General features: G+C 46.1%; 1 protein-coding gene and 1 long non-coding RNA gene across 10 annotated transcripts; one reads left to right on the top strand and one right to left on the bottom strand.

Annotated features, from left to right (window-relative positions):
- The first annotated feature begins 708 nt into the window (after positions 1 to 708).
- On the top strand, positions 709 to 16,524 carry LOC118239669. 2 transcript variants are annotated; one of them, XR_004772432.1, is made up of 3 exons: positions 709 to 1,582; positions 13,429 to 13,573; positions 14,459 to 16,524. It is a non-coding gene; the product is annotated as an uncharacterized LOC118239669 (long non-coding RNA). The 2 variants fall into 2 exon arrangements; XR_004772431.1 differs by having other exon boundaries at positions 715 to 1,582; positions 13,429 to 13,538.
- Positions 10,331 to 44,125, bottom strand: LOC118238834. 8 transcript variants are annotated; one of them, XM_035452882.1, is made up of 8 exons: positions 43,506 to 44,125; positions 40,169 to 40,380; positions 39,831 to 40,076; positions 36,899 to 37,005; positions 12,477 to 12,546; positions 12,130 to 12,243; positions 11,201 to 11,296; positions 10,331 to 10,689 (listed from the first exon to the last, which is right to left on the bottom strand). In XM_035452882.1, the coding sequence occupies exons 2-7, from the start codon at positions 40,323 to 40,325 to the stop codon at positions 11,226 to 11,228; spliced, it is 765 nt and encodes a 254-aa protein (XP_035308773.1). In that variant the 5' UTR covers positions 40,326 to 40,380; positions 43,506 to 44,125; the 3' UTR covers positions 10,331 to 10,689; positions 11,201 to 11,225. The 8 variants fall into 8 exon arrangements, 2 of the variants coding, with proteins under 2 accessions (XP_035308773.1, XP_035308774.1); XM_035452883.1 differs by lacking the exons at positions 39,831 to 40,076; positions 40,169 to 40,380; positions 43,506 to 44,125 and adding an exon at positions 42,260 to 42,747; XR_004772425.1 differs by lacking the exons at positions 10,331 to 10,689; positions 11,201 to 11,296; positions 12,130 to 12,243; positions 12,477 to 12,546; positions 43,506 to 44,125 and adding exons at positions 26,825 to 27,977; positions 42,260 to 42,747 and having other exon boundaries at positions 37,085 to 40,076.
- Positions 44,126 to 60,948: the final 16,823 nt, after the last annotated feature.

Below are 60,948 nucleotides of genomic sequence, written 5' to 3'. Positions count from 1 at the left end.
ATCAAAGTCTGGGTTCAACCCCAGCAGGGAGCCAGGGAAGACAGCTGTGAAGAAGTATGTCTGGAAGGCAGAAGGGCCTGGCCCTGTATGATGATGGGCAGGGAACTGCAAGGGCTCCTTGCTTGCATTCTCATGTCTCCAGTCTTCCCAGAAGAGGACAGTCCTGTTTTCTGTGTGTAGAGAAGACAGCTCTGAAGGGAAGTTCTTCAGAGGGCAACCAGGGGATTCTGTGACCTGCATTAAGGGAGAAGAGGAAACCGCAGAGAGAAAGGGCCTCCTGCTTACACTGTTTTCTTAGATGCTATAAGGGGCCATGTTTGGGATAGCATGTCTTAACCTTCTCAATGACATCTCAGTGAAGAACAAACAGAAACTCCTAATGCTTTCTGTGGAAGAAGAACACAGTGGCAAAGGCCTGGACCCGACAGAAGTTACACTGTGGCACAACTCCATAACCAGTGCAAATGTGGTTACAGTGTCCTGTTTAAGAGATTGTCATGATGATGCTGTGTCCTGAAACTCAGTTATGACATCCTGGATCCATGTTTCTGTTTTGAATTATTCTAAGTTTTATTTATTTTATTTTGTGTGTGAGTATTTTGCCTGTATGCATATGTATGCAACACATATGTCCCTGGTGTCCACAGAGGGCATTGGATGCCCCTGGGACTGGAGTTACAGAGAGTTGAGAGCCACCACATGGGTACTGGGAACCAAACCCAGGCCCTCTGCAGAAGCAGAAAGTGCTCTTAATCACTGAGCCATCTCCCCAACTCCTGTGTTTGCCTTTTCAAAGTAATCTTGGACCCCCAGAAGTCATAATTGCTAGAGAGAAGGGTCTGAATCATTTACATTGAGAGTCCATCCCCTGCTTCCTCCTCAGGCTGCCATCTGCCCTTCCTCCCTTGATGAAGCCTCTGATTACTCAGAGGAGCCCAGCAGTTTCTAGGGAAACCATCTTCTTCTCCAGGGACAGGGATGGAGCACAGAACCAAGTAGGCTCTGCAGGCCTGGCTATCAGAGGGACTCTGATGGCTCATCTCCAGCAAACCTCAGCATTGTGCTTGAGACAGTATCTTATGAGTAGTCCAGGCTGGACTGAAAGTTTCAATCCTCCTGCCTCATGATCCTTGGTGCTGGGATCACAGACCAGCATCACCAGGAATTCTGGGATATAGACTGTCTCTCTGGGAGATGGCTTGCTGAGTCCAACTCCTAGGGAATTTGCCATTTTGGCCAAGTAAAAGGAAATCTCAGGCAGAAACATCCTTTTCTATATGGCAACATCTGAGGAACACAGCCTGTGCCTTCCACCTTGACACAAAGCATAACTCTCTTGGTCTGCTGCTCTTTTGCCTCTTGACCATGCTTTCAGGCCATATCTGGGCAACCCTGGACAGCAATCAGCATTCACAGCTTGCCCAGAATGATCTAAATTGGTTCACTGTACCCCTAAATGGTCCCACTTCCAAAGGATGAACTTATTTTATAGTCTCCCTTCTTTTCTCTAGAACACCTTTGCAGACTATCTGTATGGAAAACAGAGGAAATTTGGAGATAACTTGGAACACTCAATTGAAAGGTTAGTATGAGCAAGAGACACGAAGACGGGACTTGGAGGGAATGTAGTGTAGTGTGGGTCCTGGAAGGAATGTAATAACTGTCTTAGTTAGCATTCTGTCGCTGTGGAGAGACACCACGACCAAGGCAACTTGTGAAAGAAAGCATTTAAATGGTGGCTTGCTTAGTGTTTCAGAGGATTGGTTCATGATCTTTGGGGTGGGAAGCATGGTGGCAGGCATGGTGCTGGAGCAGTAGCTAAGAGCTTACATCTTAATCACAAGATGAAGGCAGAGAGAAAGTGAGACTGGCCCTGGTGTGGACTTTTGAAATCTCAAACTTTATGCCCAGTGTCACACATCCTCCAACAAGTCCACACCTTGTAACAATAAGTCTTTCCACCAAGTCACCCGAGCCCTGCTGCCATGTGGGTGCTTTCTGCCAGGCCACCCAATCTCCTCCCCCCACCCCCCCCACCCGCTGCCACGTTAAGGTCCCAAGTAACACACAGAGACTTATATTAGGTACAAATGCTGCTTGGCCAATGACTAGGATTTCTCATCTGCTAGCTCAGTCTTAATTATCATAAATCTATATATTTTATAAGACTTATCTTATTGGCCGCCAGCGGCAAGCATCCTGTCTTTCCGGACTCACATGGTGACTCTGCACATTTTTCTACCTTTCCCAGAATCCTCCTTGACTCCTAGTCCCACCTATCTTATTTTCTTATTGGCCAACAGTACTTTATTTATCAACCAATAAGACAATCATATACACAGAAGGACCTCCCCCATCAACACCTCCTAATCCTTCCTAAGTAGTTCCATCAACTGGAAACCAAACATTCACATTATATGAGTCTCTCTGGGGGCCATTCCCATTCAAAGCACCACAGGACCTTTGTACCCCAAATTCCATTCTCCCTTCTATAGTGACAGCCTCTATGTTTAGTTCAATGTCACACCCTTACATTTTCTGTCTGTCTCCTGGGATGTGTGTGGGATCAAACTCTTACACTTTCTGTCTGTCCTCTGTGATGTGAGTGGGGTCACACCCTTACACTTTCTGTCTCCTGGGATGTGTGTGGGGTCACACCCTAACACTTTCTGTCTCCTGGGATGTGTGTGGGATCAGACTCTTACACTTTCGGTCTGTCCTCTGCGATGTGAGTGGGGTCACACCCTTACACTTTCTGTCTCCTGGGATGTGAGTGGGTTTTTATTTGTTGTTTTTTTGCTTTCCAGAAATTATCTATGTGGCCCAGGCTGGCCTTGAATTTGAGATCCTCCACAGAGCAAGGATTACTAACATGTACCAACCATATCTATCCTTTGTTTCTCATTTATATAGGAATGTGAGTGATCTCAGATAGTTACAGGCAGGGTCAGCTACTAGAAATAGTGGAACAAAGAAACCTACAAGGCTGCGGTCCCTGATACCATCATGCTACCTGCCAGCCACAGGCTGCCTATGCCTTCCTGTTTATGGAAGAAACAAACTTTTATTAGATCTTAAGGAGGATCCTATTATTCAGGATCTTTAAGAAGTCAAACCCACTTCCTTACATTTTCAGCTTTAGTGAAGTCTGAACATGCATCCAGCTCTCTAGAAAGAAGCTGATAAAAAGAGACATTGAAAATACAGATGGCTTATAGCCAAGAGTACATTCTGCTCTTGTAATTCAGTTTCCAGCACCCATATTAGGCAGCTTGTGACTACTTGTAACTCCAGCTTTGGGGGATTGGAGATCCTCTTCTTGCCTCCGAGGGTGCATGCGTGCACACACACCCACCACATAATCAAAAATAAAATAAATTGGACTAGGCATTGTGGTATACACTTTTTTTTATTTGAATTAGAAACAAGATTGTTTTACATGACAATCCCAGTTCCCTTCTCCCTCCCCTCCTCCCCTACCAACCCCCCCTAACTAAAACTCTACCTATCACATATCCTTTCTGCTCCCTCTGGATGGTGAGGCCTTCTGTAGGGTGTCATCAGAGTCTATCATATCCTTTGGGATAGGGCCTGGGCCTACCCCCGTGTGTCTTGGCTCAGGGAGTATTCCTCTATGTGTAATGGGCTCCCAAAGTCCACACCTGTGCTAGGGATAAGTACTGAACTACTACAGGAGATCCTGTAGATTTCCAAGGTCTCCTCTCTGAAACCCATGTTCCTCGGGTCTGGATCAGTCCCATGCTGGTATCCCAGCTATCAGTCTGGGGACCAAGAGCTCCTCGATGTTCAGGTCAGCTGTTTCTGTGGGTTTCACCAGCCTGGTCTGGACTCCTTTGCTCTTCACTCATCCTTCTCTGCAACTGGATTCCAGTTCAGTTCAGTGATTAGTTATGAGTGTCGGCTTCTACTTCCACCAGCTGCTGGATGAGGGCTATCGGGTGGCATATAAGTCAGTCATCAATCTCATTATCAGGGGAGGGCATTTAAGGTAGCCTCTCCTCTGATGCTAAGATTGTTAGCTGGTGTCATCTTTGTAGGTCTCCAGACATTTCCCTAGTGCTTGATTTCTCTGTAAACCTAAAATGTCTCCTTCTATTATGGTATCTCGATTCTTGTTATCTTCTATTCTTTGCCATTCTGACAGGAGTAAGATGGCATCTCAGAATTGTTTTGATTTGTATTTCCCTGATGGCTAAGGATGTTGAACACTTTCTTATGTGTCTTTCAGCCATTTTAAATTCCTCTATTGAGAATTGTCTATTTAGTTCTGTACCCCACTTTTTAATTGGATTGTTTGGTGTTTTGGAGACTAGCTTCTTGAGTTCTTTGTATATTTTGGAGATCAGCCCTCTGTCAGATGTGGGGTTGGTGAATATCTTTTCCCAGTCTGTGGGCTGCCATTTTGTCTTGCTGACTATGTCCTTTGCCTTACAGAAGCTTCTCAGTTCCAGGAGGTCCCATTTATCAATTGTTGACCTCAGTGTCTGTGCTACTGGTGTAATGTTCAGGAAGCAGTCTCCTGTACCAATTAATTCAAGGGTATTTCCCACTTTATCTTCTAATAGGTTCAGTGTGGCTGGATTTATGTTGAGGTCTTTGATCCATTTTGACTTAAGTTTTGTGCATGGTGATAGGCTTGCAGTCTTCTACATGTCCGAATCCAGTTATGCCAGCACCATTTGTTGAAGATGTTCTCTTTGTTCCACCGTATAAAGAAGTATACACTTTTAATGCCAGTATTCGGGAAACAGAAACAAGCAGATAACTGTGAATTTAAGATTAGCCTGGTTTATACAGTGAGTTCCAGGCTAGCCAAGACTTTAATCAATCAATCAATCAATCAATGTAAATAAGTAAAATAAATGATCAAGTAGGTTATTTTAAAAGAAAGAAAGGGACTTGAATCTAGGGATATAACTCAGTTGTTATAATGCTTACCTGGAATGCAGATTCCCCAAGTCCCATCTCCCTGAACTGCACACACCAGGTGTGATGACACAGACCTGTAATCCCAGTACTGGGGAGAGGGACACAAGGGGATTGAAAGCTGAAGTACATGGGGAATCTGAGGACTGCATAAGACACTGTCCCAAAACAAAACACATGGTATTGTGTGATGGCTCAGTTGATAAAGGCACTAGCTTCCCAACAATACAAGGACAATGACCTGAGTTTGATTCTTGAATCTATGTAAATATGGAAGAAGAAACTCCTCAAAGCTGTCATCCAACGTCCACACGTGTCCAGTGGCATACTTGTATCTAAAGTCACACACACACACACACACACACACACACACACACACACACACACTAAAATTTTAAATAGTGACTAGCTTTTCTGTTAACAAAGGTAGAGGAGAGAGGGCTGGAGAGCTGTCTCAGCAGTTAAGAAGAGCACTGGCTGCTCTTCCAGAGGATCCTGCTCAATTCCCAGCACCCACATGGCAGTTCACAACTGTCTGTAATTCCAGTTTCAGCGGATCTGACACCTTCACCCCAATGCACATAAAATAAAGTTTAAAAAATCAAAATAAAATAAAGGTAGATGGAAGTTGTTGGTGGTTAAAATGAGAAATGTACCTATGGTACCCAAGACACTCATACATTGCCTTGTATGCATGCGATGGCACTCGGGGCTGTCCTGGACTCAGAGAGGAGAGAAGGTAGCATATCTCCTTGGACTGCATCCATGGTGTCAGCTGACTTCCAGAACCTTCTTCATCTCTGGTCTTGGTCAGTGATGGCTGTGAAGAGACACCATGACCAAGGCAACTCTTAAAAAGAAAGCATTCAACTAGGGCTTCTTACAGTTGCAGAGGTTTAGTTCATTTCATCATGGCAGCCCACAGGCAGGCAGAAGTAGCTGGAAGTTCTACATCTGAATCCAGAGGCAGCAGGAAGAGAGAGATGCTGACTGGGCCTGGCTTAGGCTTTTGAAACCTCAAAACCCACCCCCAATGACACACTTCCTTTAATAAGGTCACACCTTCCAGGTGTTGAAATTACAGTTGACATGGCTTGACAATAGTTCCTTTCAAGCCTCAGGGTGGTTTGGCAATAAGTCTACAGATTCAGCCCTGTGGATGGTTTCAGTGAAGCCAGCGGTAACAAATTAAGAGGAGGTCCTTCTCTAACCTCAATCACTTGTCAATTGCACGGTTCTCCTTTCCCTAGGTTCTTGTCATCCACAGATGTATTTAGGGCATTTCACATGAAAAGTCAGATTTCTGCTTAATTTTTAGTAGCCCAGGCTGGCCTCAACTCAAGTTCTTCCTGCCTCATCCTCCTGTGAGCTGGGATGACAGTGCCTGGTAACTGTGGTTTGGATTCTCAAAGGCAACAGAGAGGAGATGCTCCCAGTGAGGGGCATGTTGGTTGGGGGTTCTGACAGCAGTGCCATCATACCTTTGACTTGTCCAAGCTAGTGATGAACATGAGTTCTTACTACATTCGGAAGTGAAAGTACCTGCTGTGTGCCAGTCCCAAGAGGGCCACACGGGTGCCATGGACCATTTTGAGACATTTATAACAGAGTGTGAGAGAAAATCACTTTGGAGGAAGGTCTGCATGCATGTGTGCATACATAGGACAGCCCGAGCCTGCATGTGGTGCACTCTTACAGTGCTGGCACTCAGGAGGCTGAGGCAGGAGGTTTGAAAATTCAAGGTCAGCTTAGGCTATATGGTCTTAGAAAGAGGAGCAAGAGGAACAGGAGACAGAAAGAAGGAGAGAGAGAGAGAGAGAGAGAGAGAGAGAGAGAGAGAGAGAGGAGTAAGAGGTGGTGAGGGTACTCTGCCTGCCCCAGTGAAAACCTCAGCAGGACTTGGAGTTAATTATGCTGTCACTCTTGGAAACTACCCTAGCATCTCAGTCCCTCTGAGGAGTGACCACTGTCCCTAAGTAGGCTGTTGGGACTACTTAGTAATCAGAACTCTAGGTTGATTTGGTGCTTTGTCTGCCTTTTCTCATGGTGTCTGAGGAAGGAGGCGTGCTCGCCTTAAACCACACCCCTCACCCCTGCTCTCAGCCTTTCCCAAGCAGCAGGTCCCGGCCTGGGGTGGGGGGTGGTGGTGAGCAAAGCCAGAAGGGGGCTCTTGCCTCCAGGCATCAGAACAGCCTGGATGGAAGGTTGGTCAGAGAGATCCTGTGCTGAGATCTCATGGGTGCCCTGGCTGTTCCCACCAGATTTCTCTCTGTGTGTCTCTGTCTCTGTCTCTGTCTCTGTCTCTATCTCTGTCTCTCTCTCCTCTCTCTCTCTCTCTCTCTCTCTCTCTCTCTCTCTCTCTCTCTCTGTGTGTGTGTGTGTGTGTGTGTGTGTGTGTGTGTGTATCTGTCTGTCTGTCTCAGTGCTTTCCAGTGTGCTGTCTGTCACACAGAGTGCAGTCCCAAGAACCCAAAGATCACACCATTTCCTTTATGCTGAGGTCACCAGAGTTTAAATGTCCCCACAATGAGAACTTTGGAAGCTTTCCATTGACACCCCCTTCCCTGCCCTTGGAGGAGGGTAGCCACTTCTCTTTCTGACTGGGTTCTTCCCTCCATCTCTAGCTGGTGACTCTGGACTTGGTCACGAGGCCCTCAACTGCAGAGAACAATGACGGGCCTCTGAAGGCCTTGCTCTCTAGGCCCCAGGGGGGACACTGGTGACACTTGAGTTTCACTTCTCTTCCTGATCAAATCCTCTCAACTACTTCACAGCTCTCAGGGTGGCTGGGGAAGGACCAAGGGTCCTCAGACCTAAACTAGACATTTGCTGAGTTCCCCCAAATACATTTTTGCATCCAGTATTTCCTCAAAATCAAAGTGAGTTTGTGGAGACAGAGAGCCTCGCTTTATCACCCTGTTGTAATACCCGGCCGGTGCCTGGAAGGATAGGAATATTCCAGGAAGGTTAAGGGATGTGCAGTTTTTTCCAGGAGAGGGAGAAAACCAAGGAAGACTTCTTGGAGAAAGTGGTCTTTGAGCAAGGCTTCACACCTGTGGAGGTCAAGGGCCAATATTCAGGAGTGTGGACAGCTAAAAGGCTCCCAGGAGGGAACTGGGCTGTATCTAGCACAGCTCTTATGGGTCTTAGGGAATTGTCTTAGTGGCATTTCCATTTCCGTGAAGACACAGATCAGATCACTCCAGAAAAGAGGGAGTGGTGCAGTGCTGAAGGGGTTTCCATGGATACTCCAGAGCTGTGGCTAAAGCGCCACCCAGGCCAGCGGAGCCCACTCTCTGCAAGGAACCTTGCAGCTGGACCTGCCCCAGAGCGTTTCTGGAAAGATGTGTGAAGGACTGGCCCCAGAGGCTGCTTGTGGGAAGGAGTGCTGCTGGCTGTGTGCAGAGTGGGGAGGGGGTGGGTTTGAGGCATGGATACAGCTCCTACCCTGATGCATTGGGCACTTTCTCCCCGCCTCTCCCATGCCCCAGGCTGCTCCAGCACCTCTTGGTTCTTCTTGGATGGTTCTTTCCTCCTCTCTGAGTGGGTCCAAATTCCCTAAGCCTGTTTAAAAAGAAGGCGGGGGGGGGGGGCATTCCAGAACTCTCCTGTTCTTGGGGAGCAAGAGATGGGCAAGAAGTTTACAGATTCATCCATTCTGATGTGTCCAGTGAAGCCCACATTTACTAAAGGGTTAAGGGGCCCTCTCTTACCCACAATTCACTTGTCAAATGCAGTTTTTATTACCTTGTGTTTTGTTTCTGTTCCACACTTACCTGGCTCACCCAGCTCTCAAAGGCCTCCACATTAAATAAACCTAACTCCCCAGCCTTGTAGCAACCCAAGAGAGTGGTGCCCAGAGGCTAGAGCAGGAAGAACCTCCTGGGTAGGGCAGGGGGGAGGGGGGATTTTGTGGGTACCTCGAGGCAGCCACATGAAAAGGTGCAAATTCCCCTGTTGCCACAACTCTCTGAAGGCTCAAACCCCTCTGAGCCAGTGAGTGGCCTCAGCTTTTGGCTTGGAACTGAGCTGCCTACACCTCAACCCAAGGAATGCAAAGCAGGAATGTGCTACTAAATGAGCTACTCCCCATTCCCCAAATACCAAGCCTGATGGGCAGTACTTGCCAAGGTCTGTGGTACAGACAATTCAGTCATGGCCAATTTCAGACTACCAGTGTGTAGTCCCCAAACCAAAAGAGGAATTGGGTCTGTGATGAGTACTGGCTTCAGAGGATGCTAGGGAACCTGTGTCCTCCCGAGGCCCACAATCAGGGGTAAGCAGGCTTGGCCTTAATTCTGTCAACTGAAGTCCTCTAAGAAGAAGCCAACTTCTGTGTCTCACCTTCGGACTTGTGCACAGCACACACGTTGTCTTTTCCCTGAGAGTCTTTGACATTTACTAAATTTTGTATATTTTTAGCCAGCTAATTTACTGTTGTTGCCTACACACACACACACACACACACACACACACACACACACACACACACAAAACAAGGGCTAAAAGAAACAAGAATTTTTATTATTTTACCTGCCCTAATAGCAGTAAGGCAGAGAAGGGTCGGAAGAAGGGCCCCTGTGGAAAACTGGGCAGCCTTCACAATATTTTGCAAAAAGGCATGTCATTATTTGCTTTGTTTGTTTTTGAACCTGGCTTTTACTGTGTAGCCCGGGCTGGTCCTCTGCATCTACCTCTCTGTGCTGTGGTTGCAGACACACCACTATACCCTGCTGATACTGTTACAGTAACATTCTGAAAAGCCAGTGTTCTAGCAAGATTGCTTTTCCGAATGCTCAGTCTTCCCACATGTGTTAGGGCCCACTATAGCAAGGGGTGTGTGTGTGTGTGTGTGTGTGTGTGTGTGTGTGTGTGTGTGTGTGTGTTGCCTTCCCTGATTTTAACATGCCTCATTATTAACCAGTGAAACAGGGGTGCTGGTGGTAGTCTGGGAGATCTCCGACAGACTCAGATATTGGGGAAAGACAGTAAGAGGAAAAGGTGAACGTAATAGCTTTATTGAAACAAACAGCACCCTTGAGGAGTGCTGGGTTCCCCCTTCCCCCTATTGGTCCTTTTTAGATACCCACCCCCATGCCTTCCCAACATCTCTCCTCAGGATGTTTTCTGGGAACCAGAAGCTGCAGTCTTAGAGGGGTCGGCCCTTGCTTTCTCTGTTGGCCTAGGTCCCTCTAAGTTCCCTCAATGCTCCCTAAAAAAGAAAATGATGCTTAGTGACACAAAGAAGTTTAGCACATACAGGTTTTATTTAGTATTTACTGAAGAGTTCTTTACAATTACCCACACAGAAATGTTCACCATACCTCATACACAAGAGGGGAAAGCCAAGTGACATGAGCCCCCTCCCAGGCCTGGCCCGCTCTGCAGCCGCCCCCCCCCCACACACACACAGTGCAGAAGCTGCTCTTGTAAGAGGCCCTGCTCTCTTATGAGCTTCCCCCATCTGCTGACACCCCAGTTTGTAACATCTGATGTGTACACCCAGGCAAGGGCAGCCACAGCAGCCTCGGGCTTACACAGGCATGAAACGACAGATCCCAGAGAGCATGGAATGTGCCGGGGTATTTAGTCCTTGAAGGCAATAGTGCTCACATACTCCCACTTTAGAGGTGGCTACGGAAGGTTTGAGAACATTCCCTAGCCCAGGAACCCAATCCTCCTGTCTCTTCCTCCTTTCCACTGTCTTGTTTTGGTCCCAGCACAGAGAAGCCCCATGGTTTACTATAAAGAGCAGAAGAGAAAGGGTGGTTATTCCACGTTTCCCCACAGGCTTAGCTATAGTCAGGCATCACTTCATGCCTGTGTAGTGAAGGAAACAAGAAAAAAAAAAAAAAAAAAAAAAAAAAAAGAGGACATGACTGCTCCTGGGTGTGGTACAGGAGAAGGGTTACTATAGATGAGAGGGAGACACAACCAGAGGCAGGGACATCTGGGAGAGTCCAGAGTGGACATGACTGTCTTAGGGTTTCTATTGCTGTGAAGAGACACCATGACTACAGCAACTCTTTTTATTTATTTATGTTAGAAACAAGCTTGTTTTACATGTCAATCCCTCACCCTCCCCTCCTCCCCTGCCCCCCATCCCACCCCCTTTCTGCTCCCCAGGGAGGGTGAGACTTTCCATGGGGGGGTCTTCAAAGTCTGTCATATCATTTGGAGCAGGGCCTAGGCCCTCCCCCGTGACCATAGCAACTCTTATAAAGAAAATGTTTAATTGGGATGGCTCACTTACAGTTCAGAGGCTTAGTCCGTTATCATCATGGCAGAACACGGTGGCATGCAGGCAGACATGGTGCTGCAGAAGGAGTTGAAAGTCCTACATCTTGATCTGTAGGCAACAGGAAGTGGACTGAATTAGACTTAAGTTGAACATAGGAGACCTCAAAGTCTGCCCCGGAAGTGACACACTTCCACCAACTAAGCCATGCCTATTTCAACAAGATCACACTTCCTAATAGCGCCACTCCCTATGAGCGTTTGGGAACCAACTGCATTCAAATTATTACAGTGACCCTGAACTGGGCCACATGAAGAGAGGGGAGAGCCAGGAGAGTAAAGGGTGGACCAGGTAACCAAAACGGCTGGATTATATAGGGAAGAGCCTCATGGGAAGGCAGCCCAGTCCCTTGGCTGGGGAGTTATGCCAGCCATACCCTCTAACAGGTAGAGACTAGGGGACACTAGTAGAACCTGGCAGCCAGGTACATTTTGATATGTTAAATCGACCCCTCCATTAGCCCTTTGTCCCAGGTTTGAGACCTAACATGTGGCAGTGCCATGACTCTGACACAGAAAATTCCAAGCAGGTTCAGGTATTGGGAGCCCAGTAGCCAGCTGATAATGGACTCTGGGGGCTCTGATCTAATCTAATCTCCTGTTGGATTCATGTTATGATGGCATATTATGGGGTATCTTGGAAAGGGCATGCTCTCAGTCACCTAGAAGACATAGGTGACTGCGAGCATGCCCTGGGAAGATTCATCTCACCACTATTAGATCACAGAGGCTTCCCCACTAGAGGGCATCAGGCACACCTTACATCCTATCTGTAGTCCCTTCCCCAAACGATAAACGCCTAGCATGTGGCAGCTCCCAGGTAGGATGGGACAAGAGAGCTCCCTAAATTCCTGTGTAGGTGTCCTACCCAGTACCTTTACTAACCTCCAAACTCAGAGACCTCTCCGCTCAGAGATCCTTTTCCCTCTTGAGTCCATAATGTAAGCAAATGCCTTCTTTCTTCAGTTGCTGTTGACTCTCCACCACGCCTGGGTTTCCCTACTTGGAGTGACCAGTGTTACTAATGGACCAGATACCTGAAATATAGCTCAGGACCGGTCTGTGGGAAACCAGCACTCTGCTAGGCTTGTTTTCCTCCTTATCTCACAGTCCCTTGCCCCTTCTCCACTGTCTGCTTCCTAGCCAAAATGTGTCGAGCAGCCTCTGTCGCATACACACCTGTGGCAATGATTTCCACCCCAGCAAGGTCAAAAGCAACAGATCCAGCTGACCTGGACTGAAACCTCCGAGATCATGAGCCCACATGTCTCCTTCTTCCGGGAAGTCTGACCACTTAGGCAGCTGTGGTGGAAAGAAGAAAGAATGATGGAGTATTTGGAGCCACATTTGTTCTTTGCTCTGGGAGAATGTGAAATGGTGCTGTCAGGACTTGGCAGCTCCTCCACTGTTAAACAGAATTATTACACGACCCAGCCACTTTCCTCCTAGATGCACAGCTGGGAGAGCTGAAAACCTTTATCCATCCAAACAGAATACCCACAAAAGCACCACTTATAATAGGTAGAAAGTGGAAGCAACTCAAGTCTTCAACAGGCAAGCATGTAAACAAAACACAGTATCTTTATGCAACAGACCATAGGCCATTTAGCCCTAGACCAATAGAACATTCAACTACAGAAAAGAGTGAATACTGGCACATGAGACACCATGGACAAACATTGAGGTGATCCTTAGTAAAAGATACAGCCTTGGAGGGGTCTACACTGAATGGCTTCATTTATATGTACTGTCCAAATATGCAAACCTAGAAGAAACAGATTAGTGGTTTTGAGGTGTTGGGTGGGTACAATAGGGATGAATTTCATCCTGTGGTCTAAATGGACTGTCCCCCGCCACACACACACATAACCCAAAAATTCTAATAAGCAATGTGATAGTGTCAAGAAGTTGGGTCTTTTTTAGAACGTATTTTTAATTGTGTGTATTCATATTAATCAGTGCATGAGTGTAAGTGATGAAGGAGGCCAGAAGAGGGTATTGGATCACCTGGAGCTAGAGTTACAGGCGAAGGAGAGCCACTCATTGTGGGAGCTGGGAACCTAACTCCCGTCCTCTGCAAGAGCAGTATGTGCTCTTAAGCACTGAGCCCAATAAGCCAGATCTTTGGGGAGTGATGAAGTAATGAGTTCTCCATCACTAATGGAATTAATGCTCTTACTGCAGATGCTGAAGTCACTGCCCAAGCTCTCCTTCTCTTTCTGGTTCTCTACCATGTGATCAAGAGGAACCAGGTTGGAAGCAAAGAGCAAGCCTTCACCAGACCAAATCTTCAGGTACCCCGATCTTAGACCTCCTAGCCTTCAGAAGTGTGAGTCAATTTTCTCTTCATTCATCACTGCAGCTATGCTGCTCTACAGTGATAGAAGCGACGGACTGCTGATTAACCCCTGGGGAGTGGTGGCTCATTCTTATAATCTATCACTGGAGGATCTGGGGGCAGGAACTGCTTCGTTCACCGCTAACCAGGGCAACAGCAACACTGTGAGAGCCTGCCTCAAAACAAACAAGTTCTGAACTTAGTGGACGGTTGCACAACATTGTAAACATACCCCAAACTACAGAAAGACATGTTTTCTTGGTTCTAGATGGTTCAGAACTGGCTGTAAAGATCAGGATGGCTTTAACTTGTGGCGATCCCTGCTTCTGCCTCCAAATGCTGGGATCATGGGCATGTACCGTTACACCCAGTTAGAATTCCATACTTCAAAAGAGTCATTTTATGTTATGAGAATTATAATTCAATTTTCAAGCATCACTTTCTTTTTTAAAGAAAAGGAATAAATTGGTTCTTTAAAAAAAAGGAAGTGATGTCTTCTGGGATAATGAAAATGTAGCTATTTGCCAACCGGTGAACACCCCTGTTGGCTGGCAGGGCAGCAGCAGGGGGCACAAAGACTGAGTTTTTCAAAATTACCGTCTGCATGATCTACATCAGCTCATGAAAGCAGGGCTTGTTTCCATGGTCTCACCTCCACTCACCGGTCATATTTTGATGTGCTAAATTACAGGCCCCAGGACTGGCCTTTAATTACAGAGTGCTTTAACAGGGTTTGCTGGCAAATACCAGAGGACCATGGAAGCCACTGGTGAAGAACGGCACCCTTTTATTTACTCTCCACCGTGGCTTCTAAAATGCAGTCAGTATCCTGAAGTGTTTGTTTATCTTTATCTCTCTTACTCATTCCATCTCCAGGTGATCATTGGCCGCCTTCCAGCTGCATTTTACTCCTTCACATGGAGAAAGCCCTTCTTTTCCACCTACTCTTTCTTCCATCCTGGACTCTGGGGAACCAGAAGTCAGCACCCTGGCAAACTGATGAAGGACAGCAAATATCTCAAAGGCAATCACCACTTCTGCTCCCTATGGCATGGGTGGATGGAAGGAGAAATTAGCACAAAAAAAAATGTGCACACCCCAAGCTAAAAGTGACCTGGTACCTAACTTACAGGAAAACAGCCAGAAACCTGGGTAAGGCAGGCAAGAGCCTGTACCCCTGAACTCATTGCTCCCATCCTATCTGCACTAACTCTGCTCCACCCTGGGCATTTCCACACCTCTCCACTTTCACTTCAAACACCCACCAAATGTTAGCCTCTCTGAAGCCCTTTCTGGCTCAATTCCCACATCAGCACAGATCCCATTCATCTGGGATCTCTTTGTTCATACTCAGCCCACCTTGGTCCACCACTTGACACCAGCTGTGTGTGTGTGTGTGTGTGTGTGTGTGTGTGTGTGTGTGTCCATGCCCTCCCATTAGTGCAACTCTTGTAAGTAGAATGACAATTTCACTTTTGTATGCCCCAGAACCTCACAGCAAACGCTCAACCAACATTTGAACCTATTTTGAGTTGCTCCTCTGCATCTGAGCCATTCAGAACCTGTTGTCTGGGACCTCTCCATTGATGTGAAGTTGCTCTGAATTTATCTGCTCCTGAACAGGATGCTTCAGAACAAATGGAGTTTGATCAGTTGTACAAGATGTCCATATTTACCAAGTACCATGCCAAGAGCATAAGATATTACAAAGAACAAAATGGCATGGGTGCTGCCCTCAAGAGACTACTAATCCAATATTGGAAAGACAAGACACAACACACCTAGTACAACCAGGAGGGAAAGCTGGCAGTCTGTGGTTCACCTGCCTCCTAAAGAGAAGAGGAGCAGGGCCCATTGGAGGCCTTTATTTTTCTGTGCATCCAGTTGGAGTCTGATACTTGATTTGAAGGAAGGAGTTGGGGAAGTCCACCATGAAAAGTGAAAGCTACTTGTCTGTCTCCTTCAAATGGTAGAAACTGGCTGGGGAGCATCACTTAATTGCCTGCTTTCTTTGGACCTTGTGGGTGTGTTGGGAGGAGCAGGCTGAGCAACAAGGGTTCATGTGGCTCTCAAGAGGAAAGAGGCCTCAGCTTGCCTTTAAGCCGACAGAGCAGCATGGTAGCTAGGAGGCTGCTGGGTGATGAGGAACACTCAGAGCTGTACTCCCAGCCCCCTGGCCTCTCCATTCTTGATCTTAATTCTGACCTGACCCTTGGTGGCACCTGAACTGTGGAACCATGCTCTTTGAGTTTACTGGGCATTAACACTGTGTGTTTGGAAGACAAAACACAGTAAAGACTTGTGTGTGCAGAGGAGAGCTGATCTGATACCAGGGGCAAGAGCAGGTCCCTTTCAAACATGTGCTTTACGGCTTCCTCTCTACACTCTCTCTCACCTACGTGCTCTCTCTGCCTCTCTATGGGGACTGGCCATGGCGGTTAGCCATTATCCCTGTTCCTCTCCTCTTCTCTCTTACTCTCCCTACTCTGCCGGGCCCTTATAATAAACTAGTTATTATGTCTCATGTCTCAGCATTTCTCTTTTCTTCTTTTTAAACAAAAGAATAACATTTGGCGCCTGGACATGGAAAGGCTCTGTCCTTGCACCTTCTCCCAAGGCCCGCTGGCGGGCACGTGGTAAGGCAAGGGTACCCTTACACTCGGATCAACAACCCACACACTACATCTCACCGGTAACTAAGGATCTCTGGAACTCACTCATCTGCTTGTTCGCTGCAATCCGGTGAGATACCCATAACTTTTCCCATGGGGCAGACCCAGCACTGCATTTTGGAGTTCACTCTGGGTACATTTTTCAGTTTCGGACTGCTGAGCCTCTTTCGGGCTTTCTGCCGGGTGCTCTCAGACAGAGCAATCTGTGCCATTTTTGGCCTTGCCCACGGGAAATACATTTTACGGGATCTTTCAGTTACTGCCAGCGAGTAGGTAAATGAGCAGAGTTCTGCCTCCCAGTGGGAACTTTCTTTCACCTGGGAATGTCCCTCATTGTTCTGTTTGTTCTATCTCTGACTGTGTTTCTTCTTGGTTGGCAATGTCTACTTGAGACGCTCTGAGAGTTTTTTGTGTTTGCTGGTTTTCATTTTTCCACATGAATGAGGTTTGAAACTTTTCTGGCAATTGAGAATGTGCTTACGGGGCCACCATCTCGGCCATGTGGGCTAACCTGGGGGCCGCCATCTTGGTCATATTGTTAGACCCCCGGAAAACTCAGATATCTAGGGTCCCAGGCCACGACCTCGGTCAGTCACCCCAATCACCAGGCAGATTCGAGAGCTTGCTGCAAACTGCATGAGGCTTTAATGTAATTTAACGAGCTAACCCCATGTTAGCTCGGGTCTTTTCATCCACCCGCCATGGCAAATGGCTGGAAAAGACAGCTCCTAGGGGCTCCCGAGAGATCTTGTAAGGCAGCGTAAGGGGAGTGTCTAAGGGTACGCACAGGCTCACGATTGGGCACAGGCTCACGATTGGTGTGCCTCCAGGCTTGGAGGGCTTGCCCTGTGTTGATTGGTCAATTGGTTGTTATGGCCCATAGGCCCTCCCAGGGTGGTTGCTATGCTCTGTGCGTCATTGCTGTGCACTTGTCCGTAAAGCACACCCAGAGCCATAAAGCATAGCACCACCAGCTAACTTCTGATTGGTTCCTTGCCACGAGGCAGGCGTCTGACCTCTAAGTGACCAAGGCAAGGTTATGGCAAGCACGTGTTACTGTCGTGGCTGCCGAAATGGGGAGCTGGTCCCTTTAGAACCTTTCTAGTTTCATCCAACAAGCAGGTAAACAGACAAAAGCGGCTTATGGTGGCCACCATCTTGGTCATGTGACCTACCTGTAGACACGCCTAGCTCCAGCGCCTATGCCAGCAAACTGTCTACCGGATTTTTGATTTCTGCCAGATTTTTTTGCTTTTTATTTTATTTTATTTTTTTGTCTGTGATTTCTTCTTTCACTGGCTCTGTTGTTCATGGCTTGTTTACTAAATAATGTGCCTTACCAGGGCCCTCTGTTTAAGTCTACTCTGTCCCTTTAAATCTCCTGTCTGTTTGCTACAATGTACAAATCAAAGATTACATTCTGGTTCCCCCTTTTACTGTTATCCAGTCCTGCTTGTCTCTGTACCTGTAATTTAACTTTATACTTATCTAGCTCTATATACAACTTAAATTAAACTATGCTAAGTCTCATATTTCTAAATTGCTATGTATCTTAAAATGATGGTAAACATTTAAAGTCATAAAGGTCTAATTTAACTATACTTAAAATATAAGCTAAGACTATACAACTTAAATTTAACTCATGTATCTTTAAATGCTGATGAAAGTTTAAAATCATAAAGGTCTATTTCAAACTAACAAAATATTTACACCACTCAGTCCACCCTGTAAGCCATTTACAAAGGTACAGATTTTATTACAAAAAGGGATTTTTCTCTAGCTAAAGGCAAACTTAACTGCTGAGATACTAAACAGGCAGACAGCCCTCAAATGCTCAGAGATCTAGAGAATATTTAAAATGTTTTTTTAAAAAGCTTTTTATAACAGAGAGATAGGCCAGCTTCTGGCTCCACCCCATATCCTCCAAGAAGACTGATGGGCACTGAAGAAACTTCATCTCGAGTCAGTGACAACCCTAGTCACTGAGCAACCCTGCCCTTCACCTCAACTGCTATAAAATAAACCAGACTGTGGACAAGAGGACAACGGAATCAACTTTCCCCGAGTTGCTTGGGCCAACGGTAGGCGAGTCTTCCTATGGTCTGAAATCCACAGGTCACATGCTATCAGCAAGAAGGCAAGAGTCCTGCAGCCCGCTACTATGGATGGAAGACCTTGGGGGTGGCTGTCCATGCAGCCTGCTGGCAAGTCTCTGTTATTCTTTAATCATTGATTCAGGTAAAATCTTAGCCTTCTCAAGAACTCTGATGCTTTTGGCAACTGGTAGTCTTGCCAGCTTAAAGCAAAACAGATTCCAGGAACAGGTATTTTAGGGTTTATCGTCGTGAAGATAGGAAAATGTAAAATGAATGAAGGTCTGAGAATGTAGTTACGAATGTCTGAGGATGGAAAGGTCTAACACGGTGGATAAATGCAAGTTATGAAGGTCTGAGAATGGAAGGTCTAATATGGTAATGTAAAGTGTATGAATTAAAGTTATAAAGGTCTGAGGATAAAAAGGCTTAAGTGATAATAAAGTGAGTTGAGACATTAAAAAGAATGAAATATGTTCCTGATTTCTCTATTTCTCATGCTACTGTTCATAGTCAGTTCTATAATAGTAGTTGTGTATGATCATAACTACTAGGTCAAGATTAAGATGCTTTTCATTGTCCTAAAAAAAAAAATCTGTCAATTTTAAAATGGTAGTTCTTTCAGCCAAGTTGCTTCTAACATGAATATGCTGCTAATGTGTCTACTACTTATGTTTCCACAAACTCTAAGGATTCTTGTAAGTTCCAGGGCACTGAATTGGATCCAAACAAACAGGTCAGATTCACTCCAGTTATTCAATCTTCACCTGGTTCCAGGACTCCCTTCCCTCATGTTAGAACTCCTCGGGAACCCTTCCCTCATCTTACAATCTTCCTCTCAAGTGACAAGGACCTAAGAAAAGAATTTTTTTCAAAACTCAACCTTGTCCTCTGCTCTGCCAACATCTTCCCAGGTCTAAGAGGCGACAGGGAGTTCTGTACAGCCTGGACTGCAATGAAACAACCAACTACCCCAGGACGTGGCAGCACCCCAACCTTCTCGGGTCCCCCAAAGATGGTCAACACCCCCCACGTCAGCAGGAAGCAGTCTTGAGAATTCGATGCCCTGATTCCTTAACCTGCCATGTATAACACCCCAACTTTTTTTAATCATAAGTAGAGGTGGGAATGAAAGATGATGGGCTCTACCTCTTTAAGAGACAGGCCCTGCCCCCTGACAATGGTCAGGGCATGCCTTAGAAAACGTGCTATGTCATTGCCATGTCACCCGTCACCCATGAGGACTCTGCTCTGGGCATGCGTGGAACCTCAATGCGCATGCGCAGTCTTCCCTTTAAAAGCTCCAACTCTCTCTGCTTCCTCTCACCTACACACTCTCTCTGCCTCTCTATGGCGACCGGCCATGGCTGTCAGTCATTACCCCTTTTCCTCTCCTCTTCTCTCTTACTCTCCCTACTCTGCCAGCCCTTATAATAAACTAGTTATTATGTTTCAAAAAAAAACAAAAACAAAAACAAAAAACATGTGCTTTACCAAGAGGTGGCATGCGCAAAGGTGTCTCCTTTTCTATTTTTATTTTTTATTTTTGTGGGTGACCCAGCACAATGTGGCCCTTCCTTGTGAGCCACTTCATTCATGGCTAACTTTTTTAAAACAAAATAGGTTTACTGAGTGTACTGCAAGGGCATTGGACTAGGCAGAAACCAAAGCACCGCCTACCCTTGGCTCTGTTTCTGTTGTTGAGGTCATCTCCTCTTACCCCCTGGCAGTTGGCAGGAACAGCACCACCAGCCTCAGGTCCCAGAGGAAGCACTAACCGCTTGTGGGGTCCTGCCAGGTGCTTCAGATCAGCTGTCTTGAGGACAGAGATAAAATAAAGGCCCATGCTAGAGTGGAGTTGTAAAATAGAGCCCACTTCCCAGGCTGCATAGGCCAACCTGACTCAGAAAACGGAGGCTGACGGGGGGAGGGATGTCCTTCTGTATATATGGTTCTCTTATTTGTTGATGAATAAAACACTGCTTGGTCAGTAGCCAGGCAGGAAGTATAGGCAAGGCTACCAGACAAGTAGAATGCTGGGGAAAGGATGAAGAGACAGGACACAGAGATACAACGCAGGAGATGCCATGCAGCTGAGGAAGGAGTAACAGGTCCGGATCCTTCTCTGTTAAGATAAGATCATGTGGAAACACTTAGCTTAATAGAAATGGGTTAACAATTAAGAGAGAGCTAGCCAATAAGAAGCCTGAATCATTGGCCAAACAGTTTATAATTAATATAAGTCTCTGTGCACTTATTTAGGGCTAATTGGCTATGGGACCAGGCTGGAAAGAAACTCCAGCTACAGGAGGCTGTACAAGGAATCAAAACCCAGCTTCCTCCAGTTTTCTGCACTGGGTCTGGGCCGCAGTTATTGTGTTGTGGACATCATCTCTCATTTGGTCATCATAGCCTTTTCTTTGAAATATCATGAGGACAAATTGCTTGGGTTCAAATTCCATTTCCGCATGGTCAGGTGGGAGCAGGGAAATCACTTCAGTTCTCAGTGCTTCGGTTTCCGCGTGTAGGTAATGATATAAGTTCATTGTGCCAATAGGGTATATATGTACAGCACTTGGCCACACTTGGCCAGGGCTTACCCAAGGCCAGTCCCTCCAGGACCCTGACACTTGAGGAGATCTCTCTTCTCAACCACCATCCTGTCATAGTGGACAGCAACCCTGTCCATCCCAGTGCACAATCCACAACCTGGCAGCCTCTGAGGTCTTGTAAACTATCTGACATTTCTCAAGTCTGTTCTGCTTTTCTTCTCAACTTACCTCGACTACCCTGGAAGTCTGTTATGATAACCCCCTCACCACTTCTCCCTCCCCCAGACCCACCCACTGCAGCAGATGCCAAAGTCTGCTTGAGACACAGAGATGATCCTGTTTCCTCCCCTGGACTTTCTGTCCTTACAGTGACTGTAGGATCCTAGCAAAACAGATTTAGAATAACAAGGCAGCTAGCTCATTGTCTCCTAATAGGTAGACTGGGGCATGTCTTCCCTTCTCCCATGCCCATTCTCTTGCTTTATCTATCCCTGTGTACTTCAGAGGAAAAAGCATCTTCTATCCATGAAATAATATTCCTCCCCTTCTGCCAGAGTGAGCCCACAGAGGCAATGTGCCCATTTCCAAACTTAAAACTCCATAAAGACACATATGTACTGAGTCCTTCCTCTCCCTGCTCCTGGTGGGAAATGGGCCCTTTTGCACAAAAATACATTGCAGTCGTGCTAGATTGCATTGGTATTTGTGGTGATTTGAAAGAAAATGGCCCCCAAAGGAAGTGGCACTATTAGGAGGTGTGGTCTTGTTGGAGGAATTGTCTCACTATGGGTTCGTGCTTTTGAGATCTTTTTCTCAAGCTTCGCTCAGTGTCACAGTCAATTGACTTCCTGTTTCCTACAAGATATGGCACTCTCAGCTCCAGCACCACGTCTGCCTGTACACTGCCATGATCCCACCATGATGATAATGAACTGAACCTCTCTGAAACTGTAAGCAAGCCACCCCAATCAAATGCCGTGGTCATGGTGTCTCTTCACAGCAATAAAAACCTATGACTATTAAAAACTTAAAAGTTTTCCTTAATAATGCTCAAATCTAAAGAATGTGAAAGTGCTAAAGTGTTACACTGTCTTCAGCAGTGGTCTGGGACCAGAGATCGTAAGGCCTTGGCCCTGTGGGGACAGGCCACAAGAGCTGAGGGCTGTTGCAACCCCATGAAAGGCTTGGGATGGTGGGGTCTGTAGGACAAGGAGCCCTGTCTGGGCTGTCATTCTACCCATGTTTTCTTCCTGAAAATATACCTGATCACTACAATAGCAACAGGTGTGTATGGTGGTGTCCACACAGCGATAGTCACAATAGCCAACAAGTGGACATAATGCTAATATCTGCCCATAGATAAGTATACAAAATGCCATGTGTTTTTTGTTTTTGTTTTTGTTTTTTTTCCTAGACAGGGTTTCTCTGTGTAGCTTTGGAGGCTATTCTTGGCACTCGCTCTGGAGACCAGGCTGCCATGTGTTTTATAAGACAGCCCTGGATGTATGCATCTAGATATCACAGGTTCAGGCAGGAGGCTTACAGCAGGCAGGTTAGGGACTTGCTAAAAAGTTATGATCTGGGGACTCAAAGGAAATAAACCGCTCACACATGTGTACCTCTCATGGCTATTTATTCTTCAAAAAAATGTTCTTCCCAAAAGTTCTCTCTCAAAAGCTCTCTTTAAGACTTCTCCTTAAGGGCTGGAGAGGTGGCTCAGAGGTTAAGAGCACCGGCTGCTATTCCAGAGGTCCTGAGTTCAATTCCCAGCAACCACATGGTGGCTCACAACCATCCGTTATGAGATCTGGTGCCCTCTTCTGGTGTGAAGATATACATGGAAGCAGAATATTGTATATACAATAAATAAATAAAATCTTTAAAAAAAAGATTTATCCTTAAAAGTTCTTTCTCTAAAAGCTCTTTCTTAATGTTCCCTATAGAAGTTCTTCTTAAAAATTCTCCTAGAGGTCTTCCTAAAAGTTCACTGAAAGTGCCTTCTAAAAAGTCTCCAAAAGTTCCTTCTTCTAAAAGTTCTCTTAGATCCCACAAGGCTCCTAGTTATTTATAGGCACATTTAACCACTCTGACAATAGGGCATGCATATCTCTCAGAGCCAGGAAGGCTGGTAAAGTCTTGAGAAAAGCAGGTACCTCACAGTCTTGCCCAGGATGTGATTTGCAAAAAGTCCTGGCAAACTTAAGTCTCAGCACTGTAAACCCATTAAAGGGACTTCTCAGCGTTATATCAAAGGGAAAAACTAAGGCTATGTAGTATGAGATCCAGAGGCTGCAGCTCTTACTGCTGACACCCTGGTGAGAAGGAAATTCCTTTCTCTGGGGCCTATTTGAGAATACAAAGTACCCAGTATATATTCTATATACAGCTAAATTTGCAGTAACATATTGTTAGGGTGGAAGTTCCACCCAAGCCCAGGACCTCCAGATGAAAAGTCTACATCCCGATAAGCCTCTTTGCCAATGCAGCAGTCCAAATCAGACCAAATCAAACCAAATTAGAAAAAGCCCACATTTAATGGACACAACACTCCTGGATGGCCTTCCAGCCCCCCAGAGGGGAGATGGGAAAGAGAGACTGGAAAACCACACAACTATTTTTTGGGGTCAGTTTAAAAACCCTGTGGGAGAGATCTTGAGTATATCTCGGGGAGGGATCATCATTTGGAGGGCTTTTTGAGAAGCAGCAGGGTTTGTAGGGAGATAGGGAAGGGGGGCGAGGGTGGAACTTTCACCCTAACACAAATATTCTGGAGTTGGTACCTAGAATGTTAATTGCTACTTCTGTAATAAAAGATGAAGGCTTGCAGCATCTAGAGTCCCAGATACTTGGGGGCTGAGATGTATCACGTGATCCTAGGAAACCTGGGTCAGCATGGGCAACATAGTGAGACCCCAATCTGCCAGATAAACAAGCAAACAACAGCCAAGTAAAGAAATTCTGACATATGCTGTAGCATAGCTAATCTCAAAGGTGTTGTAAGTGAAATAAGCCACACACTGAAAAGCAAATATTGTATGATTTCACTTAACTGAGCTGCCTAAGTTAGTCAAATGCACTGAGACAGAGAGGGGTTGTTGCTAGAGCTGCCTGGGAAGTGATGCACAGAGCTCCAGTGACTCAAAAGTTCTGGGGACACAACTCTGAACTTAACCCAATGAACTGTGGGGTTAGAAATAGTTAAGGTAAGTTATATGTCATATACAATTTATTAAGCCAGGTGTGGCCAGCACGCTTGCAATCCTAGCACTTGGGAGGCTGAGGCAGGAGTACAGTGAGACCAGCCTGGGCTATCTAACAAGCCCCTGTGGGAGTCTGAGTTTAGACAGACTCCCTGGTAGTCAGACAGCTAAGGAGAGGGGCCATAATGAGGTGTGATGGTTTGAATACGGATTGCCCCCATAGGTTCATATATTTGAATACTTGGTCATTAGGTAGTAGTGCTATTTGGCAGGGATTAGGAGGTGTGATCTTCTTGGAGTAGGTGTGGTCTTGTAGTAGGTGTGGCTTTGTTGGAGTTGTATCACTGGCTTTGGTGTTCCAGATGCTAAAGCCAGGCCCAGTGTCTCTCTATTCTTTGCTGCCTTTGGATCTGGATGTAGAACTCTTGGGTACCATGTCTACCAACCATGCTTCTGCCATGGTTCCCACCTTGATGATGATGTACTAAATCTCTGAACTGTAACCAGCCCCAATTATGTGTTGTTGTTGTTGTTTTATAAAAGTTGCTGTGGTCATGGTGTCTCTTCACAGCAATAGAACACTGACTAAGAGACTAGGTAATGAAGGTATCAAATTGTCAAGATGACCAGCTTCTTCTGTACCCTCCTGACCTGAGACAAAAGCCTGGCAGCTTAAAACAAAGGCCTTGTAGGCTTTTGTCTCCCACTAGCAGGCCCCTGCTGTGGGCTGGTTTAACAAATTCAAGGCCTCTTCAGGACATGTCACACAGACGGACCAACCAACCTGTCTTTAAACTGATCAGCCCTAAAGTAGGAGAGGGAACTCTTTTGAGGCGTTGAAACCCCCAGCCCTCAAAAAGAGACCAGATTTTTCAGCTTTGTGGAGGGTCCTCTTCTCTGTCTGATGCATGTGTGTGCTTCCTCACCTCCAGTAAACACCTCTCTTCAACCAATGATTCTGCCTGTGGTGGGTGCTTGAGGTTTCTCTGCTGTTGCCTGCTGTGCTCCAGAGTTCTGCCTTCTAATTCTTTGACTGTCAAAGAAAATGAACCCTATCCAGACCCCCTAAATTGTATCACCTATGTCTAGATAGATAGATAGATGATAGATAGATAGATAGATAGATAGATAGAAGATAGATAGATATAGATAGATAGAATGATAGCTAGTTGATTTACTTATATTAAAGACATATTTTTGTTGGTATACTCTTTTTGTTTGTTTGTTTTGAAACAAGGTCTCATGTAGCCTCTGCTGGCTTTGAACTCACTACAACCAAGAATGGCCTTGAATCCCTGATCTTCCTTCTGTTAAGTCCAAAGGAAGTTCCATTTCCCCCAATTCTGGCAGTGAGATAAAAGCCATTCCTCAGGAACTTGTGATGTCGGTTCCCCTCTATCAGAAGGAGCTATTTCCCTTATCATTGACAGAGGGACAAATGGCTATCTGTGACCTATCAGCACACCAAAGCCCAGGCTGGCCTCCGGGCTCCCTCAGTTATCACAAGCACCTGTTACACATTTCACAGTTCATGCTGGCATGCTGGTTCTTCTCACCTCTGCCCCACCCTAAACTCCCTTCAGCTCGTGGGCACCCTCCCCCAGCTACTCATTCTCCTTATAACCCTGCTATTCTGACTATGCTTCCTCTTTTTTGGTTCCTCACTTTCTTTGTCTTCCCCTGTCAGCTTCTCTCTGTCCCTCTGTTAGTCTTTCTCTATCTCCCCCCTTCTCTCTCTCATCCCTCCAATCTATATTTCTCTCTCTCTCTTTGCTCTGCCCGTTTCTCTCATGGCCAGGTCCAGTCTGCTGGCCATGTTCAGTGTACCACTTTCTCTGCTCTGGACTCCTCCAGATGCCTCTGGCTGTGCTCTCCCTCACATCTACAATAAAAACCTTCCCCAAACCATACAGTGGAGGGGTCGTGCCAGTTTATACACCTGCCTCTGCCTTCCAAGTACTTGGATTACAGGCATGTGCCACCACATCCAATTTGTGACAGATACTTTTAGTTTGGCCCAGTGGTAGTGGTGGTAGCAGTGGCGGTTTCTGTCATGCAGCCTCCAGGGAACAGAACTCTGAAGGCAGCCTAGGCATGAGGAAAAGTGACCACCTTTCTGTCTTACCCCAGAGTGATTCCCAATACCACCCAAAAGCATCTGAGGCAGGCAGGCTGTACCACAGTGGCCAGTTGCTTAAATCTTTTCACTGCAGGGAAGAGGCAGGCAGGGGACTTTCCTTTGGCCAGGCAACAAAATGGAGGAAACCAAGCTGTCTCTGATCTATGAACAGAAATTGTCCTTTCAGACCTCTTTTTATGAGTGTTGTCCCCTCCCCACCTCAGGCTGCCAGAAAGATGAAAGAACAGCTGTCACCGCTGGGTGTGGCCCACTGGTTTATCATCTCTCTCACCCCATCCCAACAACCTCCCTTCCAACTTACCCCCACCCCCGAAAATGCCTGAGCACAGTCTCCTATTTTAAGAGCTGAATTCCCGGTCGGCATAGCAACTTGGAGACTGTAACTTCTGTCAGTTACCATTGGGATGGAAGCAAAGCTACCTTTCCCCAGGGCTGCAGCTGGCCTGCAGCGGAGGGCGGGTCCAGCTACATATGCCCATGCAGATATCTCCCCCATCTTCTTCTTTGCCTATTTTTCTACCCTTTAAAAATGTGAAAACCACCCTTAGATTGCCAGTCATTTAAAATACAAAAAGAAGCCCTATCTATGGAAATGGAACTATATGAGTAATTTTATTTCCCCAGAGTCCACACATTTGTATTCATTACATTTTATCAATTGATGTTCTTCAAGTGCTTCAAAATTAAAGTCTTAGGTTACACAATGAGGGTTTTTTGTTTGTTTTTGTTTTGTTTGTTTCTCTTTTGTTTGTTTGTTTTTGTTTTGCCAAGCATGGTGGCACACACACCTCTAAGCCTAGAACATGGGAGCTGCAGACAGGATTGGGAGTCCAAGGATAGCCTCTGCTACACAGAAAGTTCTAGGCCAGCCTGAACTAAATGAAACCTTGTGTTAGGATTTTGCAGTGATAGCAGGACCAAGGAAAGTCTGAAAAGTTTAAACCATGCAATAGATCTCATGCAAGAGATTTATTAGGGGTGGAGAGCAAAAGGCCCATTCTGAGCAAGGATAGAAAAGGAGGGGCAGGGCTCACACCTTCGGGCTTTATAAAGGGTACCTGACTCTTGGGCACAGTGCAAATGTGTTGCTTTTGCAGCTGGTGATGACTTGACTGCTGACACTGAGTTGCTGAAAGCAGGCTGAGGGAGTACTTGGTTCTGGAATGTGAGTGGTTCTCAGTTTACCAACGTCCTTCCCTCATAACTTATTACAGAAGGTGAGGAAATAGTAAGGGGTGGCTGGTGAGGCAGGGTGGGGGAGTGTGATATTTTTAAAGCTTTATTTATTTATTACATACACAGTGTTCTGCCTACGTGCCAGAAGAGGGTACCAGATTGAATTGTAGATGGTTGTGAGCCACCATGTGGTTGCTGGGAATTGGAAGAGCAATTTGGGACCCCTGGAAGAGCAGTCAGTGCTCTTAACCTCTGAGCCATCTCTCCAGCCTGGGCATGTGATTTTTTAGACTACTTCCTGTTGTCTGGAGACATTGACATCTTTGGGGACCCAAGAAAGCGGGGATGCTGGCCAAGTCAGGAAGAGCAGACTGTTTCACTCTTTGTCCAGACTCTTCAGGACCATCTGGGGCTAGAGAAGTGCAGGTGGCATCTTTGAAACTGGACCACTGGGGCTAGCTGCTTTGAAGATGTCCAGGATCCAGATTTCGAGGGAACACCTGGAGCTGGCAAGCTGCTGGAGCAGTCTGCAGTTGATTTGAAACCTGTTGTGACAGATAGACTAGGGAGAGAGGGTAAAGTTAAGGAACTGAAGTGAATTTTTTAATGATTTATTATTTTTATTTTATGTACATTGGTATTCTGTCTTTATGTGTGTCTGTGGGAGGATGTCAGACCCCTCTGGAACTGGAGTGACAGACAATTGTGAGCCACCATCTGGTTGCTGAGAATTGAGCCTAGGTCCTCTGGAAGAACAGCCAGTGCTCTTAACTGCTGAGCCATCTCTCCAGCCCTGGGAAAATTTTATCTTGGAAGTACATTCTGAATTTCTAGGCCCATGACCTCGAAGTTGGGGGAGGGGAGTCCCCAAACCAGGGAAAGTAGGGGAGATCCCAGCCTCAGGAATAAGTTCAATAGGCAGGTGGAGAAACAGGTTTTTGATTGACAGTACTTATCTGGAGTCCCTTTGGGCCATGAGAGGTGGATTCAAGTAGATTCCCTGAAGCTTCCAAGAATTATTATTATTATTTTTTTTTAGGACAGGGTTTCTCTTTGTAGCTTTGTAAACCAGGCTGGTCTCGAACTCACAGAGATCCACCTGCCTCTGCCTCCCAGGTACTGGGACTAAAGGTGTGCGCTTGGTTTACAAGAATTTTTTAAGTTTACAAAAAGCTGTAAGTTTTAGGCATGTTAGTATTTCCACTGTTTGTAATCTGTTCTGAAATCCACATTATGGAAAAGGCTGTAGAGTGATGCCTTTGAGTCACTGTAGAAGCTGGGGATCCAAAATGATTCTGGATTAAAAGTGTGAACACTCTTTCCTCTGTCCAGAAGATTAGACATGTTTTTAGCACAATGAGTAGCAATTTAAAGACTACACTTAGGAGAGGAAATCTAAAATTTTGAGTTTGTGACTGTGATATAGTCAGTGTTTACTAGAGCTAGATTAATAGTTTATCAGATCTCCATTAATTAATGTTAAAACGCTGAACTTTTAAAATCTCAATATGAAAGAAATATGAAACATTTTTCATTGTTACATATATCTTAAATCACTTTCTTACACCTTTACAAATTGCACACAAATTTACACACCTTAAGACACTTTCTTAGGCTTTCATAACTTGCTTTTACATGTCTTAAGACATTTTTTTAGACCCTCACAACTTAACTTTAGCTTTCATTTCCTCAAACCTAAACGTTTCACTTTTTTCTATCTAGTCATTTACCATGAGACACAGGTGGTCCATTACTGAGAGCAGTCTTGTAAATCAAGTTCCTTTACAAAAGGAATAGTAAAAAGTTACTTTGAAATCTGTTTTGTGAGTTTTTCTCTTTTTAGAGTCTGGTTGCAAGGTAAACTGTCTTTCTCAGTTGGAGGCCTCTAGGAAAGTGAAGCCTGAGGCCTTATTTTTACACATGAAGGGAGCTGAGAAGGCAGCTGAAGCCTTGGTTGCAAACTCCAGGTGGAGTTCTTCTGTGCTCCATCATCAGTAGACTTTGGGGTCACTGCTAGGATCTGAGGACCTCTGTCTGTCATGGTAAGCTTTTTCCATTGAACATTTTGAATGTCATATTCAACAGATCTCTGAAAAGTTTTGAAGACCAGTATCAATTAGATATATCAAAAATAAATAAACTTTGCTTGTTTCTTGTTGCTTATTTTAGGCTTAACTTTGAAAATCTACACAGGAAGGTAGATAAAACTTATTCCTATAATTAATTACATTAGTAGCATGACTACAAATATAGTTCTAAACACATTGAAGAATTCGATCATTTATAAGGTGAGTTGTTATTCTTTTGCTTAAATTAGAAATTTGAGAGATGGACATGAACTACAGAGAGCACATTAAACAAAGTTTATTACAGGTGGGGGAGAGGAAGAGAGAGACATGGAAGAACAGCAGAGCAGAGAGTAAGAGAGAATTAGTGAACACACAAAGAGTAAAAGAACAAAAGAGAGGGGAGGAAGAGAAGAGAAGAGAAGCATAAGAGAAGAGAGGAGAAGGGTAAGGGAGAGTAAGTGGGCAGGGGTCTGTCTTTAAAGGGGTCCTTTACACCTGCATGCAGACTTAGTTCCCATGGAACCCTGGGCTGACCAGGGTACTGCCTGAGTGGATTCTCCAGGTAACAGGGCCAGGCTAGCATAGTGCCTGAACCTTTCATGAGTGACTATTACCTTGAATGTCTTAATTATTTTGAACAGTTTACAATAAGTTAGTAGTTTCTATAACAGTAGGATTTTATAGCTTTATTTCTGTTAAGTTTGAGCCCTAAAATTTGAATTGAAGATTTAATTGGAGATCATTTAGCATCAAAATAGACCATTAAATTCGGTGAACTTTTCTTTTATAGTACATCATTACAGATTACAGTTTCTTGTATGACTCAGATTATCCAAATAGTTAAAATTTAACAAAGTAAGCAAAGGCAAAGAAGCTAGACAAAAATTACTGTGAAGCTGAATAGACCTTTGGAATTTATAAATTTATAAATAAAATTTAACCTTAATTATCAAACATTTGCTGTTACTGATCTAAATTTTCTAGCAGCTAGGTGTTGAACAGTTAGCAAAGGCATAAGTAGTTAGACATCTTAAATCAGCTTTTGTTAATCTGAGTACACCTTTATAACCTAAACATTTTTATCATCCTATATAGTATATTCTAAATCAGAGTTGAATCACATATATAGTATGTTTTAGCAAATATAACTTTAAATTCTTCTTCTTTTTTTATTTTCAGGGTCTTTTTGAGACAGGATTTCTCTATGTTGCCCTAGATGTTGTGGAACTATCTTTGTTGACCAGGCTGGCCTTGAACTCAGAGATCTGCCTGTCTCTGCCTCCCAAGCGCTGTGATTAAAGGCATGTGCTGCCGCCACCACCGCCTGGCTTAAATTTTTATCATCATACAAAAATTTATATCAATCCAAAATATTTGGGAGACTTGTTATTGCTTCCTTAATCTAAAAGAGATACAATTATAGACCGAGAGTTCTGATGTGTTTATCTAATTATTCTTTATCAATAAAAACTCAGGAGCAGATATGGGAGTAAGAACCTGAATGATCAGAGAAGCAGTGTGACCAATGACCTCCTATCTCATTCCTTCCTCCATCCAAAAGGCCAATACCCCGCCCTACTACTTCCTGTGTCTATCTGTCCTCAGTCCTCTAAAACCTTTATGGTAAATTTTGATCAGTTAGTAGCAAGCTCTGCCCTCTGATTCAAAACAAACTTTATTGTCAGTCTTGGGATGGTCAGAATGCAATCAAAATGTCACACAACAGAGCTCATTAGGACTAAGAAGTTTTACTATTGTTGCTCTATGCCATGTGGCCATCTGAAGATGGTGGTTAAGTCATGAAGGGACCAGCTTCCCTTTCGGCAGCCATAACAGCCAAACACGTGCTTGCCATAAACCTGCCTTGGTCACTTAGAGGTCAGTTGCCTATCTCGTGACAAGGAACCTTAGTCACTAGAAAGTCAGATGCCTGTCTCGTGACAAGGAACCAATCGGAAGTTAGCTGGTGGCGCTATGCTTTACGACCCTGGGTGTGCTTTACGGACAAGCGCACAGCAATGACGTAGAGAGCATAGCAACCACCCTGGGAGGGCCTATGAGCCATAACAACCAGTTGACCAATCAACACAGGGCAAGCCCTCCAAGCCTGGAGGCACACCAATTGTGAGCCTGTGCGTACCCCTAGACACTCCCCTTACGCTGCCCTATAAAGATCTATGTGCAGCGACTTCAAACCGTCTTTTCTAGCTGTCCGCCATGGCGGGTGGGTAAAAGACCCGAGCTAACATGGGGTTAGCTCGTTAAACTACAATAAAGCCTCATGCAGTTTGCATCAAGCTTTCGCCTCCATTCTGTGTTTGGGGTGGCCGCCGTCCTGGGCTAAGATTCTGGAAGCCTCAGCTTTCTGAGGGTCTTACATCATCAGCCAAGATGGAGGGGAGAGACATGATTGCTCCTCAAAAACATGTTTTCCTAGTAGATCTAGTTTTTTAAATGAGAGTTGAACCCAAGTTACATATACACACACAGACTTTTTGTTGCTTTGTGTTTTGATTTTTTTTTTTTTTTTGAGAGCAGAGAACAGAGAAATCATAGAAATAAGACATTTTAAGAGTGGAAAGTAGAGTGTAGAGCAGAACAAGTTTAGATATAAGATATTTGAGGATCATGTGTTTGTGCGACGGCAGTTAATATGATTTTGAGATTTAGAAATCAAGTTCACCAATTTTTGGTCACTGATCTGTACGGAGGCCAAGCTGCAGTAATAAAATGAGTCTGTAGAGGAAGAGAGAGAGAATAGAGAAACCAAATCCCTCTGAAGGGCATTTCTATCGGCTCTATAAGCTCTACCAGGGGAGCTGAAGGAGCAGAAGCAGCAGGAGTTAACAGACAGCTCCTAGGGGGAGGCGATGAAACTCACAATGCAAGGTCAGGAAGGCACCAAGAAAGATAGAGCAGGAAGCAGGAGAAAAGGGAGATGTCCGCGTGGGTGTAGCAGGCCAGCGTAGCAGGCTCTGCCAGCCAGAGAGAGAAGTGAGGGCCCACTTGGAGGGGGTAGAAGGCCACAGACCAGAGAGACCAGAAACGATTGGTTAGAAAGCAGGTAACAGGATTACTCAGCTGAAGAAGTGGACTCTAGAATTTGGAATCAAATTTTGTCGGTGGTATAAGCCAGCAGAAACAAATGATACTTACATATTTTAGGAGAGTCAGATCAGCAGCTTAGTCTCATGCTGCCACTGCATGGGGAAGCAGAGAGACATGCCAGCCAGTGAGGGCTGTGTGCTGGGTGTGTACACCCTGTCACTGGCCTACTCCTTTGCTTTCTCCCCTCACGTTAGGTCCTGCTGGCACTTTGCGCACTTTGCAACAAACTTACAGATTCAACAACCCTATATTAAAGACAGGACATTTACACAAAAACAAATAGGCGTTGAGCAGAGAAAAGAGAAATAGGGAATGAGAGATCTCTTTCCATTCCCCTGGATCACTTGCAGTATTTGTAAAGGTCCTAAGTAATATTGGGATCTAGGGTGCCATTAGACGGTCAATTTTGGATTTGATTATCTAAGAGATATGAAGGCCAAATTTGATTTGCAAAAGTGAATAAATTTAGCATCTTTCAGGTCAGGTGCCAGATGGAGGGGCTGGAGGTTTTCTAAGAGGCATCCCAAGGCAGGGATGGGGGAAAGCCAGAAGGTATAGATGTCATTCCCTAGAAAAATATCACTGTAGCCTATAGTTCTGGGAATTCCCAAGACAAGGAGGACTGAGTGAGGACGAGGCCAGCAGTCAGTGGGTGGTCACCATACTCAATGAAGGTCAGGTGATTAGCCTGGCTAAGCCCGAGGAGGGACTCGGTGCTTGGTAGAGGCCAGCAGGTGAGGATGAAAAGCTGGGGAGTGGGGTCACAAAAGCCATGAGGGCCTAGAGGAGCTGTGGATTACAGACAGCTCCAAAGGGAGGGTAGGAAAAGAGAGCAGGAAGGGGCACAATAGCCCAGCTGGGCCTAAGGAAACTGCAGGATTACAGCTCTAAGGGTGGGTTGGGATCAGGTGAAGAGGGCCAGCCATAGAATTAAAGACTGTGTCTGGGGGTACCAAAACCTCCAAGAGCACCAGAGGATCAAGAAAGCATTTACGATGACTAGAGGATCACTCACCAATTCCTGGTGATAGACCGGAGCCCAAGGGATCAGTGGCTGGAAGGTGGATCTGGATCTGTTTCAGGTAGGCTGGAAGTAAGGGATAGGGTCCCAGTGTGGCTTAGACCCCAAAGGGGAGTGCAGACACCAGGATATCCCATGGAGTCATGGCAACAATGTTAGGGGGTTTTGGTGATCAAAGGAGCAAAGATCACACTTGCAACAGATCTCAGGCAAGATATTTATTGCGCGGGGGGGGGGGGGAGTATAAAAGGTCACCTCTGAATGATGATGGAAAAGGAGGAACAGGGTGTGAAGAGCCGAGGGAGAGGGACATAGAGGAAGGGAGAGAGTGTGGAAGAGCAGAAAGGGGTGAGGAAGGAGAGAGTGAAAAGGGAAGAAGGAGGCATAGAGAGGAAGACAAACAGAAAGAATATATATTGAAAATAGCAGGGTTATAAGGACAATGGATAGATGGGCAGGGGCATGAACTGGAGAAGTTTAGGGTAAGGGCAGAGTGAGAAGAGCCAGGATGCCAGCATGGACTGTGAAATGTGTAACGGATTGACCTCTAACCCAAGGAAGTTAGCTACATCCACAAGAACACAATAGATAATCCCACACCAACAAATCCAAAAGAAGGGAAACACACACACAATACCACCACCAACAACAAAAATAACAGGAATTAGCAACCACTGGTCATTAATATCCCTTAATATCAATAGACTCAATTAGCCTATAAAAAGACACAGGCTAACAGGTTGGATACGAAAACATAATCCATCCTTCTGATGCATACAAGAAACACATCTCAACTACAAAGACAGATTACCTCAGAATAAAGGGTTGGGAGAAGATTTTCCAATCAAATGGTCCTAAGAAACAAGCTGGTATAGCTACCCTAGTATCTAAAAAAACAGACTTCAAACTAAAGTTAGTCAAAAGACATGAAGAAGGACATTTCATATTCATCACAGGAAAAATTCATCAAGATGAAATCTCAATTCTGAATACCTATGCCCCTCATTTGTAAAAGAAACATTACTAAAGCTTAAATCACACCTCAAGCCCCATACACTAATAGTGGAAGACTTCAATACCCCCACTCTCATCACTGGACAGGTCTGTCAGACAGAAACTTAACAGAGAAATAAAGGAACTAACAGATGTTATGACTCAAATGGGCCTAACAGACATCTATAGAACATTTCACCCAAACACAAAAGACTATACCTTCTTCTCAGCACCTCATGGATCCTTCTCTAAAATCTAACACATACTTGGTAACCAAGCAAACCTCAACAGATACAAAAAATTGGGATAAACCCCTGTATCTTATCAGATCATCATGGCTTAAAGTTAGAATTCAACAACATTGACTGCAGAAAGCCCACAAACTCAATGAAATTGAACAGTGCTCACCTGAATCACCACTGGGTCAAGGAGGAAATAAAGAAAGAAATTAAAGACTTCCTAAAATTCAATGAAAACGACCGCACAACATACCCAAACTTATGGGACACAATGAAAGTGTTGATAAGAGGAAAGTTCATAGCACTAAATGCCCACACATGAAGAAACTGGAGAATAGCCACACTAGAGAATTAACAGCACAACTGAAAGCACTAGAACAAAAAAAAAAAAAAAAAAAAAAAAAAAAAAAAAAAAAAAAAAAAAAAAGCAAACCCACACAGGAGGAGTAGATGGCAAGAGATAGTCAAATTGAGAGCTGAAATTAACAAAATAGAAACAAAGAAAACAATATAAAGAATCAATAAAAAAAAGAGTTGATACTTCGAGAAAATCAACAAAATAGGCAAACCATTATTCAACTAACTAAAAGGAAGAGAGAGAATATCCAAATTAACAATGAAATGAAAAAGAGGACATAACAACAAGCACTGAGGAAATCCAGAGAGTCATCAGGTCATATTTCAAAAACCCGTACCCCACAAAATTGGAAAATTTAAAGGAAATGGACAATTTTCTGGAAAAATACCACATGCCAACATTAAATCAAGACCAGAAAAACAAATTAAATAGGCCTATAATCCCTATGGAAATTGAAACAGTCATCAAAAGTCTCCCAACCAAAAAAAAGCCCAGAGCCAGATGGTTGCAGCAAAGAACTCTACCAGAACCTCAAAGAAGAGCTAATACCAATACTGCTCAAATTGTTCCATAGAATAGAAACAGAAGGAACTCTTTTCATGAGGCAACAGTTATCTTGATACCCAAACCACACAAAGACACAACTAAGATAGAGAATTACAGATCAATTTCCCTCAAAAACATTGATGCAAAAATAATAATACTGGCAAACTGGATCCAAGAACACATCAGAAAAATCATCCACCATGTCCAAGTAGGATTCATCCCAGAGATATTGCAGGTCTAATCTGAGTTTGCTTCTAGGGCAAGGAAATTCCTTCTAGTGGGCACTGGATCAGAACTGCTGGAAAGCCCACAAGCTGGTCCCCATGATTCCACATTGCCTATTAGTTTAAGGATATTCTCTCTCTGAGTTTCTAAGGTTCCATTTATGGTTCATTTTGTTTTCGGTTGATCTGTGAAGTGTAATTCGGCAAGCTCACGCTGAGGAATTCTGAGATGGTGTATTCCTGTCGGAAGCCTCTTTACAATAGCAGAGGTTCCTGTGTCATTGGAATGTGAGCAGACAAGATTCAGAGGGTATGTATTCCATCCCCTCTCAAAACAACATGACCCCAGTGTAGACTGTCCTTCAATTACCAGTGCACAGCGTTCTTTGTGTGTCAGATCATTCTCTATAGAGACCTTCAGTAAAAAGTGTGATTTGGGCTTGACACCACTCAATAGGCACCACAGATGGTACCCTCTGCCCTCCACTTCACTCACCAGAGGTCCCCAAAGGTCCCCAAACACAAATACTTATCATGGCCCTTTCCAGGGAGACCACCCTACTGTTCCATTCTCCCAGTAGCACTGATTGCTAATCTCTCACTGTGCTTAATTTGTAAATTAAAACTTAGTCATGGGGATATACGCACACAGAAAAGAACATAGCTTACATAAACTGGGGATCTTGGAATATGTCCCCCTTCTCCTTCTCCCCTCTTGTGATCGAACCCAGTGCTTCTGCTTAGGCAAACATTGCCTCTGAATGGAATCCCAAGCTTTATCCACTGTCACGTGCTCTCTTTATCACTTACACAGGGGCTAGTCAAGGCTCCTAATCCACTCAAAGGGCAGGTGCAGAGCCAGGAACAATCAGCAATTAATTACCAAGAGATAAACGTGCAGAAGGAGAAAATGACCGTCACTCACCTTCATCAAGAAGAGGCCATTGTGCTGGGTAGGATCAGCATCCAACCACTTGACGGGAAAGACTGTGAAGAGGTTAGCCACCACCAGGAGGCAGGAGGGAGCTGGTCCTGGAAATCAGCAGAAAGGAGACAGGTTGTGGGACTCTTCTCCCCTCAGGGCGTGTGGGAAGATGGCAGTCATAGGTACCTCATTCCCAGGACTGGCCTGTCCTTATCTTCTTCAAAATCAGAGTTCTCCCCTGAGAGCAGGCGCTGTGGCTTAGTCCCCTGGCTTTTGCGGCTGTGGGAGCTTCCTTGTTCCTTTCCTGTGTTTTCTAAACAGAGGTCAGTGTACCCTTTCCTGCTAGAAAGCAGAGAAGTGAGGCAGCATTGCTCAAGCTTCTGGACCTCAGGAACCCATTATACCAGTGGTTCTCAACCTTCTTAAAACTGCAACGCTTTAATACAGTTCCTCATGTTGTGGTGATCCCGACCATAAATTATTTTAATTGCTACTGTATTTTTGCTGCTGTTATGAATCTTAATGTAAATATCTGTTTTCTGATGGTCCTAGGTGAACCCCATGAAAGGGTCATTCGGTAAGGGCCGCGACCCACAGATTGAGAACCACTGCTTCATGCTCAAAACATCACAGAGAAGGACCTCAGAGAGGATTGCCTGCCTATGTGGGTTGTACCTCTCAACGTTTGCCAGCTTATGAGTGAAAACTGAGAATCCAGAAGATAGTTACTTCTTACAATAATGCATGCGGGTTTATTTAGAAAAATACAGTTTATGAAACAAAAAAATGGTACGTATGGTACTATTTTACATTTATGCCATTTTTTTCTGTCTAGCTTAATAAACGACAGATGGGGTCGCCTGTTTCGCCTGTTTGCTTCTGCATTTGCTCTGTTGTGACAGTGACTGAGTTTTCCCAAAGCACTTGGCTTTATGCCCATAAGGGGAGGACAAGAGAAGACAAAGCCAATACATCTCATTGCGAAACAGTTTTGACTTTGCACACCCCTGACCCTTTTGATATAAATGGCATCCAGGGATAAGAAATAAGATTCTTATTTCTGGATAAGAATTGAAATGCTGCTTTATGTAGGAAAGGGATGCCTTTAGTGGGGACCAAGGGCTAGAAGCCAGGATGTCCTCAAGTTTACCACCATGAGAGGTGTAGTCTACACAGCCAGTGGTGCTGGACAGCAGGGTGTCCACTGGTGTGACCCAAGAGTGTGTGGACAGCAGGGTGTCCACTGGAGTGACCCAGGAGTGTGTGAGGACAGCAGGGTGTCCACTGGTGTGACCCAGGAGTGTGAGGACAGCGAGGTGTCCACTGGAGTGACCCAGGAGTGTGTGAGGACAATCTCTGAGTCTTGAACAGCAGCTGGCAGAGTATGTCTGGAGGCTGAATCCTTTGGGATAGGTTTTGTTTGTTTGATTTAGCTAACTTGCTGTGTTAGTTTTCGTTTGGTTGTGTGTGTGTGCATATGTGTTCTTTGTTTTTTGTCATTGTGGCCAAATACCTGGGTAAAAAGGAGGAAATATTTCTTTGGTTCACAGTTTCAGAGGGTTCACCTTGTGCTCCTTGGCTTTGTTGAGTCTAACTTGTTGTAACACAGAACATAACAGTGGCAGGATGTGGAGGAAGACACAGGCTGGGAAGGAGGACATAAGGAACCCTGGACCAGGTTAAGCCTGCAGGAAGAATGCCAGTGACCATCTTCCTCTACTGAGGCCCCACCTCCTAACGTTCCTATAATGTCACACAACAGCACCGCCAACTGGGGACCAAGCATCCGGTACATGAGCCTGTGGGGAATGTTTCAAATTCAGCTCATAGAGGAACCACTTTGCAGGTTCTCATCAATCCAAAAGTATTCCAAAGACAGTGTCCCCATCATCTCCCCATCCCCAGGCCCACTCAGTGCAGAACACACTGGTCTTCATTAAGAGGAAGTGCACGACGCAGAGCTGAGCCTGGCAGTGCTTGGGAACAGGACAAGTGGATCCAGCTCAATATGAACTTGGACTTGGCATCAAGACAGCATCTCAAAGGGACACAAGTTAGAGAGCTTGCTTTCTGGTTAATTTTTCTCTCTGGGCAACAACGCTGAGTGAGCATTAATTATCTGAGCAAATTCCTAGTAATACTGGTTCCTGGGCCACCTTGGATCAACTAGGGGCCAGAATTGGACTTTTAAAGCCCTCAGCTATTCTGACACCCCCAAGTCAGGGAGCCTGCAGCCTAATCTTTTTTGAGCTGTCAACTCAACTACAGCCTTTTGTTCTTGGACATTATGGGGTCACCTGAGCCACACATGTAAAAACTTGAATTTCTGAAGCTGGACAGATGACTCAGTGGTTAAAGAGCATATACTGCTCTTGTGAGGACCCAAGTTTGGTTCCCAGCACCCATGCTGAGCAGCTCACAGCTGCCTGTAACTCCAGCTCCAGGGGACCTCACACACTCTGATACTTGAATGGACATACTCCATATACACAATTTAAAATAAAATGAATCTTTAAATAAATTTTTTAAAAACCCTGAATTTCCTAAAGTAACTTGAGAGCCCAATACCTAGAAATTAGGTAGGTGGGGATCTCCCTTCCCTGCAGACAGAGTTCACTATGTAGCTTTGGCTGTTCTGGAACTCACAATGTAGACCAGGCTGGCTTTGAACTCAGAGATCCATCTGTCTTTGCTTCCTGAGTCCTAGGATTAAAGGCAAGTGCCACTACACCTGGCTAGGTGGGTGTTTTTAAGCAATTAATTCTGTTATAGAGGTCTGAGAGCCCCTTATGTCCCAAGGGCTACTATCGCCTGTTGTCTGTTTCCAAGTTACTCCAGAGTCATATCCGGAATCAGCACCATCTCAGCCTTAACTCCTTTGTCCTCCACACACTCTGAATCAGAATCAGTCATAAGATTAGTGTACACTTACCTCTAGGAAGAGCCCGATTACAGATGAAACAGGTAAAAACAGAAGAGACGAAGGACTCGGCCTTCACACACAGCTCCACATCCGTGCTCTCCCTGCTCAGCCTTGCACACAGCACACAGCTCCACATCCATGCTCTCCCCTGTTTGTCCAGGACACTTTCTCCCATCATCACAGAAGAACCCCATCCTTGGCCCAGGTCTGAGTGACCACTGCCCACAGATCTCTCACAGGACTTCAGGATCCTGGCTTCAGGGAAGAGCCCATGAGGCCCTAGGATATGTTCTTCAACCTCCCCACCCCCCCCCACACACACCACCTCCAATCTCACTGCTCCATACTTTTGTCTCTGCTCTCACTCTGCAGGACACATGCGTGTCTGTGAACTTGCTCTGTGAAATGCTCAACACATATTAATGGTGCCTGAGCACACACAGTTACACACTGTTCCTTTTCATCTGTGCTTGATGCCATCATTTTCTGTGGTCTGAACTTCATAGGAAGCCTTCAGCAGAGTCTGGGGTTCTTCACCATCAACTCTGAAGGGCTGGGGCTGGGAGAAAGCATGAAAGTGACGGGCACACAGGTCAGGGCACCTCTGGATGAAGCACAGCCAGCCAGCCCTCACCTGTTCTATTTTCTTTCCGGTGACTGATGTTGGCAAAGTGGAGGATGACCCCTCCTCCCCATTCTCAGGAAAATCTTCCCTTTAGGCCATCGTGAGTAGACTTGGTTTGGGACCAAACAAAAGTCCTCTAACCCAAAGAAAAGAGAAATTATGGGTTGAGGATCCCTTATCAAAAAGGCCAGGGACTTTTTCATCCCTAGTGTTTGGATTTCAGAGTAGTTCAGATTTTGGAATATTTGTATAGATTTACCAGTTGACCCAAAATTCAAAACTTTTTTTCCAACAGTCCTGACTACTCTGAGACAGGAGGATCACTTTAACTCAGTTCAAGGCCAGCTGTGACAGCAGAGCAAGACAAAAATCTCTTTTTAAAAGTTACAAAATTCAGAGTGTTTTGACATTTAAATCTGCTCAGCCTTTGTCAGAACGAAGCCCTCTACCGTTCCTCTTTCACCAAGGATTTTTCTGCGCACTTAGTTAGCGTCTCTATTGCTGTGATGAACATCATGACCAAAAGCAACTTGGGGAAGAAAGGGTTTATTTCACCTTGCAGCTAATCATGCATCACTGAAGGAAGCCCGGGCAGGAACCTAAAGGCAGAAACTGGAACAGAAGCCATGGAGGAGTGTTCCTAATTGACCTGTTCCCCATGGCTTGTTCAGCCCACTGTCTTATACCACTCAGGGCCATCTGTCTGGGTTGGCCCCACCCACAATGGGCTGGACCCTCCCATGTCACTCACTAATGAAGAAAACGCACTGTAGACTTGTCTACAGCCAATCATATGGAGGTAGGTTCTCAATTGAGAGTCCCTCTCCCCAAACGACTCTAGCTTGTGTCAAGCTGATGTAAAACTAGCCTACAGAGGTACCTACTGCACCAAGTCCTGGGTTAAATATTAAAGCCACTAGGTTTAAAATTAAACAAGGGTGCAGGCTTAGCAAGAGTAGCCAGGGTGGATGTTAAAGCAGTCTCAGAAAGGCTTATGTCTTCCTTCCATCATGCCCTTTTATGTAGACTGGAAGGGGGATGTCCCTGAAAGGGCTGTGTGAGTGACAGCAATGTCACCTGGCAGGGGCATCCCCAGGTATGAGTTCCAAAGCCCTTTTAAACACAGACTCTTGGCCCTGCCAGTGTGCTCTGCATGGGGCTCTATGGCCACTCCTATTTACAGACAAGAAACGGAAGCTGAGAAGTCAATGTTCCTGTCCAGCCACCACAGGAAGAAGTGCCACCAGCAGCTGTCCTCAGGTTCTGTCTGACTTCAGTGACACAGAGTGAGCCTGTGACAGCAAGGTCCCACTTCTAGTTAGGCAGGGAAGAACAATAAGACACTAGTGACATGGAAGAGAGTCTCAGCCAACACCAGTAGCAGACAGAGTTACTCATTTGGCCACAAAGGACCTGAGGGAGCCCCAGTAGATCCCTCTGGAGTCCTGAGTGCCAGTCATGTCAGTGGGCTCTGGACTATGACAAGGGTGTTGAGTCTACACTTTACTGACCCAGCATGAGAAAAGGAGAGAAATGTGTAGGTAGTATGAGGGACAAGCAACTCAAAGCCAGAAAAAGAAAGAAAGAAAGAAAGAAAGAAAGAAAGAAAGAAAGAAAGAAAGAAAGAAAGGGAGAGGGTGGCCAGAGAGCAGGGATCTTCAAACTGCACTGGTATTTGAAGTAGAAAGATGAGTAAACACTATTGTTAAATGTCATCACCACAGAGCACACACATGTAGTCCAAGCTACTCCAGGGAATAGGGTAGAAGGATGGCTTGCGTACAGGAATTCAAGGCCAAACTAGGCCACATACCTGAATAAAAAGAAATCAAACTGCAGATAAAGGGGTGGTGCTGTGTCAGTAAGATTTCGGGCATCCGTTGAAAATGGAACAAGGAGCCTGGCATGGTGGCACACACCATTAATCCCAGCACTTTGGAGGCAGAAGCAGATGGATCTCTGAGTTCGAGGCCAGCCTGGTCTTCCCAGACATCCAGGGCAAAACAGAGAAACCCTGTCTGAAAAAACTAAAACAAACAAGCAAACTAAAACAGAAAATGGAACCAGGGCTTCCCTTTGAGAAGGCTCCTTTCCCAGTTCTTTTCCAGAACTGAGTGGACACTTCCCAGCCATCGGGCTGCACTGGCTCTGCTGACTCTGGGCGCATGACTAGCGGTCGTGCCGGGTTCAAGGCGACCTGAGGCCGCCAGAGGGCGCTGAGCCGCCTTGAGAAGCGGCTAGCAGGCATTTGTGTGTGTGTGTGTGTGTGTGTGTGTGTGTGTGTGTGTGTGTGTGTGTGTGTGTGTGTGTGTGTGTGTGTGTGTGTGTGTGTGTGTGTGTGTGTGTGTTGTGTGTGTGTGTGTGTGTGTGTGTGTGTGTGTGTGTGTGTGTGTGAGAGAGAGAGAGAGAGAGAGAGAGAGAGAGAGAGAGAGAGAGAGAGAGAGAGAGAGAGAGAGAGAGAGAGAGAGAGAGAGAGAGAGAGAGATTTAAATACAGTGTCTGCAGCTCTGGCACCTTCCCCAGCACGTTTCTCTTCCGGCTCGTCTCTGTCTGGTGGAGAATTTAGCCCGCGTTGAGGTGAGGTTAACTTTAACGCCAGGTGGGCTGAACAGGGCTTGTGCACTAATGCAGATTTGTTCCAGAACGCGCCGTCTTCCCCCGCCAATTCCCCGCTGGGATGTCCCAGCCGAGCTGGACCCGGGACTGTAGGGAAGACCCTATGGGAATTGCTCCAGTCTCACACCTCGGAAGTCATCCGGACCTCAAGACCCGATGGCCTCTGGGAGTTCTCTGGGGACATCCTGGGGAGTGTCCGATTGGAAACTTGTTTCAGTTCTTAAAAATAGAAACAAAGCCCGGCAGAGTGGCGCACGCCTTTAAACCCGGCGCTCCGGAGGCCAAGGCAGGTAGATCTCTGATTTAGAGGCCAGCCTGGCCCACAGAGTTCCAGGACAGCCAGGGCTACACAGAGAACCCCCACCCCGAGGAGGGTGGTCACGGACCGGGATGAAAACTCGGGGACAGAGACAGACATCGACGGGACAGAAACAAATCCAAACCTCAGTAGCCTGAGGGAGATGTCTCAGTCACTATTCTCCCACAGGAAGCTGCTGTACGTCGGAGCCTCCTGGGATTGGCAGAGTTAAAAATCCTTCAACCCAGGATGCCATGCCTGGGCCTTTTGTTCAACCCTGACAATGGAATTAGGAATTGGGTGGAGGGGGCTAGGAAGGCAAGTAGCTGCGGTGGGGATGCATCCTTAGGGTGGGGATCTGGAGAAGCCTGTGTTGAGTCACCGGGTGAATAAAAAGGATGCAGCCCCGCGTGTGAGCCGTGTGTGCTGCGTGCTGCTGCTGAGGGCTGGACCGCTGGACTACCAGTCTAACCCGTGTGTAAGAGTGCCTGCTGTGTGTGCTTGCAGCAAATCTCAGGTCTTAGGGAGACCTTCGGAAACAGGACCTCAGTGTTTGTCCCTAAAAGGTTGGGTAATGGGCTTTCCTTACTTCTGAAATCCTAGGGGACAAATCCCTGGTTTCAGACTCTTCTGAATGTCTTTGTCTTCTGAAATCCTGGGCTCCCGCGAGAGAGCACTTAGTTAAGGACGTCGAGACGGATATCCTACCACCTATCAATCATCCTGAAACTCTTGCTAGGAATTCCCTGCTCCGTTATGCGACCTCCTCAGCAGCACTGCGAACAGACCTGGAGGGATGCTAGCATTTATTTTATCTTCCATTTAACCCGCCCACGCTCCTGGCCACAGCCTGCCCCTGGGATGCAGGGAACTCTCTGGCTTCCCTCTCCAGTCCTGAGACATTCAGCCCATCTTCACGGTTGGGTTTGGTGTTCCTTCTCCAGTCAGTTCGAGCACCAATGAGTGTTTCGGTCAAATCCACTGTGCCCAGAATGCACCAGACCCTGGGATTGAGCCAGGCAAACACTTGCCCTTAAGCGCTGTTTGTAAGTGTATTTGTTGCAATGGTAGTGATGGTGCTCAGAGCCTCACACATGCTAGCAAGGCACTCCACTGGTGGGCTACAGCCCAAGCCCAGGATTTTAAAAAGTATGTTTGTGGATTCGGATATATATTTAAATGTGTGGGCGTGCGGTGTACATGTCTGAGGAGGCCAGGTGTCAATATTGGTGTCTTTCTTGATCACTCTCCACTTGAGAAGGTCCCTGAGATGATCAGTGTGGATTGTCAACTTGACAGGATTTGGAATCACCTAGGAGGCCTAGCTCCAGGCACTTGGGAGGGATTTATATTAGGTTAGCCTCTGAACAAACCTGTGAGAGATTATCTTGATTGAGTTCATTGACATGGAGGATTTTGTAGTTCCCTGGGTTTGGGTCCTGGGCTGCATATAATGAAGGAAGCTAGCTAATACTGAATATCCATTCCTCTCCTTTTGCTGACTGTGGATGGACGAAATGTGACCAGCTCCTTCAAGTTCTGGTTGCCCTAGCTCTCCTACCATGATGAAACTGGACATTAATATGCTACTTTTGTCAGGTATTATGTTACCTGTCATCACACCCAGAGTCTGCCACCCACTGGGGTTACAGATGTGCTGTGGCAGTTTCACATTTGTGCTGGGGATCCAAATTCTGGTCCTCACTCTTGCATGACAGGCACTTTCCCAAGTGAGCCATCTCCCCTACCACAGTAGTCTCCATTAATTGAAAGAGCAGTGTGGACACAAAGTCAAACTGTTTCGTATGTGGGTGAGGACTATAAAGAAATTAAAGCAGGCTGTATATAGTGACACATGCCCATAATGCCAGAGCTTGAAGTTTGAAGTAGGAGGCTTGAGAGTTTGAGTACAGCCTGGGCTACACAGTAAAACCCTGGAGAAGGGGACAGAGCAGGGAAGGTGGAAAGGCTAAGGGGAAAGGACTAATGCACACTGAGGTACAGAGCTGCTTCACGAGATGCCTCCTCCATAGGTGTTCTTAGGACCTGAAGACCTGTGGACAAATGCTCCAAAAGAAGGAACTGACTAGGACACACATCTGTCTGGAGGCAGAACTTAGCAGAATAGAGAAAGCAGCCACTCTGAGGGGGGCCTTGCATGCTTTTAGATTGTGGGACACTGTCTGAGTGTGGTGGCAGACACCTGTAGTCCCAGCACTTGGTCCGGGTCAGGGGTCCCCGTCCCTGCACACCCCCCCCCCATACTCCCTCATTTCTCAAGAGACAAGGCAGTACTCACAGATAACAAGAACAAGAGGGTGGTAGGCGGTGCCTAGTGACACACATTCTGAAGAGCAGAAGTTATTTTATTTAAAAGTTTTAAATTTAATTTTGTGCCACGCAGTGGTAGTAAACACCTTTAATCCCAGCCCTTGGGAGGGAGAGGCAAGTGAATCAGTGAGTTTGAGGTCATCCTGGTCTACAGAGTTCCAGAACAGTCAGGACTACATAGAGAAACCCTACTTTGGAAAAACAAAATAATAGCAACAACAAAATTAAATTTTGTTGATTTATTTTTTTTTTTGAGGTCAGTCATGTTATGTTGTCCAAGGCTAGTATTAATTACAGGCATGAGTTCTATGACATTCAGTTTCAGTTTTAAAAATGAGCTTATTGTATTAGGGCCTTCTTAGGTAGTAGACAATATAAAGATTTATCCCAATCCCCTGGTTCTGCAATCCTGGGCTGAGGAGCCACAGGGCTAGAATTGGGGTCTTGGGACTGCCAGAGAGTGCTAGAGGTAGGGGGCCCTCATTCCCTGCTTGTCACCTCACCCAGTTCTAGGCAGCATCCGAGCGCTCTGGGTGCAATCCTCCTTGCTCCACTGTTTTCGTGCCCACAGACCGGGGACAGGCCTAGAAACTAAGCATCAGTTTCCTCAACTGTATTTGAGGCTAGGACCTGTCAGACCACTCATCAGTCGGATGACTCAAGGATGAAGGGTGTGTGTGACTCCCTCCTTGGGTACCAAGCATCTAAGTAGGCCCTTCATCCTCATAGTGCTCAAGTCAGTCAGTCCTGGGGTCTGGGCAGCCCTGGGATAAGGAGGCTGAATGTAGAGATTGACCTTGAACAATGGAAGGCAGAGTTTGAATGACCTGCTTTGTTCTCCCAAACACTCACTGAGATGAGAACTGTCAGACATACCCCTATATCCCCCCCCCCGCCCTCCCCCACACAACCTCTTTTCCTCCCTAACCAGTTACAGCTGCACACTGGTGACAGTTACTTTCCTTAGGCTCCAGATACCTGTGTATTTATCTGCACGTAGGCCATGACACTCCAGAAAAGCAGAGCTCTGGGTCACACCTTATAATCTCAAGCAGAGAAGGGCACCTTCATGTGCAGCCTTCTACTCCAGGTGATGGCACAGCACAGATCACCTTTGGTGATAAATACACATTGGGGGTCCCTAAGTTCTTTGCTTCTGTGTTCATGTCCTAAACTGGTTCCTGTAAACTATAGCCGGTGACTCAGACTCTTTTGCAGCTATGGATAACAACAGTGTTGCCAAAACAAGCTTCAAGCTCTTTCCTGACCCTTGGACTCTAGGTCCTGGTGGCCCTGCAGTGGGCTGGGGAACTGCAGAATCAGGAAGCACCTGAGGAATCCAGGAAGGCAGAGCTTGAGGCCTAGGGGAAAGAAGAAAGGAAGGGAGTGAGGGAGGGATGAAGGAAGGAAGGAAAGAAGGAAGGAGGAAAGAAAAGAAGGAAGGAAGTCCCTAGGCAAGCTTGAGGCCTGGCATGCTGCAGGACAGCTGAGTTCTTTTGGTTCCAAATCTTCACAGCCTTGCCAAGCCCTGTGGGGAAAGATCAGCTGCAAAGTTCTATGAAGGCAAGACCAGGTGCTTAGCTGGTCCCAGTCTGATTTGGAAGCAGTTAGGAGCCAGGGCTGTTTAGGGTTGGCAATCTGCTCTTTGCTATGCCTAGGAGACAGCTAGCATACTCTTGGAAGCCAGTGCCACCCTTGACCCTAGGCTGTGCTGGAGTGAAGGCAGGACACAGGGCAGAGGAGGAACTCAGAGGCATCGCCCTTCCACGCTCCAGGACAGCCTCACAAAGGGCCTCCTCTGCTGGCTCTGCAAGACAGGCTGTGCTGGCAGAGAGGCCTGAGACTGTCACCCAAGCAGGGATAGGGCAGCTACAAATGAAACACAGACAAGCACACAGGCCGGCATTCGATCTTACCCAGAGCCAAGAAATCCTGGCTAAAGCTCGGCTACAGAGTGAGGAAAAGCACCGGGCAATACTTGAAACCAAGCAAGCCCCCTGGAAATGTTGGACTCCTGACAGACAAGGAGCCAAGCCAAGGGTTTTTTCCTGCTGGCTGGAACACAAAAGCCGAGGATGCTGGGGAGATGGGAGATTGGCCTGAGAGGGACTCTGGAAGTAGAGGAAAGCTCTCAAAGCCAGAAAATGTTCGCCCAACGCAGACCCCAGAGCTTGCATACCACAGGTGTGGAGGAGGGGACACTATCCTGGCAGAGGCCCCAGTGAGGGGGCTGTGGCAGTGTGGTGTCTCCAACAGTCCAGAGGCCTGGCTGCAAAGCCCAGCTCCCATCTGAGGTAAGGCAGTGTGTGAAGAAGTGGTTGAAGATACCTATCCCATGCTGTGGCGGGACCGACCCCCTAAAGCAAGCTTGTCGTTACACCTCGAGTGTGGCTCTCTTCACTTTTTGTTAGCTCTTATTTAGTGTTTTGATGCCAGGGATTGTACCCATGGCCTCACATATGCTAAGCACACGTTCTCCATGAAGCTTCTTTACTCTTGGTGCCTGGCTGCTTCATCCCAAATGAACTTGCACATCAGTGCATTGTGGGTAAAATTTATGACCACACAAAGGAGTGTTCTTTTATTCATAATATCTGTTACCTGTGGAATGAGGTTACTTTTTTTGAAGTTCTAAAATTAAGCTGGACATGATGGCTTCTGTCTGTAATCCTACCCACTTGGGAGGTAGAAGCAGGAGTATCAGGAGCTCAAGGATAGCCTGGGCTGTCTCAAAAAAAAGTTCTAAAATTAATAAAAGAAATCCTACCTGAGGATGGAGTCGGTGTCACAATCTTCTTTACTCTTTGCCAGTTCTTGAAGAAAAAGACAAAAAAGAATTATGCAATAATATGACAGCTTTTTAAAAATAATAGAAAGGAAAGAAAAATCTTTCCGAATATAAGAGTAGAGCACTCTCTATAAAAAGGAATTTGGGCAAAAAATAGAAATAAGGGGGTCAAAGGTCACCCATCACCTCTCTGCAGGCAGTGACATCATTTGAAGCTATTTCCTATACATACAGAGAAATGTTCTTACATGAGGTGGAGTTGTTAAAATAAGGGACTAGAGACAGCTCAGGAGAGCCGTGCTTGTCACACGTGTATAATACTGGGGAAAGGTTTTATCATGGTCTCTCTTCTGGCTGCTTCTCCTGAAGGTAACCCTGAAGTTGCCTGGTTGGTGCCTGGTTGGTCACCATACATCCTAGAGAGGGAAGAGTCTCTAGGTGAGACATTGGTGTCAACTGGACAGCATCAAGAATCTCCTGGGAGCTGGGTCTTCGGGTAGCAGTGTGAGGGAGTCTCTTGATTAGGTTAGTTGGTTCGGGAAGCTCTGAATTAATTGTGGGTGGGTCCTGTGTAAGTAGAGAAAGTGAGCACTAGTGTGCACCTTTGCACACCTTTGATGAGCTCCCTCAGGGTCCACCGCCCCCCCCACCACCACTGACTTCCCTGCTATGGCAGAATCTGACCTGGAATGTGAGCCACACATTAGAAGAGAACTGATGAATGCCCACGATGAACCAGCCTTTTCCTTTATGCAGTCCAGGGAACGGTGCTCCATACTTTCAGGTTGGGCTCTCCCTTGGGAGGGCGGGAACCACCTTCAAATGTCTACTCTGTCTTGGGCTTTAGATATAGTGACCCTGCTCAGGGAAAAAACAAAATCACTGGGATGGGCATGTAGCTCAGTGGTAAAGTGCTTAAATGTATATGAGGCCCTAGGTTCAGTCCCCAGTATTGTAAATATAGAGGGAAGGTAGGGAGAGAAGAGGAGAGGAAAGGAGAGGAGAGGAGAGGTGGGGAGAGGAGAGGAGAACCTTGAGCATCTGATCCTGTTGCTATATTCCCAGAATCCACCACTGTCCATAGTCCTGGTGCTGTCAGTCCATTTTAGGGATCTAGGCAAGATGGTGGCAGTCCTGTTTGGTCTAGCTTCAACTGAAAACATTGAGATTCTCCTGCGGTTAGAGTTCTGTCCCCACTGTGGAATACTCTGGGCATGAAACTAGTTCTATTCCATTCCTTGATCTTGAGTGTCTTCTGTGGGTACCTATAAATCCCCACTGAGCTGCTTGCTTCTTGGAGTCAAGAGCCCACTCCCCTTAAGCCTCCTTCCCCTTCCCTCCTGTGCTCTTGTCCATCTCCTCTGTTGCCCTTGCCCTGTACTTGGCCCAGAATCATACTCATTTAATTAAAATTTTAAAACTTACTTTACACTAAGTAATTAAAATACTACTTTAGGAACTTAGGCTTCATACTAAGAGCCAGCCCCACCTCGCCAGTCATATGTGCTATCTTGAAGGTAAATCCTCAGCCTCAGGTCACAGATAGCTGCAGAGAGATGGAACCAGAGCTGCCTACCCGAGTTACCGAGCCAGTCACACACAGAAACTGTGAAGTAACACGATCCACTCCTACCAGGCACAGTAGTGCACAACTCAGCTACATAGGAATCTGAGGCAGGAGAATTGCTTAAGTCCAGGAGTTTGAAGCCAGCCAGAACAACAGAGCAGCATCCCAACTTGTGGAGTTTAGGGGTCATTAATTACACAGAAGAGAGGAGTGCTTGTTATTATTTCTTGGGTGAGTACCCCTAGAGAAATAATCTAGAAAAGGAAACGTCCTATGAGTTCTGTGGGGATCAATAAAATTGCTACTTTTCCCCATGGTGGGCCAGCGACCTTATGACCAGGTCACAGTGTCAGTGTAGTATGCTTCAGAAAGGAAGGGATACCTGGACTGACAGATTTTTTTTAAAGATTTTTTTAAAATTTAAATTAGAAACAAGCTTGTTTTACATGTCAATCCCAGTTCTCTTTCCCTCTCCCACCCCTCCTCCCCTGCCCCCCACCTGTCTCATCCCCAAGGATGGACACATATTTCCTACAGATGACTGTAAGTACTCAGCTGACAAAACACCAATGGGAATTATGTGGCCAAGGATCTGATGTAGCCCCTGTGGCTGGGAGTCAATTGAGTTCTGTGTTAGTTGCTTGTCTCGTTGCTTTTGCAAAAACCCCTTGAGGATGGAAGGGTTTATCTGGCTCATACACAGTTCCTGGAGATACTGTCCATCTAACAGGGATGGTCAGGCAGTAGAGAAGCTTTTGGCCACATTATGTCCACAGTCAGGAAGCAGAGAGCAATGGATGCTCATGCTTAGCTTCCATCTCCTTTCTATTTAATTAGGACCCCAGCCAACATTTAGGGTAAATGTTTCCCACCTTACATTTACCTAATCTAGAAAATCCCTCATAGATATGTCCAGCTCTTTGTCCAAGATATTCTCTGTCTTGTCAAGTTGACAAACGATATGAACCATCACAAGCACTTTCATTACAAAGCGTGGGGAAGCAGCTCCATTGTAGAGCACTTGCCTAGTGGGTCCTGGGTTTCATCAGTGAGATTCCTTGGTCAGGCTGTGGAAGCCCTGCCCTTCTATGAGGGCAAGCAGAAGTGTCTGCTGTGTGACATATTCTGAGAGCAGACCAGAAAAGCAAGGCACATGACAGCACTTTTTTTTTTCAGATAATGGGAAGCCTGTGTCTGAGAAGTCTGCACCCTCTCCTCTCTGCACCTAAGATTCTGGGAAATGGGCCTTATTCTCAGTATCTGGGTTTTCCTGGTTGTTACCGGGGCAGAGCTCCCCAGAAACAGGTGGCCACAGAGTGGCTGAGAAAGAGGAAGCAACAAGACCCATACAGCCCAAAGAAGCTACTCATCCAGAAGAGTGGAAACCCTGTCAGAGCCAGCAGGCGCCCTGGGAGACATGGGCTGTCTCCCAGGTGGGGGGAATCGACCCACCATCTTCTTTCTGTGGCTGGAAGCCAGTGCAACCCATCCCCCCTTGTAAGAAGTTTGATATAAAACACAGATTGTCTGCACACTTCTGATCACTTTATTTGTTTCATTTTGCTGTCTTTGTCTTTTTGTTGTTGTTGTTGTTTCTTCATTTCTCTTCTGGTTTTGCCACTTAAGATAGTCAGCATCTGCCTCCCCATACCCACGGAGTGACCACCCTTCCATTTCCCACCTTCCACAGAAGTGATGCTGTCCTGAGGCTGGATGTTTTAAGGCCTCTGCAAAGGCCCATAGATCATGAAGGAAACAAATCCAGCCCATTTGCTTTTGGTTTCTTGTTGCTGTTGCACCTTGTTTTTCAAAAGTCTTTCACAAGCATTGGAAGAAGAATGCCCTTTATGTTAAACATTAAAACTTCCAAGTTCCAAAGAAAACTCAACAGTTCCATGTACTGCCCACAGGATGAATGAAAAAACACATGATGAACAGGTAAATTCTGGACTTCTTGGGAAAAACCATGCCAGGCTGGGCGAGGTGGTGCACTGAGAGGCAGAGACAGGCAGATCTCTGTGAGTTCCAAGCCAGCCCGGTCTGCATAGTGAGTTCCAGGCTACCTAGTGAGACCATGGAGGGAGGGAGGGAGGGAGGGAGGGAGGAAAGAGAGAGAGAGAGAGAGAGAGAGAGAGAGAGAGAGAGAGAGAGAGAGAGAATCCACAGAGGAGGGAAATCTCAGTCCCAGTTTCTGCTCTAAGCACCTTCTGCTTCCTCCTTGGGTAGGCCGCATCAGAGCCATTACTGAGGGATGAGTGTTGTGTGAACTGTGCACTTGACAGCAACAGCAAAAGGAGGCTGGCAAAGAAAGAAAACCAAAAGTAAAGGGAGAGTCAATCCCACACATGCTCCTGGCACAGCATTACCTGATGATCTGTAGCATTACATTGATGCTATTATCTTCTGAGACACCTTGGCTTCCTGAAAGAGTCTGTTGCCTCCTGAATGGTGGTCAGATGTGTCTGAGATCCACAGGACAGCCAGCATGCACACTGAGGTACATGGCATCCAGCCTGAGGCTGTGTCTTCCTCCTTGGCATGAGGGTGGTATCTACTGTGGTCACTACTTTGGTGACCATTGTCCTGCCAAGGGCCTTCAGCTACCACCTACTTATGTTCCTTTCTCCAAAGAAAGAACCTAGTGTCTCAAACTAGCTCCCTCGGTGGAAAGATTGAGTAGCCTTAAAGGATCCTTTCTCAATCCCCAACACCCAGGAACCTACTCAGCTTAAAAACAGCAAGCAACCTTCCCCAGAGTGCTGTCTCCACACTGAGAACTGGGCAACTTCCAACCAGAGTGCCACCCCCCCCAACCCACACATCCTTACATGACTAGAGACTGAGCAAAAGTAACAGGGTCTTGCCATCATGTTTGGCAGAGGCTAAAAGCTCACTGAAGTCACTGACTGTGCAGAGATTCCATCAGAATGGCATGCAGGGTGACCTGGAAGTGCGCTCTGCACTCTGAGAGGTGTTAATGTAGTTAAAAGACATCAGCTGAGTGCTCAGGAGGGAGGCTGAGGCAAGGGGACCAGTGTTGTTCTTTTGTTTAAGATGAAGGACACGCTAGATGGGACACAAACACCAGGGATACATTAACCAGTTTATTACAGGGCGGGAGGGCGAGAGGGGGAGAGACGAGATGAAGAGGTAAGAGCAGAACAGTAAGAGACACGAAGAAGGTAAGAGAGCGAGAGAGTAAGGAGTAAGAGAGCATAAGTGGGTAGGGGTCTGTCTTCTAAAGGGGTCCTTTATACCTGCGTGCAGACTAGTATTCACGGAACCCTGGGCTGACCAGAGCACTGCCTGAGTGCATTCTGCCAGGTAACAGGGGCAGGCCAGCATAATGCCTGAATCTTTCAACCAGTCTAAAATTAAATAAATAAAGTGCCAGTTGCGATGGTATAATGAATTAGGGGTTCAAGGCCAGTCTTATCCACAGTGGTGGCTCCCATAGGCTTATATATTTGCATGCTTAGTCTTCAGCTGTTTGAGAAGGGCTAAAAGGGTTAAAAGATGTGGCCTTGTTAGAGGAGGTGTGTCACTGGGGGCGGGCTTTAGGTTTCATAAGCCCATGCCAGACCCAGTGGCTCTCTGCCTGCTGCCTCTGGGTCAGGATGTAAAGCTCTCAGCCATTGCTCCAGCACAGTGTCTGCCAGCATGCTGCCGTGTCCCCACCATGATGATAATGGGCCAAACCTCTAAAGCTGCAAGCAAGGCTCCAATTAAGTTCTTTCTTTTGTAAGAGTTGCCTTGGTCATGATGTCTCTTCCCAGCAATAGCAACCCTAACTAAGACACCTATATAATGAGTTCAAGTCCAGCCTGGGCTACATAAGACCATGTGTAGTAGTTTGAATGTAATTGTTCCCCCTCCCCCCATAATCTCATAGGGAGTGTGGAGTAGGAAGTGTGTCACGGTAGGGGCGGGCTTCCTATGCTTAGGATACTGCCCAGTGTCTCAGTTGGCTTCCTGTTGCCTGCATGGTATAGGACTCAGTTATTACTGCAGCACCATGTCTGCCTGCATGCCACCATGTTCCCAGCCATGACGATAATGGACGAAACCTCTGAACTGTAAGTCATCCCAATTAAATGCTTTAGTTTATAAGATTTGCCATGGTCATGGTGTCTCTACACAGCAATAGTAACCCAAAGACACCCTGTCTCAATGTTAAATCAACCAATTACTCAGACACATAAAGTACATAATTGGTGTCTAGTGTCTAGCCCACAGTGCTCTATCAGGTAGCACTTTTGTTTAATAAGCTGTAGTGTTTCAGATGAGAAATATCCCCCATAGGCTCAAGTATTTGAACACTTGGTCCCCACTTGTTTTGGGGAGGTCTAAGATGTGCAGCCTTGTTGAAGGGCATATGTCCCTGGAGGTGGGTTTTGATATTATGGAGCCTCACCCTTCTTGCTCACCTTACTTCACTCTCTCTGCTTCATGCTTGTGGAGATGTGAGCCCTCAGCTTCCTGCTCCAGCCAGCATGCCTGCTGCCATGCCTCCCAACATGATGGACCCCAACCCTCCAAAACTGAAGTCCAAATAAACTCTTCCTTCTATTAATTGCTTTGGTCAATGGTCTTTTATCACAGCAACAGAAAATTAACTAATACACAGCCATCCCTAACCTTGGGTCTGAAGCCGACATTGTGTTGCATTCAAGGTTCTGTAGACCCCAGTGTAATAGCCAGGGTCAGCTATTGAGTCAGGTGGGCTGGCTGGACTGGATGGTTCTTTGGTCTGTTTCCTACTTCTAAGGCAGAATGCCCTAAACTAAGTGATTTATAAAGAACAGAGATTTATTTCATCCCTGGTTCTGGAGTCTTGGAAGTCCAAGTGCATGATGCTCCATCTGGTGTAGGAAAGACAGTGGGCACAGGAAAGCAAGGGAGGCCCAACTCAATTTTAGAACTCCCTCTGATAATGGACACAATCCATCATCATCTCTTACTAGACCCAGCTCCTGATACTGTAGTGAGTCTAGGGGATTCATTTTGTAGATCATGGTCGCACTGCACAAGGGGATCTCAGCTAGATGGCTGCTGTGTGCTCATCTGTGTGGTCCTAGCCTGCTCTTTTCTTAGGCCTCCTGGATAGAGACCAGGCAAAAGGATGAGGGCTGTGTGAGTCCTAAAGTTATGCTTTAAGTTTAAATTTCTGTGCCTCAGCCATGCATTGGTGGCGCCCGCCTTTAATCCTAGCACTCAGAGGCAGAGGCAGGTGGATCTCTGTGAGTTCGAGGCCAGCCTGGTCTCCAGAGCGAGTGCCAGAATAGGCTCCAAAGCTATACAGAGAAACCCTGTCTCGAAAAACCAAAAATAAAATAAAGTAAAATAAATAAATAAATAAATGTATGTGCCTCTAACCTATAAGTCCCATTTGCCCAAGGACAGATAACTTCCTGGGAATGCTGGGGGCTGTTGTTCATGTAAGATAACAAGCCATGTGTTCTCACTTCAGTAAACAAGCTTGGTTGCCCCAGCTGCACAGGATGTGCTTGATCACATGGAGGTGGGCAGTATGTAGGCAGGAAGCACGTCAGGATGTATGTTTATGCCCATTGGACAAAGGCAGGAAGTACATTACATTGTGGGGTTTGGCTTTATAAGCCTCTGACTAATGTAAGTTGGCTCCCCAGTATGGAATTGGCTGGTGTCCTTTGTCCTGGCCAGTAGTTAATAAAGCTTGCTTCAACTTTGGCTCAAAAATTGTGTTAGTGGTCATATTCTCACCCAGTGGGTTTAACAGCTAGAGCAAAGTCTCTACTACTTTCTGCTAGCCTGTACAAATCAGTTCATAGTGGGGAGGCAACTGCTGCCAGTGGAACAGGGTAAAGGGACAATGAGACACTGACCTTTTTTGTAACCCACCACCATAGACACCAGCATGCATGGTCTCTGTAGTTTTTACCATTCCCTACAAAGGAAATATTCATAGACCTGCCTTGGATGGAAACATGAGGCAAAATAAGGCCACAGACCCAGGAAAGACACTGCCCAAGGGGCACCTGCTATAACTGTGCCTGCTCCCCAAAGCCACCTTAGCCCAGCCTGACTCCTTGCCTTGCATTTGAGAACCTGGCTGGGCTTTTGGCTAGGATGGGGTGTCTGCTCTTCAGTCCCTACTTTCTCTCTTGCACTCAGGTTCTCTGTCTTCCCAATGAAGTCAGCTCAGCTTCTCAGGGAAGCTTGGTGGTCACTCTTCTCTGGACATTAGCATGTAATTAATGACATGACTATTGTCCACAAGGTCATGCTAAGTGGTCACCCAGAGTGGCCAGAAGTTTGGATGTTAAGTGTGGAGCTGCCACACTGAGTCTTGGTTTGAGCTAGACAAACACGTCTCCTTGCAGAGGCACAGGAGTCCTCACTGCTGGATCCCCACTACCAGGACCTTTGCAGGTGCAGTAAGAGCTCATCACCATTTCTCTAGCAGACGTGGCAGGCTCTCCGTTCCCACACAGTCCTCTTCAGCACAGGCACCTTCTGATTAAGGACCAATGTGTGACACCTGGCTGTGCAAAGGAATGCAGGCAAACACAGCCAAGTGAAACTTCTGGGAAAGTCTTTTCTGATAGATTTTATTTTAGAAAAGGGAAGTAACGTGCCTCTTGTCCTTCCTCTTTCTCCTGTCTAGAGGACTATATGAAAGCAGGAAGTGCAGCAGCTTTTTGTAATCTCAAGGACTAAAGTCAGGCGCTGACGATGAAGATTAAGATGATAGAGGCAGTCTAGGGATCTGACAGCTTATTGAAGAAACTGTACTAGTCCTGGAGTCATGCAAATTAATGTTAAGTCTTTATTAATTGAGAGACTTGTGAATTTCTAAAGACTTCCCAGGAAAAGGCCAGCCAATTAAGCACTGTCCATTTCCAGTTGGACTATTTATTCATTTGCTTATTTTTGTTTACATGCTGGGGGCTGGATTTTATTTATTTATTTATTTATTTATTTATTGAGACAAGGTTTTATGTAGTTTAAACTGGCTTCAGACTCATTATGTAGCTAAGATGATCCTGTGCCTCAGCACCTCTGTAGTGCAAGGTACAGAGTGAACCACAAAGCCTGGCTCATTTGGTTCAGGAGATTGGACACAGGGCCTGCTGCATGCTAGGCAAATGCCCTAGCAACTGAACTCTCCAGCCCACATTAGTCCCTCCCTTCTTTGGTGGTATGAGGACTGAACATAGGTCACCATGTTTGCTAGGCAAGCACTCTACCATTAAACTATATCCCCCACCCCTCCTAAATTATTTTTTTAACTTTTTTTTAAACTTATAACCACACTAAATCCAGCATGAGGCTGAGCCTCTAGTTTCTTTAGACGAGAGTCCCAGGTCAGCCAGAGTTCAAAGGGAAGGAAAGATTCACAGACCTTAGTGTTCACAGTGGGTCAGACACATGTGAGCCCTTCCCATCCTGGGCTGGTCCCATAAAGAAATGACTATTCACTCTAAGCAGAGGCTAGGACCTGTGGGTCAAGTTCCAGAAGCCAGTGAGCTGGCCACTGGAATGTGAGTGTGGGTGGGTAAAGTAAGGAAGTGGCCACCAGCTTCCACTGAGTCACAGAGGGTTGAGTGGGGGCGGGCTGCCCGAGCTCCGCCTAGGTGAAGCAGGAAGAGCAAGAACAGGAAGGAGGCTGGCTCTTACAGAGCAGAGCAGACCTGGAGGCCAAGCAGGGCCTGTGAAAACCCCCACCAATGCAGCAGGCAATGTAGAAGGCCCTGGGGATGGGGGAGCTCAGAAACTTCCAGAGCTGGGTGTCAAATACAGACCTTGAAAAGCTGAGGTTCAGGGTGCATCCTAGTTAGCTTTAAACTGTCAATCTGACAGAGCCTAGTCATCTGAGGAGGGAATCTCAATTCAGGAACTGACCAGGTCAGGTTAGCCTGTAGACATGTATGTGGGGGCTGTCTTGGTTGCTAATTGATGTACGAGAGCCCAGGCAAAGTGGGTGATACCATTCCCAGTCCTTGGGCTATATAAGAAAAGCTAGCTATGCATGGATCAGGCCTGTTAGCTAGCCAGCAAGTATGGTTCCGGCTCTGACTTCCCTAAGTGATGGACTGTCATCTAAAAGTGTAAGCAAAATAAGCCATCTTCTTCCCAAGCTGCCTTTAGTTGTGTTTGTCACAGCAACAGAAGGGAAACTGGAACGGAGCCCCTTAGCTGCCTGGTCTCCTTCCCAGAGCAAGGCTATGATACTGAGCAAGTTTTCAAGCATAATAAAATAGACAATAAGAGACACTAGGGATTCTGAGGGAGAAAGGGTTGGAGGGGATGTGGACAAAACAAACATCACAGGAAGCTATCCCCAGTTAGCCCCATGTCATCTGACTATAGGGGACCATATCACAAAAGGAGCAAAGTATGTTGAGGATAAGGGCCTGTTGCAGTGGACCCAGCACCTAAGAGCTCCTTCCTGCTTCTCACTGTTAATGTGGCTGTTTTAACTCCTGTACTGAGGGTGGGTAGCCAACTCTAGATAATTGGTGAATGGGCTATGACCCTAAATCTGGTAACAGCTATAGAGGGTGCAAAGCAACCTGCTAAAGGAAAATGGAGGGTGTGTATTGTCTCATGTACCATCTGTGGAAAGTTCTGGCCTTGGAGAGCCCTAGCAGATCAGGACTTAAAATCCACCTGTCTCTGCTGCCTCTTTCCAGAGTGTCACTCTTTCTGTTGTTAATTTACTTCTCTGAAGCTAGCTGCTCTGCCAGTGTGGCTTTGGATCATTCCTAGAGTGCCCCCTACAACCTGATAACCAGAGGCACCTATGTGTCTCCAGGCTTTCCAGGAGAACTATCAGGGAATCATGGGGCCAGTGACCCAGTTGCACTGGTGGTGAAATCTCAGAGTGGAATTTGAGGGGAGGGGACAACACAGTCTGAACCACACAAGTAATTCCCATCAGTTGCCTTGTTGATGGCTGCAGGTGCTAGTTCACCTGAGGCATTGGTGTGCCAGGAAAGCCTGCAGCAAATTCTTCTGCTGTTTCTAGTGTCTCCCAAAAGGAAGAGCTTAACAAATGTTTGCTGACTGGTTATAAAACAAACAAGCAGAGCAGACACTGCAAAGAAATCTATGGAACTAAGAATGAACACAGAAGCCACTGGATCTTCAAGGCTCTTTGGAAATCAAAACTCACAGGAGAAATCCAGACCCTTTTGTGCTGAGCTATCATTAAGAATTAAAATGGTAAGGCTGGCAACAGAGCTCAGTAGTGCAATGCTACCATGTGTGAAGCTCTGGGTTCCATCCCCAGCAGCCCAGCTGCCCCAGCAGCAGTGGACATGAAAAAACTGTAGTCCCAGCCCTCAGGGGGCTGGGGAAAGGGGATCTTAAGTTCAAGGCCAACCTGGGCTACAGAGTGAGACTGCCTCGCACTACATACATACCCCACAGCCATGTGATATGGATGCCCAAAGCAGCATTCAGCAGACATACTAGAAGTCTATTTTCAAACAGTCAGTGGGTGGTAATCTGTCACCTAACCTGTCCATTGAGGGGTGATAGTTACTATGCTTGCCATTTATGTAATCAGGTCTTCTTGTTGCCCTCCCAGGCTGCCCAGCAGAGACCCCCTGGGCTCAGAGCCAGTCCCTCGTTTGACTTTCCTTTGGTTTCTCTCTAGAGAGAATCTGTGTAGATTTCAAAGTCTGCTGGTTACACTCCATTCTCAACCATGAACACCTATTAGCCGATCTAGAAGCTGATGAGGTGGGGAGCATCTCCTGTGAGCCACTGTGAGAGGCCCTGGGAATATAAAGTTGGCCACTCTCTCAAGGAGATACATGTAGGCTGAAACTCAGAAAGGAGGGGTGATTTGGGATGACTGTCTCTCGGCATACTAATGCTCAGCGTAGACTCACGTAGTCTAAGCCCCTGGGCTAGTGTCTGGCCTAGATGGTTGGGTAGAGTCTGCCACCCACTAGATGGTATGGGCAGGCACTGGGATGGTGGAAAGAGTCTAAGAACAGAGAAAGTTAAGGAAGCGGGCTTGAATTGACATCTTTGGGTTTTTGTTTTTTCAGTTCAAACTCATTTCCCTTTATTAAGGTCCATGTTACTATTACATGGTTTAATACTCAAAGGAAAATTTATTCAAATAAAACACTTCCAGGTGACTGTTTCAAGTAGCAATAACAGTGAGTCCTTGGGAAGTGAGTTGAAGGGAATTTACACTTTATTGAGGCCCAGTGCCTCCAGAGTGGAGATTTCCAGTTCATTTAAAGTTGGCCCAAGCTCCTGGATGACACAGGGGTAGCTTTCCTTATGAGGTCCTGCTTTGTCCTTAAGAACGTCTAAGACTCAAACAGCACTAGCAAAATTGTTTAGCTGGCTACATCCCCACGAAGCAGCATTAGTGATTTTGGGCTCAGGAAACAGATCAGAGCCAACAAGTGTGTTCATCTCTTTCCGAATTTCCCAGGCATCGATGTCTGGTTTGTTGAAATATGTCACCCAATGAGCACCAAACTCTTTATCTGTCTCTTGTGTCCTGTGAGAATAGCAGTGAATGAGCTAGCCAGCAGCGGCTGAACTGCCTGGTGCAGGAAGCCTCTGACAGGATGGCAGCACACGGGCTGGGGCTGAAGAGAAGCTGGTGTAAGCTGGCAGGAGGCTCAGCAGTTGGTGGGGGCCCAGAGTAAAGTTTCAGGAAAAAGAAAATTGGAAGCTTAAGAAGAATTGATTTTTTTAGATTTACCTTTTCTTTTCTTTTGGTTTTTCAAGACAGGGTTTCTTTGTGTAGTCTTGACTGTCCTGGAACTCGCTTTGTAGACCAAGCTGGCCCTGAACTCACAGAGATCCACCTGCCTCTGTTTTCTGAGCGCCGGAATTAGAAAGGTGTGCCACCACTACCCTGCTTAGATAACTTTTAATTATTTTATG

This window comes from Cricetulus griseus, assembly GCF_003668045.3.
Source record: "Cricetulus griseus strain 17A/GY chromosome 1 unlocalized genomic scaffold, alternate assembly CriGri-PICRH-1.0 chr1_1, whole genome shotgun sequence".
NCBI lineage: Eukaryota > Metazoa > Chordata > Mammalia > Rodentia > Cricetidae > Cricetulus > Cricetulus griseus.
The sequence above is the reverse complement of the archived record's forward strand: the minus strand, read 5'-3'. Positions and strand labels throughout refer to the sequence as shown.

Coding starts and splice junctions, on each gene's coding strand:
- LOC118238834 (XM_035452882.1), bottom strand. CDS start 40,325: ATGAAGTTCAGACCACAGAAAATGATGGCATCAAGCACAGATGAAAAG. Junction 40,077..40,168: donor GAGTGAGAGCAGAGACAAAA/GTATGGAGCAGT, acceptor TCTTCCCTGAAG/CCAGGATCCTGAAGTCCTGT. Junction 11,297..12,129: donor AGAGGTCTCTGAGTTTGGAG/GTTAGTAAAGGT, acceptor TGTTGCCTACAG/ATCAAGATGTAGGACTTTCA.